Raw genomic sequence first — 72,089 nt, 5'->3', positions numbered from 1 at the left:
TTGAGGTTGGGATTGAGGAACAGAAGCTGGCTGTGGGATAAATGGATTGCTTTGTGGAGGTAAGGTATAAGATGGTTGAGAGGCTTGGGGAAAGGATCGGGGGGCTTGTGGGCTTTGACCAATATATGTGGGTTGTGCCCCCATTTGGGATGGTATCTGCAAATAATTGGTGGTTGGCTGGGGTGGTGGATTACCTCCTAGAAGTGGCATTGAAAAGTAGTTGGTAATTGGAGGTAATGGATTAGTTGGTGGTGGAGGTGGTGGGAATTGAAAGCTTGGGAATGGAACTGATGGGGTTTGATAGCTTTGTGGTTGGATTTGGAAGCTTGGTAGAGTGGTGGCAGGGGCTGGGGTCACTTGGGAGCTTGGTAGAAAATTGGTAGTAGCTTGTGGGATTTGATAGCTTTGTGGAGTGAGGGTAGTAGCTTGTAGATTTGTGGCTAATGGTATTGAGCTCCCAAGACCTAATGGAAATGATGGGATTGTGTGTTGGGCTGCAGTGAACAAGCTGGGGGTGATGAAAGGTTGATTACTTGGCCCCATGGGTGGCATCCCTGTTGTATATTGCTGAGGTTGGCCAAAGATGCTAGCACTGATTTGGGAGATGGGTGGATTTGGAAGGCTAGTTTGGGGAGTAGCAGCAGCAATAGTGAAGGGGGTGAACGGTGAGCTATTTTGGGTAAAGGGGGTTTGGAGCGGAGAGGTATGAACCAAGGATGGAGTGGTGGTGGCTGGGTTGGCTTGCGGCATGGAGATTTCAACTTGGGTGGATGATGGTATGTTTGGGTCTGTTGGATCATATGGATTGGCTGGAGGCTCTTCTTTTGGCATATATTGAGGATAATTTGGATCATAAGAGCCTATGGGTGGTGGTAGCTGCCCAAACAATGGGTGAGATGGATCTGATAATGGAGGGGGTCTTCCAAAGTCAAAGGTTCCTACATTTTCCCTTCGAAAATTAGCCATGATTGTCTCTTTGTTCTTGTCTATAATGGCATTTACCAATACTGCATTTCCTGGTTGGTTCATGAAAGCTTCAATGTCAGTACGTGATGGCATAGCTTTCTCTGGGCTGAAGGATGGCTGAGTGCTCAAGGGGGGTGAGGCTGTTCGATCCAAATGATAGGGCTCCATTGTTTCTTTCTTCTTGGCTAAGCGAGTGATGGGTGGCATGAAAAATGCTCCTAGGGATGAGATGCAATAATGCTGATGGATGCAAAAGGGGGAAGGCTTCTCTATGCAAATGATTTCCTAGGTTAAGGCAAAGCTATATGAAAAAACCTAAGGAGGATTGGGTTGGAGATTCTAACTTCAAAGATATGTTGCCAAAGCACGAAAGGTCTGCTTTCCTATGTGCAAGCTTGGTGGTGATTGTGTCAACTTAAGGATAGACTGATGATCCTTTAGGAAGAACACGAGATTGACCACTTGTGGATCCCAACCTTTAGCTCAAGGTGATGAGGGATAACAAGTGACAAAGCTGGATTACCCTAGACAAAGCTCTGTCAAAGGGATAACCTTGGTGAGATTGATGGATTTGGAAGATTTTAGGAGTGGCAAACTTTTGGCAAAAGTGACAACAATTTTGAAGGCTTGGATGTGTGGTGTTGATTGCTGGCTAGATGGTTTGATTCTAAATGAGATGGATGAGCTAATAATGCTTAAGGGGATAACCTAAGATGGCTGGCTTTTCTACAAAGATGACTCTAAAGTGAAGCTAATCCAAGAAGATGGGGAGAAACAAGGGTGTCTAATCATAGAAATCATGCCTAGTTGGTAAGGCATAAGCAGGATTAACTCCTGGATGTTGGCTAAATTTGATGGTGCGCTCTAACTAGGCCTCTTGAAGTGCTTCGTCGGTAGCTTTGTCCTCTGCTTTGTGGAATTTGGCAATTCGTGGGCTTGGTGTTATTTCTTTTCTCTTGGCTGAAAGTTCTTGGTATGCTAGAGATGGTTTATGTTTAACTTTGTGGAACTTCTGTTTGGGTTTGGGTTGCTCTGACATCAATTTCTAAATCTTCTTGGCTTTGAGAGATCTTGGTTGTTTTGCTTCAACTCATTCAACTTCTGGAATAGGCAGTGACTACGCTAAGTATGCCCTAAGCTAGGATTGACCAAGTTTGGCAAACATTCATTCAACAAATAAAAGATCAAGCAATAGATAGAAACAACCAGATAGAAGTTTTTGATTCTCAGAAAGTGATACTTGCGCCAAGGAGTGTGTATGTTCTACAAATGTTTCGATCAGTCACCTCAAACACATTAACATCCTAGATGGTTGTCTACAAGGCTGAAAGTTGGTTTAGCTAAGGAGTCCTCGATATACCCAAGGTACGTGAGGCCCAAATCCGTAGATGAGACCAAAAAGATGTCACACAGCCGAGAGGAGCGGTAACCCACTTCTCCTCTTTCACTTCTCAAGGGTATAAAGTTCCTTGAGGCTTAGCCCGAGTGACAAAATCTTGATCCCAAGAGAGGTGTCTTTCGATTCACCTTCCGATTCTTATACTCCGCCAGAACGCTGGAGTTGAGGTCGTCCAAGGGGTGATGAAATCCCCAAGCAGGCCTCCTAAAAAGAAACAAGGTTTTGGATCCTAATCTTATGCACCCAAGATGGCCTCGAAAGACGACAAGGGGAGAGAAGACTTGGATGACCTTGGGCTAAAAAACACATTTGTTCTTTTACCAACTGACGCTTAAGTTTTCTGATCTAGACTTTGCAAGCACTCATGTTTAAGATACAATGTTTATTCCAACTTGAAGCGCCAACAAAAGTAAATCGATCGAAGAATGAAAACAATAAGAAGAGTTAGGGTCAACAAAAGCAAACTCGCGCGCCCAGAGGCCCTCCACGTCAAGTATCGATTAATTTTCTTTAAGGCATTCAAGATTGAGTGTGAGTTTGTTTTAAGCCCAAAAAAAAAGTGTGTGAGATTCGATTTCAAGCGCGCGCCCGGAGGCTCTCCACGTCAGTTGTTGTTCAATTTTAGTGCCCAAACTTGAAGTGTGATCGATTTAATCTAGAGTTTTGATCATTTAAGAATTTTGATAAAGTTAAAGCAAAAATTCAAAGACCAAGTGAGTGAGTTAGATTGTGGAACATTTAACACCTTTTTCAAGTAGACCCATCCCCATAAATGGCGCTGAGATTGCAACCAATGGTTAATATTTGATGGGTGATTAGAAAAGAGGTGAGTCCAAGGAACTACTCAAATTGATTTTTGCAAATTTGTATTTTAACTTAACAAGGTTTCTTAAATGTCCAAAAATCAAACTTTACCTAGATTGCATGTGGAAAAGAGATTTGTTTTGTTCAATTTTTAGAAGCTCCAAATGAAGTGTTTGATATTGCAATAGTTAATTGATCCTTAGAATTCAAGATTGAATTTGTTGTTTTAACCATGCATTCAAGGAAAATTTGATTTTAATCCATGGCATTCAAGAGTGATTTTAGCAACATGCATTCAAAGAAAAGTGGTTAAACATTCAAGTGTTTTCTTTTGAGCATTCAAGATTGAGATTTTGTGTGTTGTTTTAAGAACTTTGAAGTGCTTTGTTTTAACCTTAGATCATTCAAGATTGTTTTGGACTCAAAAGTGAAAATGACTCTTTGGACTTTGGTTTTCATTCAAGATTTTGTGTTCTAGTTTGCATATTTTAAGCCCAAAAATGATATTCCTAGATTGTTTTGATGCATGAAAATCTTAAGAAACATTCAAGATTTTGCAATAAGACATTTGTTTGGAACAAATAACAAAGCTTTTAGGACAATTTTTTGGCAACCATTTAGGACTCTTAGTTTTTATGAGATTTTTTAAAAGAACTTTAGTGTGCACTTAGTGTTGATTTTGAACCTTTTGAAATGGAAACTTGAAGTTCTTTTTAAATTCCCAAAAATGAAGTGTTCCTAATTTTGCATGAATGTATCTAAAACCTTGATGTTGCAAGGATGCAAATGATTAGATTAGTTTAGTTTCACTTGTTAAAAGATTTTTTCTTTTTTGCAAATTTTTAGTTTTTCAATGGATTTAAGTATGATTTGGGGGTTCATTTTAAGCACTAAAAAGAAGTGTGTATGATTTTGCTTTCTTAAAAAAAAAATGGCCAAGATCTCCCACAAGAAGAAGAAGAAGAAGTAGATGGAATAAGAAGAATATAGACAAGAAGAAGAAGAAGAATTTCAAGTTCTTTGTCCACCTATAAGCTTGAAAAATCTGCAAACACTATGAGATAGATTATGAGTTCCTTTGTCTTCTTCATGCTCATGTGGACCTACAAAACCAATTTATACAATCCTACCAATCACAAAAACAAGAAAAATTAGCCAAAGTCAGCAAATGACATACAAAACTTGACTAAAAAAACTAATGAAGATGACCCATGCGGGGTCCCACCGGGCGTGCCAAAATGTATATGAGCAATGTTAGTATGCTAATAGAAACCAAATTTAAATAAAGCTTCTACAAACTAAACAAAATTCATAAACTTCAAGATAGACTAAGATGAGATCTCAATTGAAAATATGAGCCATTAATGGGCTCTCTCAATGAGAAGCTCTCTTGTTGAGTAGCTTTGTCTAAAAAGATAGGATGTATGCTCAATATGCTTCCAAAGGCTTCAATGGATGATTGTGGATTTTTGGTGTGGATAGATGGCTTTAGTATGGATTTGGCTCTCAAAATAGCATTATAACTTTACTTCATGGATTGTGTTATTTTGCAAAGGGGAAGGATCCAATTTATAGGCAAGAGGCTTGAGGGATTGAGGGCTAAGATGCAAGGATGGGAAAAAGCTTATGGAAGGCTCAGATTGCATGAGAGGAGAGCACATGGATTGTGCTTCCTTATAGCCAATCAAGGAGTGACACATGTCACATGGTGAGAGGATGGAGGAAAGGGCAAGGATGAGTCAACAAAGGAGGCTCAAGAGATAAAATCTTCATAAAGACCCTCATAATGACTTGTAAGAGCAATAAAAGGGCTTGTAAGAGTCATTTATGACCTAGTGGACTTCATAAAATTTTATGGTTGAGATATTTTGAGGGTGATGAGAGCAAATTCGACTTGGACTTGATTAGAAATGTTTTAAGCTTGTTTAGGCTTGTGCAAATGATTAGAGGATGGATTAGGATGGTTTAGGATTAGCTTAAGGATAGGCAAGTGGATGGCATTTAATGAGGGTGGGTGAAGGAAGAGATATTTGTTAACTTTGGCTTGGGTTAGTAAGTTTTAACCTATGTTTAGGGAATGTGACAAGGTTAGGAGGGGATTAGGATTAGGTTTAAAGACATCTTCTAGAAGATTCTAGATTTTGGATGAGGATAAAGACTTTCTAGAATAGTCTAGAATTTCCTAGGATGAGGATGAAGACTTTCTAGAAGAGTCTAGAACTTCTTAAGGTGAGGATAAATTAGATTTTTAGGAAATAAATAAAGTTTTATTTATTTCAAGGGTTTGGGTTGAGGAGATATTTATTAAAACTTTTTTAATAAACATGAGGATTAATATTTAATTTTAATCAAATATTTTGAGTTGGGGTTAGGGGTAGGAAATGATGAGATTAGCCTTTAATCGAAATTAAAGAAGGATTAGAAGATTTTGGAAGAGGTTATTGGTCATAAGGAAATTGGCCAATTTTTGGGCAAAAAATAAATTTTTTATTTATTTTAGGATTTTTGGTCAATTTATTAATTAAATAATTAATAAATAAGGAAATAATGTTTAAATAAGATTTAAACATTTTTGGGAGGGATTCCTTAATTAAATATTTTTAATTAAGATAAAGGAATTTAATGGCATAAAAATTAATTAATTAATTAATTAATTAATTAATTAATAAATGATGATGTCATCAGGACTTTTTCAGAAAATAAAAATACTTTATTTTCTAAAGGTTTTTAGGTGTCTACAGATACATCACTTAAGAACTTTCTATAAGTTATCTTTAGCTTCATCAAAGGTATTTCCATGAACAATAAAATCATCCATATAAACTTCTACACAATCATTAACTAGATCAGCAAAGATGCTTAAAACTGCATGCTGGAATGTAGCAGAGGCAGTACACAACCCAAAAGGGAGAACATTGTATACAAAGGTTCCCCATGGACAAGTAAAAGTAGTCTTGTCCTGATCTTTTGGGGCAATACGCATTTGATTGTACCTACTAAATCCATCCAAGAAAGAGAAGAATCATTTTCCTACAAGAGTATCTAGAACTTGATCAATAAAGGGCAATAGAAAATGATCCTTCTTAGTAGCCTTATTTAAAGCTTGATAATCAACACAAATATGCCACCTACCATTTTTCTTTGGAACAAGAACCAAAGGAGATACCCACCTACTATCTAAAATTGGATAAATGAAACCTACATTCAAGAGCTTTTGGAGTTCTTCTTTGACAATATTATGCAAGGCAAGATTAACTCTATGTTGTAGTTGTTGAATTGATTGACTTCCTTCTTCTATGTAAATGTGAGGGGTACAAGTATCAGGATGAATACCTTGCATGTCTTGATACTCCCATGAAAATGCATCTTTATGTTATTTAAGCATACTCATGAGATCTTTAACCTAAGCTGGTGTTAACTGTGGATTAATATTGAGGGTATGCCCAGGTAGGATCTCCATAGGTTCTGATGATATAGGAGCACTAAGGGGCAGTCTTGATGATGTTTCCAATTTTTCTAAAGACAATAATGGACTACACAAACATTGATGTGGAAGAAGTTGATGTAACATGAGGAAGTGTTGAATGGATCAAGGATTACCAACTAAAGGAAAATTCCCAAAGAGTTGACCTTATATCCTCCTGCTCAACCACTATTAGAATCACTATTGACCCATGTTGGGTCTTTGGTGTCTAATAGTGGTTGAGCAGGAGGATATAAGGTCAACTCTTTTGTTTGCTCACCATTAGAAATAATCATGTTACCTGACCAACAATTAATATGGGCATTGGTTGTTGCTAACCAAGGTCTTCCAAGAATGAGAGGATATTCCCCCCAACTTAGCTTTGGGCTTTAGGATCATAAAATCGGTTGGATAATCCCAACTATCAATAGAAAGAATGACATCTTCTATAACCCCCTCTAGTTTGACTAAGGATCAATCAGTCATTTCAAGTACTATAGGAATAGGTCTAAGCCCATCCAAGGATAATTTTATTTTTGCTTCATTGGTCATTACATTTATAGCAACACCTAAATCTACAAGTGTATTAGGAATAACAATTGTACCAATACTTACCTGGATGACAGGACTACTAGGATCTCCATATTATGGAATGCTGACATTTCCCAACATCAAGTCTGCTAACTCTCTAATAACTTGGATAGTCTTCAAATCCTTCTTTTTCTGTCATTAGGTACATAATTCCCATATCATCTTATTGTATACTAGCACATCCTTAAGAGCCTGCAAAAGAGGAATTCTGATATTAACATTGCGCAATTCATTTAAAATATCAAATTATAAGTGTGTTGAACCTTTAGGCTCTGGTTTAGGAATGAATGGGTTGAGGAATGGAGGCTCTTTTTCTAATTCTTTTTCAAGTTCATCATAGACCTCTATAATAGTAGGTCCTTTAAGAGTCTTCCCAGATCTAAGGTGTACACCATCCAATTCAACCATGTTAATAGGATGGGTAGGAAAATTAGCCATCTCACTATGATAGAGAGGTTGAGGGGGCTTATTGTTAGGATTTGGATTTGGTTGAGTTGGCATGGATGTAGGTTTAGGAGGTTGTGGTGGATTTGAATGTGGATTTGAAGAAGATGGAGGTATGGGGGGAAGAAATTGTTAAGGTTGTTGGTAGGGGCTTATCGGTGGTGGTGGAGGAAATGATTGTTGTGGAAGATAAGGTTGTGGAGGTGGATACGAAGGTTGTGGTCTCCATGTCTGATGCCATGGTTGTGTATTAGGTTGAAAATTTTGGGACCATTGTTGATAAGGTTGGGGTTGTTGATAACCTCCATACCATGGACCTTGGTTATGTTAGTATTAAACTATGAATATAAATAACAATTACATGCAAATGTAACCAATAGAAGAAAATAATAGATCACACAGAAAAGAACACAAGGCACCAAGATTTAATATGGTTCACCCAATCCTTGGGCTATGTCCACCAAACAACAAGTCCAATATTATTATTATCCAGTGATTATAACCTAATTACAATCTGTAATCCCTTACAGCTCAATACCACCGCAAGAACCAATTTCACATCACAACTTAATGAAAATACCTAACCCTATGCCCTTTTATACAAGTATTTTATGTCATTTTAAGATTACAACATGTCGGCCATATGTCGGCTACAATGTCGGCTATGGCCCAAAGAATTTATGAAATATGTAGAGTACTTTCCTAATTAGTCACCACGATGTAACAATCTCCCACTTGGGGACTGATCAGGCTCAACACTAAACAACAATCTCCCACTTGGAGACTGATCCTATAGCAATACCGCTACCACATGGGGCTCCCATTAGATCAAAGCACCCTAGACTCTGTTATTCTTTTATTCATGTTTAGTCTAGAAGACCAACCGAAGCTGAAAAGGAATTCAACTTCTCCCTTGGTAGTACCTTTGTCAACATATCTATTGGATTGTAATTTGTATGTATCTTCTCTAGCTTTAACTATCCATCCTCCAAAATTGACCGAATGAAATGGTACCGCAACTGTATGTGTTTGGTCTTTGAATGCAGAGCTAAATTCTTTGCAAGATGAAATGGCACTCTAACTATATGTGAACAAATAATTATACTTCTGAGGATGTCTCAATTCTTCCAAGAAGAATTGAAGCCATATCATCTCCTGGGCTACCTTTGTAGTAGCAACATACTCTACCTTTGTAGTGGATAAAGAATTAATCTTCTATAACTAAGAAACTCAGCTCACAGCTGCCCCACCAATAGTAAAGACATAACCTGTAGTACTCTGCTTGGTATCAATATCCCCTACCAAATCTGAGTCAACATAGCCCTGTAAATCAATAGTAGAGCCCCCTAAACACTTATTAGATGTTCCTCTCAAATATCTGAGAATCCATTTGATTGCTTCCAATGCTCAATTCCTAGATGACTCATATACCTGCTAACGACTCCCACTGCATGTGCAATATCTGGCATAGTACATACCATAGCATACATCAAGCTTCCTACAATTGAAACATAGGGTACCTTGGACATCTTATCCTCCTCTTCATGTGTCTTAGGACACATCTCCTTAGTCAACTTCAAATGACTAGGTAAAGTTGTGCTGACAACTTTAGCATTCTCCATAGAGAAACATTGCAACACCTTCTCCACATAATCAACCTGAGATAGCATCAATGTTCTATTTTTCTTATCTTTGCAAATCTTCATACCAAGGATTTGTTTTGCTGCCCCCAAATCCTTCATAGCAAATGCATGTGCTAACTGGCATTTCAACCCTTTAATATGATCCATGTTAGACCCAGCTACAAGCATATCATCAACATATAAACATAAAATAATGTAACTATCATCATCCAACCTCTTAAAGTAGACACAATGATTTGAATGACACCTACTGTAACCATGCTTATGCATAAAACTGTCAAATTTCAAATACCATTGCCGAGGTGCTTGTTTCAAGCAATATAAACTTTTTTTCAATTTGCACACTAAGTTCTCCTTACCTTTGACCGCAAATCTCTGTGGCTGAGCCATATCTATATATATTCATCCAAATCACCATGAAGGAAGGCTATTTTAACATCGAGCTGCTCTAAATGCAAATCTTTAGTAGCCACAAGACTTAAAATAGTACAAATAGAAGTCATTTTAACAATAGGAGAAAATATCTCATCAAAATCAATTCCCTTTCTCTGTGCAAATCCTTTTACAACTAACCTGGCTTTAAATCTTTTCTGACCCCCTTCCTCTTCTTTCAACCTGTAAGCCCACTTATTCTGTAAAGCTCTTTTACCTATAGGTAACTTGCACAAATCCCATGTCTTATTCTTCAGAAGAGAGTCCATTTCGTCTTTCATTGCAAACTCCCACTGAATCTTAGTATCCACCTACACAGCTTCATCATAACTTTCAGATTCACCAGCATCAGTAAGTAAAAAAGAATACAAAGAGGGAGAGAATCTTTCTGGAGGTCTAATTTGCCTTATTGACCATCTAACATTCACTGGTGTATGTGGTATTTTTTGTTGTGTTTGTTGCACATCATGAGGAATGCTTGGAACATCAACTTTTGGAGTGTCATCCAGCACTACATAATCATCTTCTTTCTTCTCATGTTGCTGTAATAGATCTTTGTACAACACTTTCTCATTGAATACGATATCTCTACTTCTTAAAATTTTATGATTTTCAAAATCCAAAAGCCTATAACCAAATTCATTAATGCCATATCCAAAAAATACACATTTCTTTGACTTAGCTTCCAACTTGGTTCTATTTTCAAAATCTATGTGAGCAAATGCTTCACAATCGAAGGTCTTGACAAAAGAATAACTCACCTTCTTACCAGTCCATGCTTCCTCTGGAATACCACAGCCCAAAGGAGTAGAGGGACCTCTATTAATCAAATAAACAACAGTATTGATAGCCTCCACCCACATATGTAAGGGCAACCCAACATGCAACCTCATGCTCCTTGTGCGCTCCATTATAGTCATGTTCATGTGTTTAGCCACTCCATTTTCCTATGGAGTCTTTGGAATAGTTTTCTATCTACGAATACCATTAGTGGAGCAATAATCTTCAAATTCATGACTGCAATACTCACCACCATTATCAGATCTGAGACATTTTAATTTCTTACCAGTTTCATTTTCAACCAAGCATTTCCATTTCTTAAAAGTTTGAAATACATCAGATTTTTGTCTAAGAAAATAAACCCATAATTTTCTAGTTGCGTCATCAATAAATGTAACATAATAATGAGAGTCACCAAGGAAGATACTTGAGTCGGTCCCCATACATCTGTATGCACAAGCTCTAATTTCTCCTTTTTGTTTTCCTTCCTTGTCTTCACAAAACTCACTCTCTTTTGTTTTCCATACACACAACTTTCACAGAAATCCATATTAACACATTTTAAATCAGGTAAAACTTTCTTTGAATGAAGTAATTTCATACCTTTCTCACTCATGTGTCCAAGTTTGTTGTGCCACAACATTGTATCAGAATCTATAGTAGTTATTTGTTCTCCCTGCTCAATTGCAACAATTGTTCCTGAACATTCATTTTTCTTTGAAACAATTAAAGTAGAAGGAACAATATGACCTGTACAGAGATATAAGGTGCCTACTTTCACACCTTTTGCTACTACAAGAAAGCCTTTTGAAACCTTCCAATTTTTATCATTAAAAGTAACTACACAACCCTCATCACCTAGTTGCCCTGCTGAAATTAAATTCCTACTCAGCCTTGGAACATGTCTTACCTCATGTAGTAGCCAATGATTCCCATTCTACAACTTAATCTTAATTTTTCCATTTCCAATAATCTTACAAAGTTCATTATCCCCCAAATAAACAAGCCCAAAATCCCCTTGGACATAATCAATGAAATAATCTCTATGAGGTGTAGCATGAAATGAAGCACCAGAATCTAAACCCCATGAATCATCAACACTTTCTAAAGACAGAAGCAAAGCATCCTCTTCGGATTTTTTACTTACCACATTTACCTCCTTGTCTCCATCTAATTTATCTCCTTCATTTTTCTTTCAATTCTAGCAATCTTTCTTTTTATGACCTAGTTTCTCATAGTCCCAGTAGTCGTTCGGTCCTCTCGATTGAGACCTCCTCCCCTTTGACTTTCTTCTTGATTTTCCATAATTTCTAGAGTTACTTCCTCTCTTAGTCATTATGCCCCTGCTTTGTGCATTCAAAGCACATCCTGATGTAGATCCGCTTGAGGTTTTCCTATGAGTTTCCTCACTCAAAACAACACCGATCACATCTTCACATTTTAGGGTACTAGATCCAAGAATAGAATTACTCACCGCCATTACCAAGCAATTCCAGCTGTCAGGCAAAGAACACAAAATCAAGAGAGCCCTAATTTCTACATCAAAATTGATACCCAAAGAAGATAACTGACTACTAATAGTATTAAACTCATTTAAATTATCTGCAACAAATCCACCTTCTACCATTTTCACGTTAAATAAACAGTTCTTGAGAAATACCTTGTTTGAAGTAGAGGGCTTTTCATATAATGTCGCTAGGGTTTTCATCAACTCTTTTGTTGTTTTTGCTTTTGTAATATTAAATGCCACTAATGGTGCTAGGCATAACTGAATGCTTCCAAGTGTTTTTTTGTCCAAAAGATCACATTCATCATTTGACATAGATCCTTGATTCTTGGCTTTTCCTTCTAATGGCTTCCATAAATCGTTCTGATAAAGATAGTCTTCCATTTGCATCTTTCGTAACTGGAAGTTCTTCCCATTAAACCTATCAACCCTCAGCTTACCCTCGTCTGCCATCGCTCTCACTCAACCATGAGACTCTGACTTAACTGTGAGACTTTCTTGCAGAGGATAACTGAGAGACAACCTCACTCTGATACCACTTATTAGGATTAAACCACAGATAGAAATAACAATTACATGCAAATATAACCAATAATAGAAAATAATAGATCACACAGAAAAGAACACAAGGCACCAATATTTAACGTGGTTCACCCAATCCTTGGGCTACGTCCACCAAACAGAAAGTCCAATATTATTATGATCCAGTGATTATAACCTGATTATAATGTGTAATCCCTTATAGCTCAATACCGCCGCAAGAACCAATTTTGCATCACAACTTAATGAAAATACCTAACCCTAAGCCCTTTTATACAAGTATTTTATGTCATTTTAGGGTTACAACATGTCGGCCATATGTCAGCTACAACGGCGGCCATGGCCCAAAGAATTTATGAAGTATGTACAATACTTGCCTGATCAGTCACCACAATGTAATAGGTTAGAGAATTGTTGAGGTGGTCCGAGAAAGTATTCATTGGAGAACCCTCTAGGTAAAAACTAGCGTCGTGGAGCCATATAATAAACTGGTTCTTCGATATATTCCAAGGGTATCATCCCTTCAGGGAGAGGTTGTAACGTCAAAGTCTTGCTAGCTTCCTCGAGTGATGCTACATGAGTTTGATTATAAGGACAATCTTCTTGTCCATGCTTCTTACGACAAGTTGGGAAATATGCTGCCAAGGCCTTTTCAACTTCCTCATGTTTCCTGCAAGAATACAAAGTGTCACGTTTTTTGCCAATATGATTTAATAAGTCAGTTTTAAGATCTTCATGTAAATTACCAATTTCACACTTGGAGATACTTGATGCATTACCTATAGTGGAAAACTTACTTGAGTTCCCGCAAATAGATCGATGAGACTGCAAACAGTTCCTGCATATATCACAAATATCTTCAAAGGACATTTTAGAAATATAACCTTTACTAATCAAATTTAAGGCATCCATGGTTTCATCTTGAATCCTTCTTAAGAAAAGCATCTTAATGGTGTCTGAAGTTAAATCAGGACGCCTTGAGCATTGTAAGCTAAAGGCAAAATGTTCCAAAAAATCTTCAACTGACTCTTCTTCTCGTTGATTCATGCAAAAGATTTCATCCCATACTTCCTTGGTCTTACAGTACTCCTGATATTTTTCTAGAAAAACATCTTTCATTTGGTTCCATATTCTAATGTCCTTGAGACTCATAATCCATCGTAATGCAGCATCTTTCAAGGTAGTTGTAAAGAGCTTTAGTTTTTGTGTATAACTTTGATAGTCATAGCTATTATAAAGGATATCAAATTCAAATAGGAACATATCAGGATCCTCGGAGGTTGAGCCTCTAAATATGGGAAGTATTGAGTGAGGGATGCTTTTCATAAGAGCATTATCCTCAGGAGGCTGAATAGGAAACTCAAAGGTTGTATTGTGTTTGAACAATTGCATTCCCACTGTTTCCAGCATCATTTCCTCCCGCATTGTTGTTTTCAATATTGTCAGCCATGACTTCTTCCAAAACTTTGGTTGCCCGAGGTGTAAAATATGTTTTAAAGGGTTGTTCCAGAGATTTTAGAGGCTTAATACACTTTATTTCATATGGGTGTAAAATATGTTTTAAAGGGTTGTTCCAGAGATTTTAGAGGCTTAATACACCTTATTTCATATGACTTTGTGAATTGTTCAAAAAATTTAGAAGGTGTATTAGGAGAGGTGGATTGAGAAGATGGTTGGATTCTAACTTCGTCCTTTGGTTTGATTTCAATGGTTGATGGATTTTTCTCTTTTTGTGTTTTTTGAATTTTTGAACTACCTACTGATTCTTTCTTAACAAATCTACCTTGACTACCTGTAAGCCTATTAATGCACCTAAATGATTTACTGCAGTAGAAAACAAAGGTACTATCCTAAGTAACGTCGACAATTTCTGAAGACTTCTTAAGGGCTCACTATTCCTATCTTGACCTATTATAATTTCATGCCTTTAATACCACTCCCTGGCAATGACACCAAAAATGTAGGGTAAAACTAAGGTTCAATTTGATGGTATATTTATTGATATGATTGAATCAAAAATACCCTAATAATGTCAATATGAGATTCATAAACTCATGAGAGATATAATGGCTATTTGCTCAAGGGATGAAATAATAAATCAAGAGGTTTATGAATGCAAATTACTGCTTGCTAATAAATTAAACTATCCAAATTATCACACATCTAAGATTACTACCGCAAATGAATTCTAATCTAAAGTCTCATTAACACACTTTAAAACAATTAACCATCAAGAACAATGTTTTTATGAATGCTATTGCAAAGCTTTGTCTGATTAAAATTTGAAATCTACTTTGATTGCGGCAAGAGATTTAGTAGCAGTAGGAGGTTGTTTACAACAGACTAGTCCTAGGTACAGAGTGCGACAGGAAGTATTATAAATGGTGGTAGGAAGTATTATAAATAGCGATAGGAAGTATTATAAATGGATGGATGTGGTAGGAAGAATGCAGCACAAAGTATTCTATAATAGATGAGGGTCTAGTATTTTATGCAGCAGCAAAGCAAGTTAAACAGATAAGAATGTCGCAAACAATTACTTCATCAGACAATTAAATCCTTGATTAAAAACATCAAGCATTACATAGATCTTACTTAATTAACAAACATCTATGCAATAAGCTTCCTAATAGGTACAGACAATTAATCAATTAATAAATGCATACATTCGATTCAATCTAGAATAAACTTTAAACACAAATAACCAATCAATATGGAAAAGCACACAACGTAACACAACTTGAAATGATCTCACCAAGCTTCCTGAGAGGGGGCCCTTTCTCTGGTCCATGTGGTAGCAATATTCTAATGCCAGCTGCTGCAAAGACTTCACTTTTGTTAATGCCAAGAATTTCACAGATAGTTTAAACAGAGTCTTTCATATATCATATGCATATCGTCTTACAATCTTAACATTTGTTTATATAGATTCGTATTTGTTTAACTGACTAGTAACCGAGCTTTTAATGGCCAATGGCCTTTACCCTAAATATGCATAAGCAACAATTCGGTTTGGCCATTGGCCTCAAGTCTTTAACAAAATATAACCGATCATGAAGTCTCTAGCCATTCTGTTCAATATTTACAAAATGATTTACTCAAAGTGAAATAGCAAAACAATGGCTCCCAACTATTCATTGCTTCACGTGATCGGTCCATGTTCATCCATTATCTGTAGTTCCTGTAGTAGAATAAATCAAGATGTATCATTATTTCTGCATTAACCATCCACTCTTTAGGAAATATTTCATACCTTAAAACTTTATTAAATGATTTATATTATTTAATGATTAATGGCATAATAGGGATTAGGATAGGCTTAAAGCGAGGCAAAAATGTAAAAAGAACGTACAAAAACAAAGCACATTTGCACACACATCACCTTAGTCAATACATATCATAAATTGTTTAAATTAATATATCACCAAATAAATCATGTCAAACCTGTACCAAATCTGAACCAATGTGTAGAGCTCTCCAAGAGCTTTTTATTGACTATTCGAGGTCCAAAATTTGACTCTGTATGCCCAAGTTATGCCCTAATGTGTGTTTAAAATAAATAACATCTAACTTTTGAGCTCTTAAAACTTGACAAAATATCAAAATCACAAAACCAAACTTACACCAAATTGTAATACTTTGAATTAGCTTTCCAACGCCTATAAGAAGTCTAAAATCTGATATCCTGAGAGAAAGTTATGGTCATTTTACTAAGATAGTCTTTTTACCATTTTCACTGCGATTTTTTTTGTGACAAATTTTGACAGGATTAAATTTGATGGCCATCACAGGCTGAAACTAAACAACTCTTTCATTTCCTCTAAACATGGCCAAACTAGGGCATATTATATATCAAAATTTATAAAAATGTCGACCTGAATCCAATGAGGAGATTTGTTTTTACCTATGAGGTCATTTCAACAAGCTCCCCCTAAAACCCTCATTTAAATGAAACATCCAAAAAAACTCTTTTGTTCAACAATTTCACATGCCCAAAATCTACCAATATCTCATCATAACAGCAAACCCAAAACCCTCAAATCTGCAGCAAACAACTCATATATCTTATCCTTTTTTTTATCCGTGCATGCATTCTCATGGATTAAATTTAGAGTTACAATAATAAAACCATAGCTCTGATACCTCTTTTAAGGAAACTTGCAACAAAGAATATAACCATTTCCACATAAACCATAACAAATCTAAAATAAATATACAGTTGAAATCCAAATGCAAGAAAAAGGAGAACATACCCAGAAAAATGTGACATAGGATATACCCTAAAAAACCCTCATTGAGGGAAAAATTCAACCTGTAAAAGCATCATGTGACCTTGCTTTTAGCACCCACATTCTAAACTTCCATGTTATCTTTGCAAAATAGATTTTGGTTGGTTTTAATTTGTTGATGATAGTTTATGAACTATGACACATGAAGAAGATAGAATTGTGAACATATATTGAAGTTGAACAATCAAATTCAGAAATTTGACTTTAGCTTCAACTTCAAGTTCGAACTCAACATGCAATATCACAAATACTAATTCAAGTACCTAGTCTAAAGTTCAGCTTCAAATTCAAAGCTATGTTTAGAGAAATGATTATAGGTGCAGTAGAGCTGGACTCAAACTTGAACCAAAGATTTTAACTTCAACTTCGAGTTCAAGTTCGATTTGAAGCCTTAGCCTGCAAAATCAAAATTCAGAGCTCAAACTTATCAGTACAGATGTGCAGTATGATCTTCCAAGCATAAGTCTATGTTCTCAGAATCAAACTCCCATGTCAAGGTTCAATGCAGATTCAGGAGCCCAGTGATTCACAGTTTATCACTACTCAGATCTATTTCAGGACTAAACACCCGAACTACTTGAAGAGCCAAATTATCAAAGGAACCAGATTGTGTTTGAATTAGTGATTGGCAAGGCTAAGATTCCAGGTTTAAATTTGATGATATATCTGCTTGGTGGGTTATTATGTGAGGCTATATCACATACTTGAAGCATTAAAAAATTGTGAGACCCAATATACTTCACAAACATCCAACAAGCATTATGAGGTACAATACAATTCAAATTGGAGATAAGACACCCATGTTCTAATTGAACACTCATGAATTTAATTTGGAGGCTCGATTACCGAGAAGATGACAGTGAAGTGTTCTAAGAACAAGATGGAGTTGCTATGTGATTGACACCTCATAAGTTTCAGAGGTAACATGAATTGAAACCTAGCATTTAGAGAAGGCATTAAATTGCCTAAGTTTATGAATAGAAAGACCCGAGTCCCATTATATGCAAATGAGGAGCCCACGGTCATGCCTTCCTTAGAGTTTTGAAGATCTATTTGCACAGGTGTGCGCAAAGTGTAAGCGATTTGGAGCTGCTCTTGATTGTGGAGAAAAGACATGCAAGAAAATTTTTCATTATCCTTGTGCAAATTGGCTTTCTACCAAGCTATGTTGTTGGATGTGGGAAGGGTTCAAACATCCAATTATATGCTCTTACCACTAACATGATGATTACCGTGAGACTGCTAAAGACAAGAAGTGCATAATCAATCCAGATCTGAATGTCACTATTTATGAAAATATTGCATGTCAAAAAATTACACTTAAAGATGATCCTTATGTGAAACATCAAGATGTAACCAAGGCACTTGCCAACAATGCAAACACTAGTACAAAAATAGCAATATGTGACTAAAAAAACTACTAAAGATTGTATATAAGTGACTAAATGTAGTCACGTGACTAATAGTAGTTAATATCCAATCATTTATAACGCTACTAAATTTACTACTTAATGATTTTAGTCACTAATTTTGATCATTGAATTAGTCACATATTTAGTGGTACATTTAGTAGTATATTTAACACATATTTAGTCGTACATATTTGATAGTTGATTTAATTACATATTTAGTGATATATTTAGTAGCATATTTAGTAGTATATTTAGAAGCTTATTTAGTAAAAAAAATTAATCACATATTTAGTCGTACATATTTATAGTTGATTTAATCACATATTTAGTGGTATATTTAGTAGCATATTTAGTAGTATATTTAGTAGCTTATTTAGAAAAAAAAAACATCAAATATTTAGTAATATTTAGTAGTATATTTAGTGGCATATTAATCATAATAAGGCACGATGGAATCGAAACACCATCCTTCTGCTTGTAAAGCAGATGCTCTTCCATTGAGCTAGAACCCTCTAAAGAATAATCATAAAATATCTAACTTTCTACATTGGTTCTTATCTTTTGAGTTAATCTTATTATTATTTCTTTAATGAAATATACTTAGTTTCTATCTACAAGTAGTGTACCTTTATCTTATTTTTTTCTTGGGTCTATAATTGATATTGTATACTTAGAAAAAGATACATTTCCTCTAACTACAATATTTATTTATTTCTCTTCAAGTTCTACACTATGCAAATAGAAATATCAATCATCATATTAATTAAATACTATCATTGTCAAACATTGTTTACACATAATCATGACCAAATATAGTACAAAATATGCCCATACACATCATATCACAGTACTTGACCTTATACAACCTCCTTAGCTCGCTTACACTCTACCAAGGCTTGTATAATTACATTAACTCCCTTTCAAGTCTTTGGAACATTTCCAAACTAATAACAAACAAATTCATTCAACTTACTATCAAAACAAAATAGATTCTTGCATTCTTCCCTCTAGGGCATTATTGTTCTCCCTTCATGTTGCATCATTTACTATGGAACCAAGTGCATTCATTAGGTTTGGGATTCTACTTATAAATGTTCCTAATTTCAATTTTTTCAAAAGTTGAGATAATAGTTTTAATAAAACCCTTGTACATCAGCTAGCTAATGAGGGTTTCTAGGCAAGTTTTACATTTCTTTGTATAACTTCCATTGTTCTATATAGATGGAAACAAGAGTAATTTAGATCCATAAAAAAATAATATCATTACATTCAATACAAATCACCTCTTTACATTTGTCATCTCTCACATCACATCTAAAGTCGAAACTTGACATAGAAGCAATAAGACTAGGCTTGACTTTTGAATATTTAGCTAGCTTAGAAGTTCAGAGTAGCAAAGATAATTTAAGAATAGCTTTTAACAGAATATTTAAAAAGGAATCAACATGTATAAGAAGATGGCCAAAATGAATTATATACCAGAACATTAGTTAGTTAGTCTCCATATATTCAAGATAAAAGATGCAAGGAATAAAATTGATAAATAATCTACCTCAATTTTGAATACAATGTCTCCTCAAAATGCAAAAAAACTACTTAGACTCGAATATTAACATAGCAAGCAATTAGATTGCACTACAATCCCATAATCTACTTTAACTTTCAAAAGCATCAATATTAACTTCTTTTAAGTGTACATTATGATCTACTCACTTCAATTCCCTAGTGTGGCAATTTTGATAATTATTGTGCAACATGTTTTGTTAAGAACTGCACGCATAGATAAGAAACTAAATTTTGTAGAATTTACCAAAATCATCAAATACATAATATTGTATATTATCCTTCCTACAATATGTAAAGAAAAAAATCCAAAACTTAATGATATAAGAACCTCATATGGCTTTATCCATATCCTTACATTGCCCATTTCTGTCAAGCAAAAACTCTTCATGTCTACAAATATTCTTTTACCTGATACCTTTTCTAGATAAAGAAAAGGTTCATGTGTAGGTGTGTCTGCATGTTATATTTGTAAACCTTGATAGAGATGTTTACAGAATAGATTTAAGAAAAAATATTTAAGCAAAAAACAAATATTCTAATGAATTTTACCTGGTACTTTTAAAAACTAAAAAGAGTGGAGAACTTTTTGCAGTTGCACACTATGACACGTTAGTAACCACTGCATCAGTAGGTAGCCACCCTGTAAAAACCTTTTAGTTAGTTGCTACGTAAAATGATTGTAGACCGGTTCACTTTAACCTGTTGACTCCAAATTTCATTTGTGGGTGATCTAAACCATCAAACATTAATATTTTATCATCTATAACTGCAATCTAAGATTTCTCTCCATTCTTTCCTTTAGAACTAAATTTTGTGCAACCTTTACTACATTTGGAAGCAAGGTACTCAGATGAGGAATTCTAGATTTTTGAATTTGAGAAGATTTCTTGATAATTTCTTTGAGCACACTTGAACCAAAAATTACAAGACTTCACCTTTGGAAAATGATGTTTGAATATAACATAGATTCTCTACAATTAGAGTACAAAATAACTATTATATTGACCATCACACAAATGATTTTATTTGGATTAGAAAATGATGGAAATGAACTTGAATTTAAGAAAATGAAACTTGTCAACTTAAGAAAACTGCAAGGAAATTAAATAACTACTTCACACAACACTAAAGATTTTGAGCAGATAACTTATTTCCAAATCAAAATATTTCAAACAATGAATATACACCATCTAGAATAAATAGATTCCTATGAAAATTAACAAAACACATCTGAAATGATTTTGCTATAATCCTAAAATGTTCAAATTTTCTAAATATTTCAAAGTAGAGACTTTTAAGAAGTCTGAGGCCACATTTTTGCTATTACCTATTAGCTACCTAGTCTTTAGGAATAGATAGGTGTGACAACACAAATAGGTTGCACCTAGGACTCTCAAATTCCTATGACCAATAACTAAATATGAAAATAGTGCAGGATTAGAAAAGGTATGGAGGATCTAGGAGAGGGAACATGTCAGAATATAGCTTTGTGGCCATGCTTTTATAATCAATGTAGCACAATGTTTTTAGATCAAAGTTATTACAGTCTCTTGCCTTTCCCTACACTTTTTAGAAATAATTTAATTAAGTCACCTCTTAAACATCCTTCACTGACTAGAAATATGTATGCCTACATCTATGCCTTTTCCAAGATCACAGTAAGCATAGGACCACAAAAAAAGCAAGACACAATACCTATTTCAGCGTTTTCTTCATCTTTATGCTGAGATCGACTCTTCCTCTCATTGAACACTTAGCTAGATGTTCCTTGTTATCATGATATGCTTCTTTATTTATAACATTACTTAAGGAATTTTTTTGGTTTAACCTTTGTTTTCTCTGCAGCCCCTTCATGTTCAAATCTTTTACTAGCACTACAAGTTCATGCAACCGAGCTATTTGTATAATTTTTTATAACATTTTTTTTATCAGAGGTATCATTTTCCATTCCAAATGACCCATAATAGGAATTAAGCGCAGAGCCCAATTTATCAAACAAGGAGGTATTCACCAATTTATAAGAATTCAATTCATTTTTTGTACCTATGTCCATGTCACCCTCATACATTTTATAACTAGTTGTGGTAAAGCCTATAGATCTATCAATAGATATTTTCTTGGCATGGAGAAGGAAAACCAAAATAGGGCTTTTGTGTAAACATTGTGAGAAAATTATAGGACATACAGTTAAACAAGGCAAAATCCTTGCAATTAGATTCTCATGTGGAGGATTTTCTTCAGGATTGTGAAGCTTTAATTTTATTTAGGTTTTAGGCAAGTGCATTTTTTTGATCATGTGCTTCAAGGAATAGGGATGAATTCGAGAGGGTAATGGTGGCCCAATTCCAAATAGCCAGGTGGAGCCATTCAATTCAGAGAAATATGCTACTAAAAAAATGTGTGCATCAATAGTATGTGCAAAGAAATAGTAAAAATGTCAATAGTTGTAGTTATAATTATATTAAACACAATAATCAGTAGCAGCAGTAGATTAGTAGAAGTCAGATTCAGCCCAACAAAGATGTAGTAGCTGACAATAGCGAAGAGGATTCTATCTACAAATGGTGATCCTAGAACACATGATTGTAAGGCCCAACTCAAAATTCCTCATGTCGATTCACGTCATAGGAATAAGGATATAACTGCTACTAAGGGAAATGGATTTTAAGACTATTTTGTTATGCGAGAGCTACTTATGGGCATATATGTGAAGGGACTGAAAGGCCCTCTCCAATTCAAGAAGAAAGTATCCCAATAGCGTTAACTAGAAGTTATTTACTAGAGAGAGAAAAGAATTGGACCTTGAAAAATAGCTTCCTTCTCCATCCCTACTTTAGAGAAGATAGATATAATAAAAAAATTATACAAGCATTCCAACAAGAGTGTTGGCACTTCAAGCATTGCAAGTATGAAAGAGTTTTCCAAGCATTTGAAAATTCAAATAATGATTACTACAGGGGGAACTAGTTTAAAGGATAATATCATGTGGTTGTACCTGTCGGCACATCTACCAATTGGAACACTAGGTAAGGTTTTGGATCGTATGAGAAAGGGTGTTTGTGACTTGAAATATTGTACAATGCTTGTGATGCATGAGGCGAATAACTTCTTTCTCAAGAGTTTCAACCATTGCTAGAGCATCTAATTACATTTCTTCCAGAAAATCATCAAATTTTGTTATATTCAACCACATTTCCTGTAACTGTTAAATCAATCAAAGATAACTCTCTATGGAAACCTGTGACTATTAAATCATTCAAAGATAACTCTCTATGGAAGCCTTAAGTGATCAATCTTATGGATAAGCTAACATTGAAAGGTATTACTCGGTGCTATGCTTTTTGTTGAGTTGAGGTACAAGGTTCATTGTCTAAACACACTTTTCTCAAAGCTTCAAATTGATTAGTCTATAATTTTCTATAATTCTGTCAATCAAGTTGAGATTTTAGCCAAAAGGATCACATAACTTAGTTATGCATGCCTTTACATACAAGCCAAGATGCTCCAATCTCACCGAAACAGAGTCTTTCATGGCTTTCATAACGGTGCTTGTACAAATCTTGTTTGTTCAGATCTTTTTATAAGGGGCATTGATATCCAATAAGTTTATAATGTTTTGATAAATTTTGACTTTCCAAAGAATTCCAACAATTATCTACACAGAATTAAATGTTCTAGGAGATTTGGTCATCTGGGGTTTGTTGTAAATCTTATAACATATGATGATTGTTTTAATTTATATTAGATTGAGAGAGAACTATTAGATGTCTGTAATACGCAAGGTTGCGTGAGATTCTGGGTTTGTTGATTTTCTCCTCAAAAATCATTTCAAGTTGTCTGTAATACGCAAGGTTGCGTGAGATTCTAGGTTTGTTGATTTTCTCCTCAAAAATCATTTGAAGTTGTCTGTAATACGCAAGGTTGTGTGAGATTCTGGGTTTTACCGTTTTTTCCACAAAAACGAAGTTTTGTAAATGCAACCTATTTTGAGTCATAGCACTCTTCTGGCAAAGCTTCTTGGTTTCAACATTTTGTAGATCCAGGGAGGGTCTCAATTATCACAGAATGTTCCGACATCCGTACGTTGACCATTAAGGGAGGGTATTAAGATAATATTTTATACTTTCTATAATAGTCAACTACTTGTCTGTAGTCCGTCTTTCAGTCTAGATAGGAATGTTTCCTATCCCGTCTCTTTTTTCTTCAGTCCAGATAGGAATGTTTCCTATCCTGTCTCTAGTTTTGTTTCTAATTCCGTCTTCAGTCTACGTTGTTTCTTTTAGAAACAACGTCCTTGTAATTCTTTATAAGGAACACATTTGTTCCTCTGTTAATCAATGAATCATCCGGAAATCCGTTAATCTGCCAACTCTTCTTGAATCTTGTAACAAGAACTTAGCACTAAAATCTAGTAAATACCACAACAAATAGATTAGCATGTTTACTGCAAAGATATATCTGTATGCAAGAGTATTTGCAATAGACAAATACACTAAATGAGAAATCACTACTTTTTCCATATGATTCCTTCTCTGCAACATCTTAATCTTCTAACTTTCTACTAATCCCAAGTACATTGCACTGCAAAGAGAAATATACTCATAACTTATCTATTGTGCATTAGGAGGCATTCTAAACTCCACTCTAAAAATCACATAAGTTTTGGCCCTTGTGACATTGTTATGCATGAAACGCTAAATGGGGGGACACAATTGTGTCAATCTCCTTTTGTAATTCTGCAGCGTTAGCTTTCTTGGAATAGTTAGTTGTCTCTGTCTTTCTAATGTTCTAGGGAGACACTTTGCCAATGCAATGATTTTTCTATAAGTTCGGTTGATAGATTCTTTGCACTTGGTGAAGTATCTTTTGTATGGGAGTTATCATCTAGATATCTAGAAGAATATATGTCCAGTGAAGTTTGATGGAAGGAAGATGGTCCAATCCTAATTATTAATGCCACAAATATTTTAAGAGAATTTACTTAGCATGAAAAAAATATGGTTCAATGTGATTATAATGGACAAGGGAACATAATTCTCTCTTGCAAACAATCTCTGATGCAATTAGATGAACTCACTGATTTTAGCAATTAGGAGCCACTGTCATGATCTTTTACTCTATTTGTCTCTTGTATGTTGAGAAGAAAGTATTAAGTTCTCTATACAAGATAAACTTTGATTAGAAATATGCTGATTATGCTAGAGAGAGCTAAGGTAAATACCAAAAAGGAATATTGGCAAGCTACTAGTTACTAATATTCATGCAAAAATAAAATTATACAAAAGTATTTTTTGGGAAATTTCCTTTTTATAAAAAAAAATATCCTTGCTATTTGTCCTGATAGACAATAAGAGCTAAAAGAAAATGTCAAAAAAATGCTTGAAAGATCATCTAAGGAAAAGTATGACAATAAGAAATGCATTGGCAACTAGGCAACAGCTGAACATGTTACAATGCATGAAACAACATCTAAGAAAGTATGACAATAAAAATGCATTAGCAGGTAGGCAACAACTAAACATGTTACATACCTCTTGCTTAGCCTGCTCAAAAGGTTTCACCCATGTTTTAATGTCTCCAGCTATGCAACATGTGATCCCTGCACACAAGATGAATTGTGTCAAAATCAGATATTTTTGGGTTTAATTGTGCACAAAAAATGATAATAGAATCACCCTTATGACAAACTATTTAAAGAGTATCCTTTTATTTATAAGTTTGTTGGCATACAAATTTGTTCATTTCATCTATTTTATATTTGGATATTTTATCATTGTAAGGGTTTTAGAGATTCCAACATATATAAAATTTTGTTTACCAACAAGCAAAAAAGAAATATTGAATTTTAATTTACAGTAAGTATGGTGTGCAAAGAAAGGAACTAAATTCTGCCATTTCTCATCAACCATATCATATATAATACTTTCACTAGAACAATGTAGCATTAGGTGCTTATTATATTAGATTATTTTTTAAATGCAATGTTTTGAGAGTCTCACATAACTAGTAAATTACAGGGTTAGTTTAAACGAAACTAAAAACTTTTCCAGGCAAGTTGTACTAGCCCCTTATAAAATATTGTATCTGATGTTTTGAACCACTTCTAAAATAGAATATATCAGCTAAGACATAATTCATGTTAGTTTATATAATATCATATTTTTATGTTATTGCAAAAATGACAGACAAAATGCATTTTAAAAAGAATACCTAGAGCACAGCGAGTATGCTCTCAACATCAAGAACATTACCCAATGACAACTACCACATCCACCAATAAGTTATATCTTCTAACTAGATGTTGCAAACAAAAATCATTGGGTATAATACGTTCTCACAAAAAACCTATCCCAAATCAGTTAGATCTTGTAAAATTCTATTTAAGCATATATGCTTAATCAGAAAAACCTAGGTTCAAATCCCACACAAGAACTAGGCCATGCTCCTCACATTAACAAATCCATAGTAAAACATGCCAAAAAAGTGTCTGCACAACACTTGCCAGGAATGAAGCCCCCACCTTAGCACTAAAAAAAAAATAGGAGCCTACTAGTCTTTAGATGGTCTTCAGCAAAGGACCCAAAACACTTTGATATTTACACAAGTGCACCCCATGGATGTGTCCCTCGGTTTTTTGGGTCATTCCCTACAATAGGGACATCCTAGGTGCAACAAGATGGGGCTGGAAACATCCCTTCCTTTCCAAAATGTTGAAGCCCCCATCAGGGGATATCCCCGAGATGCCCATGCACAAGCAGGAGGACAATTGTCTTGGACATTAGGGAACATTCTTACCAAAAAGAAATAGAGAACATCTTAGCTTACCAAAAGAGAAGGCAGATGTTAAGATATCCTTAGTCCAAAGGACATAACAATATCCACTCAACCATCAAATAGAACCAATATGTCAACATTATTAAAAAAATCACAGGCAATATGAAGAATACCATGAGAAGGTGTTGCCTCTCAACCCCATTAGAGGTTATCACCTCAAGTCCTGACGTTAAGAAGCATTAAAAATATTATTGAGCTTGTGCCAGCCAGATAAAAAAGCAATATTTTTTCCCTATTTTTATGAACATTTCATCATTAATTTAATTTCCCAATTTTTTCTTGATTAAGTCCCAACTAATTGATTTTTCGTTTATAATTCTAGTTTACCAAGTCAATCCTAAATGTTAGTGTTGATATTATGGTTACCATCAAATGAATCAGAAAGATGCTTGGATTTATGATACAAATTCTTGTAAACTTTTTATCAAGTTCTACTCTAGCAAACCCCTTATTTTGAGAACATGCTAAGACTCGTAAGAGATAGTGTGATACTGGGCATTCAAAATTTGAATGGAGCCTGACTTTGGTGCATCTTCTTTTAATTGTTTTTTGAACTATGTTCAACTCCAGTCATTTGTTTCCAGGAGAGGAGCAACAAAAAGTTTTGTCATCTTTGAAAACAATTATAGAAACAATGCTGAAATTTTCTCAGAGTTTACAGCATGCTTAACATCGATACATCACAGAGTGTAGATGAATGGATGACATTGAGACATCACACAGTGTAGATGATGACCCTATAAAATCTCATTGGAGTACTGGTCAATAACACATTTACCAATCAAGAAGCTGAAGATATAGGTTGAGATATATTAAAATTTGTTATGTCTGATGCTGTACAACTTTGTACAAATTTCAGCTTCTTTTACTTTTTTTTATCGAAATGACAAAATTGCAACTACTTTAACTACTTTTTTGCAACCAGTTTTCGTTATTACTTTATTATAATTTTTTCATTAGACTTTTGGAAGCCAAAATATCTATATTTCTAAATTTTCCCTCCATCTATAGCAATACACTTCAAGTGTTCTCCTTGTAGAATCATTGTACACCATTTCAATGTTCTAATTTAAAAATATATTGGGCTCCTTGAATGCAATATTGCAAATTTGTGCATGCATTTGTGTTACTAAAAACAAGATTTCATAAATTTTAGATGCTTTGCAACTTTTCTTCTAAAGGAACACCATGTGTGTATTCAATAAGCATAAAAGCTCAGAAGTATGATATGAAAATAACATACAATAAGGAACATGTTTCAGACAAATTACCAGAATAAGTCAATTGGGCTGATAAAAATATTAAATCTTGTATTGTATGACCTGCTTAATCCTGCATTATCATGGGAACTCCCTCGTCTCCCACAGTTGTCATCCTCGCTATCAGGATCTAACAAAGTTTAGAATATTTTCAAAAAACATCAGGCCATTCATGCTTTCTTCACATATATAATTTCATTAATCTATTCAAAAAGCTTTAATATCAAAATGTACAGATGTTAAAGAAAAAACTTTCTAGCAATTTAAACTCCCTAAATGATTACAACATCATTCTCCCCATTGGGTATGGAGTTACATATACATATTTTGCATATAAATTGTAAGCTATAATAAAAAAATGTAGTTTACTAACCATCAAACTGTACACGACTTAATCTATAAAATAAGTTACAGCTACAAAGGTAGAAGATAAATATGGGTAAATACCTTCTACCAGATAAAATGCCAATGATTGTTGTGCAAACAAAGAAAATTGAAGCAAGAAGTGTTGTTCCACATGACACCCTGATCAAGTACTCTGCCATAGCCTGACAGAAAATAGATTAGTATATATCTGGTTATAATTCACTTATACTCACTCAAAGACCAGACATATCAGAAGAGAAAATGAGGATCGTCTAATACCTTTATTCTATCAAGCACAAGTTCAAACCTTGGTCTAAGAGATTTTGCAGCTAGTTTTGTTCAACAGTCCCTTGGGAGAACATAGAGCACATCGCTCTCATCTGAAACCTGCCAAAAGAACCTTAAGACATTTTGCCTTCATAAAATTAAGATATTATTCATTTTCATTTCCTGCAAATTTTTCTCATGTTGCATACCACGTAAAACTAAGCAAATGTATGACAAGAAACATGATTTATATTGTTAATAATAATTTGATATGTTTTATTTTTAGCCTGGTCTTCACTAGCAATTAGATAACATTTTTAACTTTTAGCCTGATCTTCACTAGCAATTAGATAGCAATTTGATGGTGCTATTGTATTTGCTAAGCCAATTGTATATGAATTGGATCTATCTTCTTGTTTCTCTCCAAATTGCTATAATAGAGTAAGTCAACATGATATTCTGATATTCTGATGCAAAAGAAATCACAAAATTCAACTCTTCACTAATTCAGAAAATACAATGGCATAGCCTCACAGAACTACATCTAGGATGTTAGAAAACTACATCTAGGATGCTATACTTTCTATCAGAATACTTCCATGATGAGGAGAAGAACAATTTCTTGGAACTAACAAGGTGACTCCAATCACAACCTTGGACATGCAATATGAACTTCCATCATTAAACTTTTCAAACACAACATGAGATTTTCTTACGTATCACAAAAAAATTGATCACAATCTGCCAGTTTTATAGACCTGAACTTAGACATGCATATCTTTTGAAATACAAAATGTTGAAGATCCCTCTGGTGAAGTCCGAGATAATTAGTTTCTTGAAAACATATCCAAAATGTACAAAAATCCAACGGTTAAAATGGATTTAATGATCTCTATCTCGTGACCCAATTTCTACTGCTGCAAATTACTATCAATATTTCTCTTTTCAACCTTTAAATTCATCGCCCAATCCCAATCTGCGTCAGCTGATACATTACCTCATATAATGAAATCTGAATCATCTGACAGACTTTAACTTGCCCAATTCCAAACCAATACCATTCTAAAAAGACAAACTTAGAATCCACATTTTGGATTCCCATTATACCATTCAAACTGAATATTGTAATATTGCCATGAAACTAAGTTACAACTGATTCTTACTTCAGTTAAGAACCTTAATATATCTTGCAAACAAATACCTGATATCAATGAAACAAAATCCATGTTAATTTGATTTCATATTGATATTCGAATCGGTTGCTGAATCCCATTTTCCCAATTCACTCAATAGCAAACAAAATCAATATCATATTAGGAATCAATACAATAAGATTAGAATCAATCCCAAATTATAACGTAGTCCAAACTTGATCAGATTCCTTTTGAAACCAAATAGAAAAGCTAAATCTGTGTAACCAATTCTTATATATTGCAAATCCAACCAAATTCTCAAATAGAAATAGTTTGTTTTAGAATGAACTTGATATCAGAACCGATTTAAACCACCAAGATAAACAGTTATTGCAGCAATCAAATGAAATTCATCAAGCACGTTCAGATTTTACAGCCTGATAACTTTGATAAGAAAATAATAGAAGCAAACTGGAATATTTTTATTTTTTCGATTCTCATAATTCCAACATCTCAAAACTTTACACAGAATGGCTGTCAACGGCCAGAGGACTATTGAATTTCACTTGTGTCCCATGATCCATCCTCTTGACTCTGTGTCATTCAAAAACATTAGCCTCTTTTCATAAGCATTCAGATAGTTAGCCAATAGACTTTCACCTGGGCGAGAGCCCGCCAGATTTTCCTCGTGCTGCTGCTTGTGACGGGAAATTTAGATCTCGTCGGTAACAACATTGGAGATTTATCAGAAATGGTTTAGGTTTGCATTGTTTGGACAGGAGCTTGCCAAGGAGCAGACACCATGGGCCTTCTTCGATGTCTTGTAGACAGCTGCACTTGCATGTCCTCCAGCTGTTGATTTTTTTTGACTGAGTGGGGGTTTAGTTTCTTGTGAAACATGCACTAATCACCCCTAACTTAATACTCATCCCCACTGGATTTGCGATTCATCTTATTTGCATTTCTTCCTCTGCTATTGTTTTTCTTGTTTCCATTGGGTCTGATTCTTGTCACCGCTATGAAATGTGGATAGGAACTTCTCTATGCACTGCACAGACATGATATAAATGCAGGTAGAGGGCTTGACTCTTCCATTTTATTGCCTATAGTCTACCAATAAGGAACTCGGATCACAAGAGCCAAGTGTTTGATTAAATGGCTTTTGGTGAGGAGATTCCCCAGGTGAAGTCAGAGGCGGCCATAGCAGCAGAGATGCTAATGGGAAAAGGATTTTTGAAAATAGTTTGTGTCACTAGAGCTGCTGGGTTTATAGGGTCATGGCTTATTATTTGATGGGTGAATTGATAGGTTTCATGAATACCATGTTCTCTGAAATTTATTGGACATTGGATTTTAGTTGATAATTAATTATCTACAACAAAGAAGTGGGTGTTTCTTAGGTACGAACAGCTTTTCAAGATGTATAACATCTTTCGCACAATTTTGGATAACATGTACGGCAAGACCCATCTCAGGCCGTCACCGGCAGAATTTTCCAGACCATATATCGGTTTCAACATTTCAGCGTCTTGTAAGTACCATTGTCACATCGAAGGATACTCTTGAGCTCAGGGAGAAATTGTAAGTTGTAGGATTTATGCCAATTCAATTTCCTGCAGCATGATGGTTTTGGTTTTTCTTATCTATTTTCTATAGGGAGAGTGTTATTCTTTATAGGTGGTCAGCTGCATTTTATTGATTACAAAAATTAGGGGATATATTGTTTTCCATTATCACAGTATCTTGACCTTTTTCTCACCTTTCCCTAGCATGCATTGTTTTTTCTGTGTTCACTTTTCATTTGGTGAATTTCCGTGTTAATTCCTCCATATCTTTTCAAATGTGAAAACAACGAAATATGAGATATGTGAAAACAACAAAATATGAGATATTCATTCTGGAATATTTCTTTTTCTTTCTCCTTTCTTTAAATTTTATAGAAAAAATAATACAGAACTTTATTTTATTTAATGGTTTGAATTTAGGGCCCCTTTTGACTTTTGAGCTCATCCTATTGGGCATGACATTGATTATGTGATACATGCATGATAGACATGTTAGAATAGGGTCTTGGAGTGGATAGGCTTATTATTCATGATAGGTGTGTTAGAATAGGGTCTTGGGGTGAACAGGCTTATTATTTGTTAATAAGCATAAAGTTTTTAATCAAGGCTGGTAATCACTACAATATTCCATAAAGATCACATATCATCTCTTTATGTGTATAGTGTGAGAGAGGAATCAATAGCAAAGTTAACAAGTTGCAGTCAACAATTAACTGGCAGGGAGCTGAAGAAACATAATTAGGAAAAGAAAATAAAAAACCTTAAATCAGTGGGCATTCGGAAAAATTCGAAGTGAAGAAAATCATTTGAATCATTAATTTTATTTCTGTAGCTTTTTTATTGGCCAAATTTTCCAATCACTTTATTAATCACATTTTTCTCAAAAAATTAGTGATTCTAAAATTCAAGAAAAGAAAAGAAAGCTCAGACAAGAGTAGGAATTTTGATGACTAATTATTGATCTTGATGACATAAATTGTTTTTCCAGAAATGTGTATCTCCCATAAACTTTTGGACACAGTTGCATTTAGATTTCAAATAATTATATTAATCATTTTTGTCATTCTGTCCTGGTAAAATTCTACTGAAGGGGATGCCAGGATGATCAGCAAATGTCAAAGAGTTAAAGCATCAGGTAAGGCGGTCTATTATAGATTTGCTTTGCAAGACAAGATGTGAAGGAGCATTTTTGTGAATATAATTGCCTACTATACTAAGGCCAGTTACATCAGAGGCAAAAGTGAAAGTTCTACGGCAGATCCAATCACATATATGTGAGAGCACAGATACAGGGTGGCTTTAGGCATCTATTTCTTTCAAAATCAACTTACTACTAAATGTTGTAAGGAACAGCTCCACCAACAGTATTTAGTCTACCAATCTCACCACCACTAGCTATTATGTGCTCCCTCCTACAGTCAAATGTAAATAGTTTAGTCTCTTTATACAATTGTAATCGAAAGACAACCTCAAGATGTTAGATATGTCACTCATTTCTTATATTGACTGCATTTGGAAACACTCATTACATCAAATGATAGCATCAGCAAGCTAGGTAGTGACCACAAGCCATGCTCAAAACTGACAGTGACATTAGCACCGGAGAGGAGGGTTCAAACCAATTAATTGAGGGACTTTTACCCAAATCCAGACTTTATACAATAGGTAAATAGCTTGCCAAAATCAACTGCTAAAAAGAAAGACAAATATACACAAGAAAAGATTCATTGAAATACAAATTCTAGTAAGTGTGCACATTTATAACTATTTCTACATTCTGAAGAGTTCTTACTCTTCAGGATTGACCTCAAGCCTGTGATCAACAGTTGTAAGAGAAACCAACCCTCCAGGTGATTCAAGAATGCACCGAGAATCTCCAACTGATGCAACAGTGACTGTCCAGCAATCTACTATAACAAAAGTAACTGTAGTTCTCGATGTTTGTCCTGTAAAACATTGATTGCATATGTAATTAGGAAGTGATTGTAAAGAATTGTTGAAACCTAAATCTAATCTTGGCCAGCTTTAGGAATTCAACTCATTCAACCAAAATTAATTTTGAAGTCAAGGAATTATATTTTTAACTAAATTCTCCTATGTGAAGGCTAGAGAATTATCAATGTGTGACAAAATCTGAAACATTTAGAGCTCCTTTAGATTTTCTCCATTGTTTCATGTAATAAGGTATGAATAAAATTAAAACTAGTGAAGCCCCTATGTCACTGAAGGAATTCTAAACTAAATTAGAAAAATGCATTTCATACAGTTACAGAGGAAAAGAAAAAGATTTTTAAAAAATCAAGAAAAAATAGGTAAAATGGGAAGTCTCAATTTATTCAGTCATATTGTCCCCAGTAATATGCATCGTTCTAGCCCTTGTCCCTTAAAGCTTTTCTCAGCCTACCACAAAAAGTCACTTTAAAAGACCGTCATGCACTTCATTGGAATTTCACTTTATCAATGTTTGAATAATATACTGACCAAATTTTAAAATAAAAACTCATCTGCTGGGAAAAGGCCTAGAAAAAGGCCAGAAAACTAACAAGTTTCATGGTATTTTAGTTCTATTCCCTTTAACTCTTTAGTTGCAGACACAAGACTCAATTATAGGGCAAAACCTCAAACTCATATGTTAAATTCATATATTCCATACTGGAAGGAGTTCAAAATCGAAATTTCTATGGTCGTCCTGACTGGTAATTTTTTTAATCCACACCATTCAACAAATTTATGACAAATCAAAACAAAATTGAATTTCTCATAAATTCAAAAGAAAAATTTCTCAAAGTTTCCAAGACAAAAACGAAAGCAATCATGGGGGGAAGAAACCCTCTTGAGGAAATGCGAAAAAAACACAAGTGGGAATCGAGCATGATAAAAATTGGAAATAATTGTGTGTTCAAGTTTTCAATGTCCTTTGTTAATGTTGTTGCACTTATCAATAGAACTTAAACAGGGGAGAAGCCCAGATTTACATACGGTGAAGACGGCAAAGAGGGAGGTTCAGTCACCTGAAATTTTGTGAGAATCCAATTTGCTAAGGGTAAAATGTCCCCCTTTCTTACTCTGCCCTGCCTGTCCACACCGAATGTTGGGCTGCTCTAGCTTCTCATTCTTCACCTTGAGTTGCAGAAGCTCATCCAACGGGACCATTTTGCCATTTATATTTCCCTTTGTCTTTGCCTGATTAATCATATTTACCACAACACAGGCGAGATACTGTCAAATTTCACCTGAAATGCATTTTTATTTGCGCATCCTGCACTAACCTCGCCTGGTCAAACCTCCCAAAACAATGATGATTTGAATATTAATCAAGCTGAAGAAGAAGAAGAAAGAAGAAGATCATCAAATCAAGAAATACAAAAAATTGAATGACCATGAAGAAAGATGAGGCAGACCAAGAGGAAGAGGAAGACCATGATTATTTGATACTTGAATCACCTTCTGCTTCTGCTGATGAGCATGATGATGATAACCAGAATCACAGGAGAGGGAGAAAAAAAGAAAAATCTTAGGGTGGTCGTTGCAGCAGCTGCAGGAGGAAGGAGGTGGATGATGTTGTTGGTGCAAGTGTTTTGGGTAATGGGGAGTTTAAATCAAAAAGGTCCTCTAGATCACCCCCTGAATCTTTGCGGGACTACAACGTACGGCTACTGATTGGGTTTGACGGGATCTCTTTATTTTATTGCCAAATCATTATCCCCATGGGAGAATAATTAGGAATTGGATCTGCTTGCATGGGATCCAGTTGGGTCTTTTTAGTATTTTTATATATGCATATTTTAATTTTTGCCTTTTTTGGGTGGACCCAGTTAGGAGTTTTTGTGTTTTCAATTCTGAAAATGGTACCATAGCATGCCCTGTTCCTTTAACTGAAAGCAGTCAGCTTTATACTAATATACACCTATCTGTGTATATATGGAAACACTTGCTTGCATGTGCAGATGTGTCTTTGATTGGCGCAATTATAGAAATACACATGAGCAGAGAAACTTAGCCTTACCCACATCAGATGAGAATATTTGTTCCTGCATAAATAAAGAAATCTGCACTGTTCATTTTGGTATATAAAAACATAGAAATCTGCATGTGTATAGGTGGCGTTGATTGTGGAACAAATTACATCACCTCCGAGAGTGCATCATGTAAATTCTACTAAATGGTCCACATCAGCCGTAAAAATATGTGCCTGCTATTATAGTGAAATCTGTACTGTTGATGTGTGTATGAATGTATATATAAACACAGGAAATCTGCAATACTGATGTTTGTACATACAAATCTTCAAGCCTAAATACTGGATTGATTGGGAAGTCGATAGGGTCACCCAGAGTAGAGCAATTTATTCAGCCTGCAAATTGATCTACACCAGCTATAATTCTTTTTTTTGCAATTATAAAGAAATTTGAGTTGCTGACCTATAACTGCACCCAAAGAACTAAATATTAATATCTCTCTTTGAAATTATTGGGTTCTATTGGTTGATTATCAACATGAGGGAATCAAAATGATATACATAAGCTTTGAAAATTTGCACTGCCAATTATGATGGAATATGCACCATTGGTGTAATCTGTAATGAAGTTTGGGTAAACTGCATCCACATTACTTGCCACCCAGATGTCATCTCTATAAGTTGAGAGGAAACTTACACCATTGATGTAATCTATTTTGAAGTCTAAGAATATGCATTTACATCTCCAAGTACATGCAAACATGATGTTTCATGAGCCTTGAATTGTAGGAGTTATTGTGCTTTAATTGATTGATGCCCACATGTGAAGAGCATTTTTCTAAGCTTACAAATGACCCACATCAACTGTTCAAAGATATATGCACCCGTTTGCATGTGTATAGTGTATGCGTGCCTCTAATTTCAAATGTATTGGGCTTAATGATGGTCATGAGAATGGGCGATAATTATGTTCATTGTATTTGACATTGGTGTTCGAATGTCCATTAGTGATGATTAGGATCAAATATTGTGAGCCTTACACATGATGATACCTTATAGATTAGGAAATATTGTAAGGAATTGATAATACTATTTCTGTTGCAGAACTTATTGATTGTGTGATCAGAAATAATCGATAAGCTTGATGTTGGATAGTGTGTATTGGCAGTCATAAGAAAGGTAACAATCCTAATGTTTAATGACAGTAAATTAGATATTATTGTCTCATCTTGCAAAAACACAAATGGAAAACGGATTGGTATAAGAAAGGTTATTGGAATGGTTGGGTCATTGTTCAAAATACTTGAAGGTGGTTAGTGAGCCCTTCCTGTATAGACAGTTATAGTTTTCACAGATATTTGGTTTCTTAATAAATACATTTATGATATATAATTGCTTTTGGATAGGAAACTAATGGTCAAAGACTTTGTTGATGAAAGGAACATGACTAATCATTATACGAAGTTGGAATGTAGCTCATACAGTTGCAGTTGGAATGTTTAGCTTTTATTAAGTGTAATCACATAGCAGTTTGCAGTCATCTTCAACACCATAATATCATTTCTCCTCCTTTAAGGGGATGAACAACTTATTATTATCCTTTACCATAATGGTGATGAATGAACTACCCCAAATTCTTGTAAATCTGGTTTAGTTCACTTGAGACCGATGTCCTAAAATTATGTTTTTGACTCATAAAGTGAAGGTTAAGTGAGGAAAGAATAGTCACATGAATGGAATCGATATTGGACACAGTTAGATTGTAGCTGAACTGTGAACACTACCGATATTAGGATAGAGATGGAAAAGACTTGATTGAAACAAATAAGGAGCTAACTCAAAGCTAATTATTGAAAAATTGACTACATATAATTAACATATGACTACTACATAAATAGATTTGCCCAGAAAAAACTCATTTTCTTCAAAGGTTTTAGAAAATTCTTGTATTAGGCTCAAGTCTTCATCAAAATATGGCGTATAAAAATTTGCATCATGTGCAAAATTAGTAACATGTTTGTTTATTGTTCAAGTATTGAAACCTTCAAACAAAAACGTACCATCTTTAATCCAAAATATATTATACCACCACTTAGATTTATCAATTATCAAAAGATTTCATACTGTAAATATTCATCTTATCATGGTTCAAACTCCACATTTTTGTGGCATGGATAAGTTAAATCTATAATTTTCTAGTGTGAATATGGCATAATTTTGGGATAAAATTCCATTTTTTGTGATGATTAGAAGAAAATGTAAATGTTTTAGCAATATGCACAGTGAAAGAAAGAAAGACCATGGTCAACTCTTTGGAGGTTGTTTGAAGAGAGGACATCTAGTTGGAACTACACACAATCCTCTGCCAAAAGCTACAGTCAAAACAATCTCAGGTTAATTTTTTGTACATGCACACGCCAAGAATGTAAAATCAAATCAAATAGATTGAACGAGGAGAGACATTAATGCAAAAAGATACTGATATTCAATATCAAGAAGCAATATTAGACATTGATAAAAGATTAAAGATAATATAATAGTGAAAATGAGGTCTACATATTAATGTAAAATAGAGATCAAGGCCCTTCAAACAACATGGTCACATTCAAAGATAGTTGCAGCATAAGGATTACATAGCAAGCACAAGGGTCTTATTGCTTCAAAGAGTGATATCCCTATTTTAGTAGAGGAAATGACTTTCCTAGAAATAGATAATTTCTTTGTCTAATATTTTCAGCATTCCATAGAATGCATCTTTTGTCCTTCATCAATGGTAAGCTCAAAAGGAATAGATTTGATAGCTAATTGAAAATAGTGACTGTATTGAGATAGTTTGTTGAATCAAGAGTATACGATGCATAGATGATTTGGAAAATGAAGAGGTACCTATATTGACAAAAAATGGGAGTTTGTGGTTGCAAAGAAGAAGAATGTAGTGATGCATGCATTAAATAGCATCGATAACATTATAAATAAAGAAAATTGGAATTTATGAAAGTCAGAGTCCAAAACATCAAGGTTATAGCAGTCAAGATACATAAAGCTTATCTTTATAACTAATTAATTCCATGTATAACCAAAAGGTAAAATGGAAAAATATTGTAACCTGTTCATGAACTCTGGAGATTTCTTTGTTTTATTTAAATATTAATTATAAAGTGAGAAAATTGCAATCTACCTGAAGAACAATAGAAAGTTACTCAAGTAGCGTGTTGATTTTCCATTCAGATCTATGCTCAAGTCACGCCTCAAAAGATGTCAATTGTTTACTGAAGAAAGGGATTGGCTACAAAGTCAAAAAAGGAGAATAAGTTAGAAAAAAAATATGCACGGCCAACAAAAACTAGTAGATCTCTTGCTACAGCTCATGACAAAACATAAAAGTGAGTTTAATGTAATCACAATTCATTATTCTTCACACTCCAACAACCTTTAGCACTAAAACAAATATCTTTTTAATAGAAAAATGACAAGAACAGTCAAGAAATCAGTTTAATACCAACACAGCATATCTTAAAAATATTGAATATTGATAGCCAGAATAAATTGGAACAAAATTCAAAATTGAAAACAAGTAGCTGGAAACTCTTGATCAAATCTCTATGTTACACTCAATAGTATATTGATACAAAAGTATGATAGAAGTACATAATACCATATATGATATTTAACTAGCTGCATAATCACAACGTGGAGATTGATTCACTGAACCATTTTCTTAAGTTTGCAAATATCAAATTTTGGAATAATTCATACAAATCTGATTTATATTAACCAAATAATATAATATGGCAATGATCTCTGACTGGCATAGCCTTTTGAATGCTACTACAGTCCTGCATGGACTGCTGTACAATCCCAACACCCTCAGAGAATGGTGCAACAGACCTCCAAATAAGGAAATCAACAATAAACGAGGGGTTATTAACCAAAATGAACAATATTCGGAGTTCCAAAAAAAAATAGAACCTCTTTCATAATAAATGACCTAAAGTTTCTTGATGAAGTACGGTGATTATTGTTAACCCTATATTGGTAATCTAGAATCCTCCCAAGTGTTGTATGCAGTATTATGATTAGTTGATTTGTCAGCATGGATAAGGCCTCTTAGGGCCGGACTTTGTATCAGTTTTAATAGTGCTAGAATCTTTGACCCTTAGGAGTTGCCAAGGGACTAATATTATTGTATTAAGGTGAATCTGAAGTCCTCTATATGGATGTGGTGTGTATTGTTGCAACATGAAGACTCTTATATTTTCTTGGACCTTGTGAGCACTAGAAATATTATTTTCCATTAATGCTGACATATGAGTAGAAGTGTGGGAGTGGAATTAGGTGTTCTTACAAGAAAAAGCTCATGTTGTGATCCAAATATTCTTATGAAATATATCATTGAATACAATGATTGCAAGATATGTACAAAATGGATTTGTTGAAAATGCTTTCAAGAAAATGAAATTGAAAAGCCTAGAGCAAGATCCTACAACCTATCCTGGCATCCCCCTGATATGCCAAAATGAAAGATTTGGAAAAATGCACAGGTATTTATAAAGCCATAAAGGAGAGAAGAATATTGTTAGGCGTAGTTCCAACTAATCTTGCAGACATGATGTGAAATGTAAAAGTATATAAAACATGGAAATTATTTTTTGTGATGCCACAAAGAAATATGTTATCATCGACAATAATTGTTGTTGGCTATGTACATAATGGATTGGATAAAAATGCTATAGAAATTTAGAGGAAAATGAAATTGTTTGTTGTAAAGACAAATTTGACAACCTATGCAAGCATATTCCCTATCTCTTCCAAATAGGAGATTTGGAACATCCATCTGATTGGACTGAGAAATTTTACTTTTTACTGATGCAATGCAATCGTAGATTTATGCATGTCATCCAGCAGATTCAATGGTGTATAATTAATGTTTCCCCTTATCATACCACAAATTTAAGGATTGATTGGAATATTAATATATGGCAAAACAACATTTTATGGCCAGTCTCCTACATCATTACCGTCAGCAAACAAAGCCACGCCATAACCAAAAAGTGTAGATTGCCTATAAAATGCATCAAACAAACTCAATGACATGAAGTCTAAATCCTCATCTTTGCCAATCCGTAAGACCAAAACTTAAAATACTCTTATCAAGGTCATACAAAGGCCTTTAAGATTGAAAACTTTATGGTATTTTCATCCATATTCAATTCCCTTTGTAAGGATGAAAAATTTGCACCATCAAGATAATTGGACACAAAAAGGGAAATAATATGACAAAACAAAATGGGAAAAAAGAAGGTTTCAAAACCAACCATTATCCTCAGGAAAGCATGTTGAAGAGTACTGCTAAGAGTTATCAAAATATTCTAGTTTGGTTTCAAATCACATCAGAGGATCAAACGCTTCCAGCTCAATTTCAAATCACATCGTAGGATCATTTTTTCAATAATTGTCAGCCATCATTACTAAAAGGTCATTAGATATATTGTTCCACTCTTTATAATGTTTTCCTCTTAGAAGAGCTATAGATTTACATTTACCAAGCAACTAAAATTGACAAATGAGAGAATCCCTCCAAAACTAAAATGAATTTTGCAACTTCCCTATGAAAAAATGCAAAAAAACCCTTGTGGTTTAACTTCACAATCAAATCAATAGCAACAATGGCACTTGATAAAATTAGAGATTTTAGCAACGCATCCAACTCCCTGACACGATTTACCTGTAGTAAAAATACCACCACATAAACTTTCAGGAGTAGCATCCTAGAGCTTGTTACCAAAGAGAACTCATTAAATGCACTTAATTGTGTAGGAAGACCCTGCCCTAGCTATACTATCAAGACCAAAAACTTAAAAAGGAAACTTTATGATTATGTACAAATAAAAAATGGAGCCTAGTTCTAACTGAATTTCAACAAATTCTGAATCCATAAAAAATTGAAAACTGGGAAAAGATTTGTGCTTACCAACAAATTGAATTGAAGAACCTTAAAATCCTCCCATCAATGTATAATAGTTTTGGTACAGCAAGATAAATCCATGTCTTCACAAAGAAACAAGAATAAACAAATCCTCTTTGATGGTCTCTAGGGCCTTAAAAATCCTCATCGTGGGTTAGTCAAATCCTCATTGTTTCCTATATGATGGTCTCTAGCGCCTTAGAAATATTAAATAAATATATAGTTATCACCATTTGTATCACGTGTACTACACCTTTTTGGTTACCTATCCTATTGTATACATGTTTCACTTCTTTTTATTCGTCCTTTTGATTGCATTGAACTATTCTAATCTTTTTCTTTGCAAAATAATTTGGATTATCCGACTTTCCATAACTTACGAAAGATTGTGATCCATGTCATCCAATACTTCATACTTGCATCTTTCTCCATAACCCTTTCTTGGAGATATATGGAAAAAGATGACATTTGTACTATTAAATTTCACATTTTAAAGCATTTTTAACATGTTGTTGCATCATTTTTAGAAAAGGAGAACCTCGGTCCATATGGTCTCCCAAGTGAGGAGTGCTAAGTAAATTTATCTGCTGAAGAGGTGTCACTTGAACTTCCTGAGCCTGCTCTAGGTATCAACTTTACAACAGATGGCATGCAGGGCACTAGTGGCATCTCATAGTGATTCATGGTTACTTGCAGCTGCCTATCATTTTGGTGCACGGTTTGGGTTTGACAACAATGAAAGGAAGCATCTTTTTAACCTAATCAATGAACTTCTATCCCTATTTGATGTAGTGAGTGGAACTACAAAGATGCAAGCAAAAGAGAAATCAAGTATAACAAATAATAGTAGCACTAAAAAAAAGGCTTGATGCAAAAATGCACATGTTTTTGAGTCTCACATAAAAGCATCAAGATTTCCACAAATAATAGTAGCACTAAAAGAAGTCGTGATGCAAAAATGCACATGTTTTTGAGTCTCACATAAAAGCATCAAGATTTCCACCAAAGTTTGAGGATGATACACCTGATGAAGATGACGACAAGGAACATGGTAAAGCAATCTGTCTAGCTTGTGGAACCTCTGGATATCTCAAAGAGTTCTGGAAATTTTGTGACCATTACGAGAAATGGTACAATGGACAACGTGTGAGGATGACACTTGCAGGAGCAGAACATATCAAACAGTACAAAGGTACAAATTGTAGTAAAAGTGTTCATCTTTGAGATGTTGGCATATATACTATCGTATTTTTCAGATTTAATTGTGATGTTATTTCAACAAGGTTGCTTCAAAGTTAAGCTATATTAATTGTAATTAACTTACAATTAGAAGGGTATAGGTTTAGATATTCAATGTTGATTCTATTTGTGACATTGTGGCAAACGATCCATGCTGCATTTGTATGAATATTTGATTACTTCTTTACAATTTGTAAGCGACTACTTGATTTTTGATTAAAAAAACAAAGGGTATTCATTTCCTCATTTCCAGTAAACACCAAATATATATCATAGAAGGATGTCAACATTGGAAAAGATGTCGTCCAAGGTCAAAATTATGTGATTTGTGGATCAGAGTTGTAGCAACAAAAATTTCATCATAGTGAAAGAAGATATTCAAGCAGAGACGATTAGGAAAAGTAATGGCAGATTGGGAGTTATCCCAGTTCTTTAATACTAGGATGAAGATCGTGGAAGATGCCAAGGAGATGAAATGATAATTACAAGCATTTTAACATGAGATAGGGTTTGAATCAACATCTCATGTATGTGGATGTGCACAAAAGAAAAGTTTTTAGAAATATCAAATGATAAGTGTTACTAACAGAAACAAAAGAACCTGGAAGAAAAATAACCGTCCAAGTCGCAGATACTCGGGTGCTTTTAGATTTTCTCCAAATTTTCCTTATGAAAATCCTGAATTACTTGCTTGTGTTCACCTGTCCATGCGTTCCCTATGCCTCCATACCTTCATACTAGCTTATATATACCTTATATATATTACGCCGGGAGTAATCGTTCTCGAGGCGCCTATTTTTATTTAATCCCAAAGTTATTTTAATCGAAGTTGGGATTAATGAAAATAAAAATAGGCGCTTCGAGAACGATTACTCTCGGCATAATATATATAGAGGTATATATAAGCTAGTGGCAGTCGTGGCGCAATAGGAAAAATATTTACTTTTTATTTTTTATTTTGATAAGGTTACTATAAAATTGTTAATTAATTTTTAATTAGAGTTGTATGAAGTTATTATAAAATTATGCTTCAAAATATTTTTAAAAATTTAATATAAGGAGTTTAATATAGATTAAAAAAATATTTTTTATTTTTGGGATATTGTAATGTAAAATGTTATAGTCATACATAGATATATGGTTAGGGACAAAGTTACCATTATAGTTAATGTTAACCTTAGGGATAGAATTAGGGTTAGGGTTAGCATTAGAGTTAGGGTTGGAGTTAGGGTTAGGGTTTGAGCTATGGTTAAGGTTAGGGATAGAGTTATGGTTATGGTTATTGTTAGAGTTATGGTTAAGGTTTAGATTAGAGTTATGTTTATGTTTAAGGTTAGGGTTAATGTTATGGTCATGGTTAAGGTTAGGGTTAGAGTTATGGTTATGGTTATGATTAGGATTAGTGTTAGGGTTATAGTAAGGCTAACGTTAGGGTTAGGGTTAAGGTTTGAGTCAAGGTTAAGGTTAGAGTTTAAAGGGTTAGGGTTTGAGTTAGGATCAAAATTAAGGTTAGGGTTAAGGTTAGAGTCCAATTATGGTAGAGTCAAATCCAAAGTTAGAGCTATGCTTATGGTTAAGGCTAGGGTTAGAGTTATGCTTATAGTTAGGGTTAGGGATAGGGTTAGAATCCAATTATGGTAGAGTTAGAATTAGGGTTAGAGTTAGGGGTAGAGTTATGCTTATAGTTAATGTTAGGTTTAGAGTAATGCTCATGGTTAAGATTAGGATTAGAGTTAGGGTTAGGGTTAGGGTTATAGATAGGGTTAGGGTTAGGGTTAGGGTAAGGTTTTGGGTTAGGGTTAGGGCTAGGGTCAAGTTTAGGGTTAGAGTATGAGTTAGGGTTAGAGTTTGAGTTAGGGTTAGGGTTAGGGTTATAGATAGGGTTAGGGTTAGGGTTAGGGTAAGGTTTTGGGTTAGGGTTAGGGCTAGGGTCAAGTTTAGGGTTAGAGTATGAGTTAGGGTTATAGTTTGAGTTAGGGGTAGACAAAGCATTATAATTTGGGTTAGGATTAGGGTTACGTTTAGGGTTTGAGTTTGAGTTATGGTTAGAGTTAGGGTTAGAGCTAGAGCTAGAGTTAGAGTTAGGGTTAGAATTAGGATTAGGATTAGGGTTTGAGTTACCAATAGAGTTAATTTTATAGTTGGGTTAATGTTAGAGTTAGGGTCAGGGTTAGAGTTTTGAGTCAGGGTTAAGGTTAGAGTTAGGGTTAGGGTTAAAATTAAAATCCAATTATGGTAGAGTTAGATTTACAATTAGAGTTATGGGTAGGGGTAGGGTTATGCTTACAGTTAGGGTTAGAGTTAGATTTAGGGTTAGGGTTAGGGTTTGGGTTAGGGTTTCAGTCAGGATTAAAGTTAGGGTTAGGGTTAGAGTCTAATTATGGTAGAGTTAGATTTACAGAAAGAGTTAGATTTAGGGTTAGAGTTAGGGGTAGGGTTAGGGTTAGGGTTAGGGTTAGAGATAGGGGTAGACAAAGGGTTAGGCTTAGGCTTAGGGTTAGGGTTAGGGTCAAGGTTAGGGTTAGGTTTAGGGTTAGAATATGAGTTAGGGTTAGAGTTTGAGTTATAGTTAGGGCTATAGTTTGAGTTAGGGGTAGACAGAGTATTAGAATGCTAGCTACGATTAGGGTTAGGTTTTGGGTTACGGTTACGATTACGGTTAAGGTTAGAGTTAGGTTTAGGGTTACAGTTATAGTTAGGGTTAAAGTCCAATTATGGTAGAGTTAGATTCAGGGTTACAATTAGTGGTAGGGATAGGGTTACAATTATGGTTAGGGTTAGGGTTAGGGTTAGAGTTAGAGGAAGGGTTATATTTAGAAGTTTTCTTATGGTCACAGTTATAGTTAGGAGGGGAGTAAGGGTTGGGATTTTAGATTATATTTATTATTATATAAGGTGCCCTACATAATAATATGTATATTCCCACGCTCATGGATAAGGTTAGGGAAAGAAGTAGGACCATGGTTATTAATGATCATATTTATATTTCTAATATTAACTCCAATTTGATCAAAGACCAAATATATTTTTGGTATTTTTGTAAACAAACTTGCTTAACACTTCCCTATTTCAAAGTTAATAAAATATCATTTCTATTGTCTTAGATTTGAGAGTAAGTATATTAAATAAGTAATAATAAATTAACATTATGATTAATATATTTCTAAAATAAAAATATATTACTTAAAAACTTGTTTACTTTAAATGAATAAAGTACTCATTTACTTGTAAATTTTAAAAATAGAAATTAATCTACATATATATAAAATATTTATTCTTTTTCCTATTTGCATACAAATTAATTAAAATCTAAACTTTAAACTACATAAATATTTTTAAAATATATATCCATCAATAATTAGTTTAGAATAAAGTAAAATCTAAAAATTAGACACATATAGAATCTTTTTAATTTCTAGATACATGTTTTTCTAATTTATTTCTACAAACATGCAACTGATATTTCTATTATCTATTTTTTTCCATTCTAAAAAAATCTAGATGTAAATAGAATTTTTTTAGATGCATGCAATCTTTCTAATTTTTTCTACATACATATATTAAAATTTCTATTTTATATTTTGTTTTTACATTATGGTTATTTCAATCAAAATATCTAGATGTAAATAGAATTCTTTTCAAAAAATCTAGACGTATATAGAATTCTTTTAATTTTTTACATACATAAAATCTTTCTAATTTTTTTCTACATACATAAAAGAATAATTTCTATTTTCTATTTTTTTTAAAAAGCTATCATGAAGATTGATAAAAAAAATTGATTGCATATGCATTCTTTATTTTGTGCACTAAATGCATTAATTTTTTTCATTTATCAAATGGTTTTGAATGAACTTTGTCTCATCTTGGCATTGCATCTTCCAAAGATCAGTAAGCAATATCAAGATATAAAATATCAAAGTTGAAAATATTAAAATGAATGACTAAAATATCAAATGCTCAGGATGCAAGGCAGAAATAAACTGTGTTGAAGTGTATTTTATTGATTAAATGATGACTTTTATATTGAATTACTAAATTACCAAATCTACCCACCCCATTGTAAAACTTAATTGCTCTGTTTCAAACGTGATTAAATTAAAAATAGAAAATCTACACAACATAGATCTATTCTGCATAATGCACATTTTAAAACTATGTAAAAGATTTGTTGTTCTGCATAATACAGATTTTAAAACTATGTAACAACAATTTATTCCTAACTTCCAACTATTTGTATCTTCTCTAATATAAATTATTTTTTTCATATCATACATTATATAATGAAAGTAAATCCATACCAATTAATATTAATGTAAGTGGGAAATAATTTTTTTTCACATTGATAGAAGAGTATGATGGAATCCAAAATGGGTTTTCCATGGATTTGCATTCTTGCATCAATAGTTTAAACTGATTCCGTACTCATGAATCACACCGGCTAAAATACACAGAAAAACAATCCATTGCAGGGGGGCGATAAAGATTAGTAAAGAACTTAAAGAAGACACGCGGGTATACTACGAAGAGTTTTTAGAAGTGAGCATCTTATTAGCTCCAATCTGGAACCTCACAGAACAATCAAATATTCATTTAGGTTTTTTTTATAAAAACATTAGAAATACTATATTTTCAAAACAGAGAGATTGATGCTATCAACACTCAAATGACCAAGACTCATTCTTATTAACAACATTTACAGAGAAATAAAATAAATAAAATCTGAGAAGACCGAGCAACTCTGGAATTTTGTCCAAATACAATGACCCAAATCAAAGTCAAATAGAAATTGAAATCAAAAGGCTCCAAAAATTCAATGTTTCAATTTGTCATGGATCTTCTAAATTTTGCAAAGATTTTAGTGCCCTCATAGACTGGAAGGAACCTATAAATTGGAGCCACAACAGAGCCAATTCCAAATGTATATCCAGATCCAGAGTCAATCATTTATCTTTAATCCATTCCCATTCAGTCCCAGCAACGCGCTAATAGCATCAGGAAGCTCCATGCATGAATCAGAAGAAAATGGATAGATTTGGCTAAGAAAGTACATATTGGACCAAAATATTTTAGAAATAGAAAAGAAGACATCCCTAAAACACTCCCATCAAGCACCATTAACAATGAAAAGTATTATAAAATATATATATCAAATAGATTTTGAATACAAATCTAAATCTAAATCAAACATGCAAGACTAAACTATTAAATGCAAGCCTAAATAGTTATGAACAGAATTCTAAATCTAAATAAAATTAATTAAAATTGAAATCTAAATCAAAGTAGAATATTATAACTACTTTTGAATTTCAATTTACATCTACATCTAAATCTAAATGAAAATGTAAATAAAAAATAGAAATCTCACCTGCAAAAATGTTACTCCAAAACTCCAATTTACTCCTATTCAAAAACTCCAATCTAATCCTCCAATAACCTCCATCTCTTCCTTCCTGCAAAAACATAAAATGAAAATGAAATGAGGAGCCTTGGTTTTATAACTTCTAAGAGGCTCCTCATATCCCCCAACAGGTGTCTCTTCACATTCCACAAATTTGTTTCAAATTCCCCCACTCCCCGCAAAAAATAAGCATGAATGTGCATGCAAAATTATATTTAACAAAAAAAAAAAAAAATCATATTGAAATTATTTCACCCCTATTTTTTTGGGCCTTATTTTTTTGGGTCCTACTTTTTCGGGCCCTACTTTTTCGGGCCTATTATTTCGGCCTCCATTTGGCTTCCTATTATTTCGGCCAGCTATTATTTCGAGAATTCTTTTTTAATATTTAATTTGGAAGTTTGTAACTGCTCCCAAATCTTTTTTATTGACAAGGAATCTTGGCATATTCCCGTGTTGCCATTGTATAGAACGCCTCTCGGCGTAATTAGATGGAAGATTTCGCCAAAATCATTCTACCCGTGACGTGGAAGAAATAATCAACTTCAAATGGATCTTTGTGGAGGAGTTTTGCTGCTTTCCTCTTCCACTCTCATTCCTGCCAATCTTACATTTCACATTGAAACTCTTTTCAGTGCATTTTTATCACGAAGTGGTGCGGTGAAGCAAAGCATTTGGGTAGTAAGATGTTTGATATTTAAATTTTATATTTTATTTAAATATTATTAAATTATAATTGAACTAAAATACTTTTATTTAAAAGTTTTAAATAATTTCAAAATTTTCTATATAATTAAATATTTAATTGATAAATAATTTTTAAATTTAAAATAAATATTTTAAGATTATATGATAATTATAGTTAGAGTTATTTAATAATTAAACTATAGTTTGAATAGAGAAACCTCCTACTAATTGGTCATTAGTCATTCAATAGTTATTTGACTAAAAAGTCAATTGTAGATATGTATTCAAGGAAGAGAAACATATATATTTAGAAAATAAATGTTTCTTATAAGTTGTTTCTCAATGATAATGTCTTTAGGCTCCATGAAGATTGAAATCAATTTAGATGTATTATAAAGTGAATAAATAAGCTCAATCGCATCCCAACATATCAATTATGTATTCAGATTATAACAATGCACAATAACGTCCAGCTCAACTTGAGTCAATATGGTTTGGTGTACTAAAATACCTATCAATGCATGCATTTTGAAGATGTTTTACCTAATTTTGGTTGTGATTATGATTTTGCTTTCACTTATGTGTGATTTGATAATATAAAAAGAGCCTCCTATAGAGGTAGTGGGGGTATCTATAATTTTGATAATTTTGTTTCTTATGGAGAAGTTTAACCAAGTTTTATTGGGAGTCAAGAACCAACTTTGTTTGTCGATCCATATATTGAGATACCATCTTTTTTATATAGGCATTAGATGATATGATTGTCAATATGTTTAAACAAGGAAAGTACATCAACACTGGTGCATTACTATCATGAAGTGGTGAAGTGAAGCATGCACACAAAATGAATAGTTGTTTGGATATAATTAAATTTAATATTAAATATTATGAAATTATTTTATAACTAAGTTAAAATAGTTATATTTATCAATATATAATTTTAAATTCATCAAAAATTCATTTTTTCCTTATTATTATTATTATTATTATTATTATTATTATTATTATTATTATTATTATTATTATATATATATATAGTGTTTATAAATATTTGATTTTAAAATCACCTAAAATCTAAATTTTTGGCATAAGTGAGGTGTAGATGGATTTCTCATGCAATAATCCATTAGCAAACAAACATTTCTAGTGAAATGGAACTTCTAATTTATATATTAGTCTATTATTATTTTATGAAACGTTATTATACATGAGTAATAATATTTTATTCATTCATTTTTGTTTGGGTGACTAGTTATTAATGACTAACTACTTGGTCATTTATTTTGTAATTTTTGTTTAGGTGACTAATTATATGTGACTATTTTTTAATCATCCATTTAGTTGTTTATTTGGTAGAGTATTTTGTCACTTTTAGTAGATTGATCTTGTGATTTTATTGGATGATTAAATTAGTCACGTATTTAATCACCTATAGTTGTAAATTACAAATAAAGAGTAGAATGTGATCACTTTTAGTCACATGACTAAAAAATTTAGTGGTGTGACTAAAAGTTTTAGTCACATAGTCACATATTTGCCAAGATGTACTAGTGAGATGTTGGTGTATCGCACAAACTGTCAAACCTTTTAAGGGTTAAAACAAAAGTTGATTCAATAAGAAGCAATCAGGGATTTAATGATAAAGCAACTCCATTCAGGACAACATATAGTGGAATAAAGTATTTGGGTCGAAAGCTTATATGTGAAGACATATCAAATGGGACTGAAATGATAAAAGTACCATGCACGAATGACAGAGATAAAGCTTCAATCCCAAAATTTCATTACATTCCAACAAACAGGTTCTCAACACAGAGTAGTATTATCCTAAAGAATGTGCAATCGGACATGGAAAAAAAAGCAAAGGCATGTGATGGCTATGATGAATTTGACATGGATGATCCAAAGGCTAGAATTTCTACCCATGTTTATGGGTGTATCCGTGATCAAGATGATCGAATTGATTGGCAAGGAGAGCCTATGCTAGGTCGCCTAGCATATGACCGTTATGGTCGTCTTTAGCTTGGAATAGGTACACCGGATGTGGTTGAATGCAATATTAGGTGCCCATTTGGAACAAAGTGTTTGAACCGAAAGCTTCAATATGGACTCAGGATTTGCTTAGAAGTTTTTAGAACTCAAAATTGGAAATGGGGTGTAAGAGTTGTTGAGCAGATCCCAATGGGGACAATTTGTTGTTGAATACATGGGCGACGTATTATCTCTTGAAGAAGCCCGAGCATGATACCTATACTTAGATATACCCCAATGCATGAAAAATGCCAAACCAATAATGATAGAAAGACATTCTAGTCAGTGAATATGCAAAGGTTAAAAGTTGGCATAGAATGTGCTAATCAAAGACACCTGTAGATAAGATATAGAAAAGATTGTTTGTTAGCAAGTCGCGGGCCACTATCCCATGCTAGTTAAGAAAAAATTGACTTAACAAGGTGTCAGTCAATGATGTTCCAATTGAATACATGTTGGAGCCTATTCATAGTAACAAGCATATTGTGGAGGCATATGAAACTGCGGTCCTTTGTCCAGCAGACACTTGTCAAATTAATCATATTTCCTATTCAAAATATGTCATCCCGTAATTAGAAAAGGTCCTTATGTTTATAAACCATCGGTTCCAATAAAATGATAAAAAAGATACTTTACGGAACCAAAAAGATCACTACTAAAACTGTCAAAAGGTTATTTCAAGAAACAGTTATTAAAACTAAAACAAAATCGACAGGAAGGAAGGATAAAGGGGCCACTGAATGATGGGCAGAGGGTTCTTCTTTTTTGGGCTAGAAGTTCTACAGCTGCTATAACATGTGAGAAGATAGCTCTGGTTTGGGGAAAGGGAGGGTTGTTCTTTTTCTGTTTTGGAGCAAGTTCTACAGCTGCTTAAGGGGAAGAGAGATTGGTTTTGTAGTCTGTTTGTAATGGAAGGATGTGATAATACTATTGTTATTCCATTATGTTTCTGAAATAAAGAGGATATGCATGTGTTTGATTCTATAGTCTGTACACTCATATTTCTGGTTTAAAGGATCTTATGGTCTTTTATTTCCCTGTTTTAGACACAGTGATATCCATTACATCAGATTTGTGATGTATGTAATCTTATGGTTGATGCATTCACATTTTTCATATGTTAATACCTGCAACCCCTCTTAACTCTTTTGTAATGCAATGTGGGAAGTTGAATAAACAATCATAGGGTTACTTATTTGTCTTCCTTTCTTTATTCATAAATTTGATAATCACATTCACCTAATGTTGATGGGCGGATGTTAGAAACCCTTTTGTGTCTTCAGGTTAAAGGCACAACCAAGTATCACATTCATTGAATATCATTTGTGAGGCAGCTGTACCTCTCAATTCAGAGGAGGATTATCAATAAAATGATAATCTATCCATTTGTTAGTATATTTTGTCTTTCTTTTCGGGTGTATTGAGTCATGTTCTGTAATTCTTGTTGAAAGGCAAAACTATTTACTAACACATCCATCACCATGTATTATTCAGAAAAAAACATCATTCCAATATAACCATGGAAGTCTTCAAAGCCATGGCCACAACCAAGCAATCCATGTGAACAAGTATGAACCCACACATACCATGTCATGCTTCTGACCTTCACAAATGCTCCCTTGGCTAACCTGTCAAGCCTTATCCCGCTCAAATCTTGTCTTTTGCTCTTTTGTCTTCTCACCTTCTTTTCTGATGAGGGCACAAACCAAAACAAAAATGAACACAACATGAAATCTATTTCATTTAGAACAAAAAAAAAAAGACTTTGTGACATGCCCTATGGGCTTACAATGTTATCAGATTCTGGAGAAAACCTTTCTCACAATACCTTCTCCCAAACTCCACCAAAAGCTATCTTTAGATTACTAGAAACGTCCTTAAGTAAACCAAATTAGGTTTAGGTTTAGGAATCAATTTTAGAATATTTCATTTAGCATCCACTCCCAAAATAGAAGGTTCTAGAAAACACATCAGAAGTTGGTGTAAAATTAGAAGAATCCAGAAATGGTAGTCCAACTTCTAGGAGGCATAACTTTTGATCCAAGACTCTGATTGACAAACCATTTACATTTCTGGGGAGCTCTCCAAGTGCTCTATAGCCTTATGGACAAGCTTTTCTCATTCCCCATTTTTTGGTCCTATATGAGGCCATTTAGTGTCTCAAATCTAACATTGAAGTGCTCTTAGGAGGTCTCCAAGCAACTTAAAATTGTAATAACTTTCAAACTGTAAGACCTTTTGACCTGATTCTTTTTTCGGAGTACTTTAAATTACAAGTATAATCATCCCTCTGACTTACACCCTTTAACTCATTATAATTATGGATCTATTACAAAATAACCTATTTTTTACATTGGCATGTATCCCAAGGTGCTAAAAAATTCTAACCCAGAAAACCAATAATGGAGCTATGAGAGTTGGAATCTTTATTTGACCCAAATGGGTATTCAGAAATGAAAACACATTAAATAGAAACTAACATTAAACATATTTTTGGGTGATACATGATTGTCCTTACACCACTTGATGCTCCTACATCAAACACCCATGATAGATTGAAAAGTGACCCTATCACTTTATAGCTGGTAGAGGAAAACCCAAATGGGCAACTTCCGTTATGGATATCCAAGTTGAGACTTCTATTAGTCATTTCCACTTCAGTAGGTATTCATCATACTGCCTGTTTCTAGAACTCCGACTCACACAACTATCCATAATTTCTTCAATCTCTTCCTTTGTAGAAGTAGGAATTGGATGTGGCTTCAACATCAACTCCTCATCTGCACCATCATCATGATATTCTGCTAAGTCTACAATATTGAAAATAGGAGAAATGTGAATCCCATTTGGAAACTCCACCTCATATGCATTACCTAAATCATGTTTCTTCAAAATTGTGCAGGGACCAAATTTTTTCATCTTCAACTTGTTGTAGGTACCTGCTAGAAATCGTTCATTTCTCAAATATACCATAACCTGATCTCCAACCAGAAACTCCTTATGTCTCCTCTTTTGATCTACCCTAGCCTTATATTGTAGGTTCATCTTGGTAATATGTGCTTGCACCTCCTCATGTAGGTTCTTTACATGTTCAGCGAAGTCTTCTACTTTAGCATTTGTCCTCTCCCCTTGCTCCATCTTCCTCAGCTCTAGTGCATTCCTTAGACTACTCCCATACACAATTTGGAATGGAGATCTACTAGTACTCCTATTTACAGAATTATTGTAAGCAAACTCTGCTTGTGGTAGAATCATATCCCATCCCTTAGGTTTATCTCCTACTAAACACCTCAGCAAATTGTCTAGAATCCTATTCACTACTTCTGTTTGTCCTGTTGGAAATAATCAAGACTAACAAGGTTACTGAGAGGGGAGGGGTGAATCAGTAACTCTAAAAATTTAAATTAATTTTTCATAATAACATATTCACCATTCATCCATCTAATCTAATGTATGCATGAAAAGATAAACATATATGAACACACTGATTTGGTGACCCAGAAACCTTCCAATTAGAAAGTAAAACTAGGGTGGGGATGATGCCCACAAAACTTCAATACTTCAGTATAAAGTTGGCATGTTAAGGTTTACAATGATCACTTCTGATGATCTTCCCTGTTAGGAGCAAGTAGGATTGCTAGATCCACCTTGTTAGAGGATTTACAAACATACAATGAAGTATGCACTCTATTAGGAGATTTACAAAAGACTTTTAAGTCTACCTTGTTAAGGATTTACAAACTGATTCACCTATTAGAATGAAGCAGTGGATCTAGTTACAACTGATTGCTGATAAGATCCTTTATGCTCTGATCACCTGGCGTGATAGATATAACTTTTATGCACCAATGTTCACCTTTCTGTATTCCTCTGTTCGCTTTCTCTCTTCTCAAAAATATTGCAATACAAAATCTCATCCAATTTCCTATATATATGTACAAATGATATAATACATCACATATATACCATTTCAATATTTACTTAACAAGGTCGGCCAAACACAAGTGAACAAAACATTACTAAGTTGGCCAGATGGTAGAAAACTTGGGTTCCTAAAACTGACTCGATGACCTTCTGATACTCGGCATCCACTACAATACACCACATCGTCATGCACTCGGTAAGAGTAGAGGCACGGTTCATACTGACCATTGTAAGTAGCTTGGAACTCGGTAACCATTGGTGACTCGGTGAATATTATGTCACTCGGTAAAAATTGAATCCATTGGTAACCTTCTTCACTTGGTAAACACTGATTCCTTCATTTACCTTGTTTGCTCGGTAAACACTAAGTCCTTTGTTTACCTTGATCACTCGATAAACACTAAGTTTCTTTGTTTACCTTGATCACTCGGTAAACACTAAGTTTCTTTGTTTACCTTGATCACTCGGTAAACACTAAGTCCTTCGTTTACCTTGATCACTCGGTAAATATTGCAAAGCTAGGTGACCACTAACTGCTTGGAGAACACTGTTGTGCTCGGTAACCACTATGAACTTGGTAAATAATGTTGAACTGCCCATATGCTTGATTTCCAAGGGAATGCTCGGTATGAGCTCGGTAAGCATTTAGAATTGAATAAGTGTTGTAACTAATGACAAATATATCATAATTCCAACAATCTCCCCCTTTGGCACTAGTGACAAAAATACTTATGAGCCAAAATTATATACAACATCTGACATATTGACGACTGATTTTGCTGAATATACATGGCTTCCTTACATATAACTCCCCCATACAATATACACAAGGTATTTACATGAGTTATATGACTTTTATTTACAGTATCTCTTTGTCCCTTTTGTACATTTATCTCACCAATATTTCTTCCTAAGTATCTCTTTCTCCCCCTTTTTGACAATAATTTCAAAAAATAAAATAATGTATTTACATAGAGACACCAAAATGTGAGATAAACTCATAATGTACCTAGAGAATGAGTTGCAGAGTTTTATCCCAATTCTTTTGCAGGATTTTGCATGTGGATAGAGCTACTTGAACTTCTGCAGAGAGTTCAATCACATGTTCTGCAACGGAAAAATTGTTGTCATGGATCAATGTTTTTGAATATGCAATGTGCTTCTGCATTGTGTCCATGATGGGAAGGATCATATTTTGAATATCTAACAATGTAGATCGGATCCTTGCCTCTTCTCTCAACAATTCTGCCTGCTTCTCTGATAAAAATTTGATCCTGAGGTGATGAGATGAGCTTGAACTGGGGTCAAGCTTCAAGTTTTGTGCGCTTGCCTTTAGATCCTCATCTATCTTATTCAATTTCTCTCTTATCTCCTTAGTATACTCGGTAACATCACAAAGCTTAGCAAAAAGAGATGTTACATTATTAAAATAATTTTCAATGTTGGCCAAAATTGTGGTTAATTCAACTTGTTTTATTGCTATATGCTGAGCAATGTGCTCAAGGACCTTATTATCAAACTTCTTTTCTACCTTCTCCATCAACTTTTCTTGACCGGAGGTATCCTCATTGAATTTATTGACTGCCTCTTCTAATTGTATCAAAATGTGTTGAGAAGTATCAACATCAACACCTATAGCCTCAGTAATTATATTCCGGGCATTCTCAATTATTCTATATTCCTTATCCCTTTCAGACCTTAGCTGCTTCTGTGTAGCCTTCATCTCAATTAGTTGACTAGCATACCTCATTTCTTCAATGGTAGCATTTTCATAGTCAATCTTTGGGATTACTATCTCTGTGTCTAAGTCAATATCTTTAGAAAAAAAAATTTCAGTGATCATAAGTCTTAATGGTTGCTTTTGTTTGACTTCTGTGATGACTGGTTTGACCTTAGGAATAGACACAATAGTAGAGATGGAAGGACTAGCAGTAAAAATTGAGATGCTTGAGGGTTGAGTGCCAATAGGAGTATATACCAGATAAAAAACTGGAGTACTTGCCAAAAATGGTGATACACTCGGTAATGTAGTATCTGAACTAACTGGGTTTGAAGTAGATGCAGATAATGCTAACAAAATTGTGGAACAAATTGGAATTGACAAAATTGTGGAACTTACTGCTATACCGACTGATGATGATGGAGATGAGGGGGCTAGCTCGGTAGCTGAAGAAGAGGGATGCAACTCGGTAGATGAAGTGGTAGACACTTCCATTGATGATACTTGGAGCTGAGATTTGGCAGGTGCAGATGATAAATCTGATGTAGATGTTATCAAACCTGCTGAAGCTGACTTCAACCTTGATGATGTCACAGTTTTAGGTGGAGAGTGAGGAAGGGATGCAATCATTATTGCTGCAATTTTCACCGAATCATCTTCCTCCTTATCTTCCTCTTCAACTTCTTCATCCTTGTCTTCTTCCTCTTTATCTTCCATCAGTGCATGTAGCTCTCATGGTGAGACTGTGATGGATGGAGTGCTCTCAAACTCATCATCGTTGCTGCTATCATCATCTTTGATTTCTACTAGGTCTTCACTAGGCTTATGTAAATGATAGATGTTTTTCCACATGTTTGTAGCATCATTTACAACATTTTCAATGTCTTTAATCAAAATCAAACAGGTGTGGAATCTGATCATCATTTTACCTTCATGGTTTTTCATTTTAGTTTTTACTTCTGCTCCAGTGAGACTTGGTCGAAGATTCTTCAGGGATTGCTCATAAATATCTTTTATCGTTTGGGTGGCTAACTCCCATCTCGGTTGCAATCTCTCTAGTATTTCTTTTGAGATTTGAGGGGCAATCTGGTCTGGGGAGTATTTCCATTTACCCATCTTATTGAGTACCAGTTCCTCAATCTGCATTTTCTCAGCATCTGTTCTAGTTTCAAATTTCAATGCCTTGAAATGTGTGATGCCAACTCCTTCTTCCAATTGTTTGAGCCTTTGCTCGAATGTGGGTGCAGGCCTAACTAGTATAGGTTCTTACTTACCTTTTCTAGTTCTTCTGGTAAATACTGTAGTAGGCTTTTTCTTAGGTTTGGTAATGATTACCTTACCTTTCTTCTTTGGTTGTTCTTCTGCAGATTCTTCTTCTCCTTCTTCTCCTCCTTCTTCTTCTTCACCTATTTCATCTTCACCTTTTCCCTCGGTGAGCATAAGAGGACTAGTTGAAGTTTTCAATTTGGCTATTTTCCTCTTGCCCTTGCTTATGGCCTGTGGTAGCTTGATTTCAAGCTCAATTCTGGCCTTAGCTTCATCATAGGTTCCAAAAAATTTTGCCTTGGGTCTACTGGCTCATTTACCAATGCTTCTATAATATCTATGGCTTCATCAATATTTACCTCATAGGGAAGAGGTTTCACCCATGCAACTATGGGTCTGACTACTTGAATGTATACCTTGTCACAGTCAACCATGAAGCATACATCATCTTTATAATCTTCAACAAGCTTGGGAGGAATTCTGAATCTGTTATTCATCCTCTCTTTGAAGTCTTCAAAATAGTTATCCATTACCTTATCAAAATTTATACCCATTTCTACAATAAACTCATTTATCTGATACAAAACTGGAATATTTTTTCTCCATACAAATGTACCTTTAGAAGGGAAAAACTTTTGTACATAGAAAAATAAACAAACTAACAAAGAACCAAATTTACAAGAGTTGGTTTTTGAGGTCCTTATACTGTCCATGTTCTTATTTAGTTGTTTCAACAGCACATCTGCTAGGTCAAACTCCATATTCTTCTTCACAATCTTATAGGCTAAGTCCACAGCCTCACAGGGCACACTATTCAATCTGCTGGAACTATACATCTTTTATGCAATTAAATGAATTCCAAATCTTAGCTCTGCATCAGATACATTGTTAAGTTTCAATCCTCTGCCATCCCATTCAGCTAGGGTTAACTTTTGAAGTTCATCCCAACTTAGGGTTTTAGTGGTTTTGGATTTGCTCAACATAGGTAAACCTGTGATCTTATGCATCATCTTCTTCGTTATTAGGACCGGTTGCTCTAACCACAACTGACCATTATGCACACGGCTTAAAATGTATCTTATCCATTTCATTTGAAAGTTCCTTGGCAAGTGCAAGATTTGGGTCAAACCTTTGGTTTCTAGATGCTTGTGCTCGGGTTTGAGGGTTCCATCCACACATAACTCGGCTAGGGCATTATCCATATCTAGTGTCCCTATTTCTTGAATAGTGCATTTGAAATGAGTACGAATATCATTTATAAGTAGTACCTTTGGTGGAATCTGTGATTGGGCTCCATGTGGGTCGAGCGATTCAGCTATGGCGGGAACGAGCTTGAAGCTAGGTGCTTTCCATTCCACTCCCTTCACAAGCATTTCAGAGCCTCTCTTTGCCTTGCTGCTGCTGGTGCTTATGGATGTCATTGCTGCTTGGTGAGTGAATGATTTCGCAAAACAAATTCTTCACTGGAAAATTACTTCAAATCACTTGAACTCACTTTCGTACTCTTGGAGATCTCTTCGCTCTGTATATTCTAAATTCGCGGTGAGAAATGAGATCAAATTCTGCATTTTTGATGAAAAATTTGCCATTAATGTTTGAGTACGAAGGTAGCTGAGATGACCTAGGGTTTTTCAGATAGTCACCGACTTACTCGGTAAACCTTGCAACTCGGTGAACAAACAAAACTTTTCATATTCCCGACCTAGCTCGGTTAAGTCTAAAACCAACCTTGCTCGGTAGATGCACCACAGTGAACTATGTCTTGTATCTGATATACTGACTTGCCATTTGCACTCCTTCATTCTAGAACTGCTTAGGATATTGCTTGAAGATGCAGTCCCTAATCTTCCTTGATGAGTCTAATTAGAAATGGTGAAGTCACCCACTTCTTGAGTGACATTGCCATTATTTGAACTTTCTGGTTCGGTAGATTTAGGAATCCACTGTTGTCTCATCTATTTTCGAATGTTGTCAGCTCTGGCTTTCTTTTCATCTTCAATTCTTCCTATGTTCATGCAATTCTTGGATATATGACGAAGTTCGGTACATGTATAACATCTTATAGTAGTATCTTTCTTCCTTAGGTGATGCCTTGAACAGTTAATTCCAATATGTCCATATTCTCCACAATAATGACATCTACACCAAGTATTGTAGTCCCAACCAAATAATGCATTGACAATTTGTTTTGTTGGATTGAATGATTTAGATCTGCACTCAGATACCTTGTGACCTTGTTTCTTGCATTTGTGACATTTGCCTTCAAATTTTGGTTTCTCTTTGCATTCATTTGCTTTGTGACCATGCTGATTGCAGTTGTAGCATTTACCATTGAATTTTCCTTTACCATTGCTCCAACATTTGTTTGATGTATGTCCTATCTTGCTACAGTGATTGCAAGTGGGTCTTTTATTTCTTTGAGCACCTTGTTTGGAGGTTTCACCTTCTTCCTTGTATCCAAGACCAGCTTTACCATTTTGTCTATGAAGATTCTGCTCATTTTGCTAATTCAATTGATCCATATTTGCTTGAGATTTTATCATCCTTTCATTGACTTGCTTTTCAACATTTAAGTCATTTCCCAAACTCTCATTGATTTGTCTTTCAGATCTCAAATCACTTTGTAAGCTTGCATTGATTTGTCTTTCAGTGATTAAATCATTTCTCAAACTTTCATTCTCAGATCTTAGATTCATAATTTCTTCATTTGCATTAGATAGTTGACCTACAAGATCTTCATGCTGAAGGGATTGATTATTTCTTACCTCTAAGTCTTCATTTGCCTTGTTTCTCTGTTCTAAAACTTCACATAGCCTAATGGATTGGATTTCTTGTTCTCTTTTGAGCTTTCTTACTTCTTCCTGCAGAGAACCATTCTTTGCTAGGAGTTCCTTGATTGCTTCATTAGCTTCATTCAAACTGCTTGATGGTAAAAGGTCTTCAATCTTTTCTTCAATATACTGATGATCATTCATTTGTCTTGCAAGTTCCTTCCTTCTTTTTAGAGATTGAGAAAGATGCTCATTTGCTTCTTTGAGTTGAGCCATGGCCATTTCCAGATCTAGCTTTTCATTCTCAATAGATTTTTCAAGTCTAAATATCTCCATTTTCCTTGATCTTTGCTCAAGTTGTCAAACTTTATCCTGAGAACCACAATGCTTTGACACCAATTGTTGGAAATAATCAAGACTAACAAGGTTACTGAGAGGGGAGGGGTGTAAAATAACTCTAAAACTTTAAATTAATTCTGCATAATAACATATTCACCATTCATCCATCTAATCTACTGTATGCATGAAAAGATAAACATATATGAACACACTGATTTGGTGACTCAGAAACCTTCCAATTAGAAAGTAAAACCGGGGTGGGGATGATGCCCACAAAACTTCAATACTGCAGTATAAAGTTGGCCTGTTAAGGATTACAATGATCACTTCTGATGATTTTCCCTATTAGGAGCAAGTAGGATTGCTAGATCCATCTTGTTAGAGGATTTACAAACATACAATGAAGTATGCACTCTGTTAGGAGATTTACAAAAGACTGTTAAGTCTACCCTGTTAAAGGATTTACAAACTGATTCACCTGTTAGAATGAAGCAGTAGATCTGGTTACAACTGATTGCTGATAAGATCCTTTATGCTCTGATCACCTGATGTGATAGATATAAATTTTCTGCACCAATGTTCACCTTTTTGTATTCCTCTGTTCTGTTGCTGATTCGCTTTCTCTCTTCTCAAAAATATTGCAATACAAAATCTCATCCAATTTCCTATATATATGTACAAATGATATAATACATCACATATATACCATTCCAATATTTACTTAACAAGGTTGGCCAAACACAAGTGAACAAAATATTACTGAGTCGGCCAGATGGTAGAAAACTCGAGTTCTTAATATTGACTCGATGACCTTCTGATACTCGACATCCACTACAATACACCGCATCGTCATGCACTCGGTAAGAGTAGAGGCACGGTTCATACTGACCATTGTAAGTAGCTTGGAACTCAGTAACCATTGGTGACTCGGTGAATATTGTGTCACTCGGTAAAAACTGAATCCATTGATAACCTTCTTCACTTGGTAAACATTGATTCCTTCATTTACCTTGTTTACTCGGTAAACACTAAGTCCTTCGTTTACCTTGATCACTCGGTAAACACTAAGTTCTTCATTTACCTTGATCACTCGGTAAACACTAAGTTTCTTTGTTTACCTTGATCACTCGGTAAACACTAAGTTTCTTTGTTTACCTTGATCACTCGGTAAACACTAAGTCCTTCGTTTACCTTGATCACTCGGTAAATACTGCGAAGCTAGGTGACCACTAATTGCTTGGAGAACACTATTTTGCTCGGTAACCACTATGAACTTGGTAAATACTGTTGAACTACCCATATGCTCGGTTTCCAAGGGAATGCTCGGTATGAGTTCGATAAGCATTCGGAATCGAATAAGTGTTGTAACTAATGACAAATATATTATAATTCCAACATGTCCATCAGTCTATGGATGATGTGTAAAAATGAACTTCAATTCTGTCTTCAACTTCTTCCTCAAAGCCCTCCAAAAATACCCAACAAATTTAGTCTCTTTGTCAAAAATAATACTTTTTGGGAGACCATGTAACCTCACCACCTCTCTAAAAAACAAATCTGCAATATGCACTACATCATGAGTCTTGTGGCATGGAATGAAATGTGTCATCTTGAAGAACCTATCAACCACCACAAATATTAAGTCATTACCCCTTTTGGCAATCCAAGAACAAAATCCATACTTATGTCCTCCCAAGGCTTTGATGGAACAGACAATGGCTAATAGAGTCCAGTATTGTGACTAAATCCTTTGGTTGTTTGGCATACTTGACAACTCTACACAAACTTCTTCACATCTTGTGATAATTGAGGCCAAAAATAATATTATCTAATAATGGAAATGGTCTTATCTCGACCAAAGTGTCATGTCATCCCTCCACTGTGCTTCTCCTTAATCAAGTTCTCCCTCATAGAAATCTTTGGGATACACAATTAACTTCCTTTGAACAACATACCATCCTGAATCATGTAATCTAGCCACCTGGTTCTATCTAGAGTAAAGGGTTCTTTACAAGCCTTCCAAGCCTCTCCAAAGTTAGGATCTTTAGGGTACAAGTTCTTGAGTTCATCAAACCCAACCACTTCAACTTGCATTTCTGTCAACAACAACTGTCTCTTACTTAATGCATCTGCAACTCTATTAGACCTTCCACTTATATGTTTCAATACAAATGTATAGCTTTCCATGAACTCTACCCATTTCAAATGTCTCTGATTCAATTCACCTTGGCTATTTAGGTACTGCAATGCCTAGTGATTAGTATACAAGACAAATTCTTTTGGCAATAAATAATGTCTCCATTTCTTTAAGGTTTGAACTATTGCATAGAACTCCTAATTATAAACAAAATACTTCTTTGCATCATTCAATTTTTCACTAAAATAGGCAATAGGCTTACCTTCTTGGCTCAACACAACCCCAATAGCACTGCCATGTTGAACCAACACAAGTTGCTTTGTCACCTTCTTCTTCAACAATTCAAAACTTCTTGCAGCTCCTGTACTCCTCTTGAACTCTTCTCTATCCCCCCTCATGGTTTCAGTTAGGGGTGCACATATACTATTGAAATTCCTAATGAACTTACTGTAAAAACTAGCCTAACCATGGAATGACCTCACCTCAGTGGTAGACCTTGGAGTAGGCCATTCCAAGAGACCTTCACCTTCTCTGCATCCTTTTTGAGACCCTCAACTAATACAAAAAACCTCAAATAGACTAACTCCCTTTTGACAAAGCTACACTTCTTCAAATTAATCAACAATTTATCTTCCCTCAACCTTTCAAGGATACTATGAATGTGCAATAAATGTTCATCCAAAGACTTATTGAAAATCAAAATACCATCCAGGTAGACTAACAAATCCAAAAAAATTCTTTGGTACCTCATTCATAAGCCGCATGAAGGTGCCTAGCACATTGGTCAGTCCAAAGGGCATGACTAACCACTCATATTGACCCTCCTTGGTCTTGAATGTAGTCTTCCACTCATCTCCCTCTTATATCTATATCTGGTGATAACCACTCTTGAGATCTATATTTGTGAAGTACTGGGCTCCACTCAAACAGTCCATAAGATCATCCATTCTTGGCAAAGGAAACCGATATTTGATAGTTATTCGATTTATGGTTCAAGAGTCTGTACACATTCTCCACTCTCCATCCTTCTTTGGTGCTAGCATTGCAGGTACTGCACATGGACTCAGGGTCTCTCGAATCAAACATTTCCTCAACAACTCCTGAACTTGTCTATTTAGCTCCTTAGTCTTAGTAGGAGTCATCCTATGAGAAGCCTAGTTAGGCAAACTAGCTCTAGGGACTAAATCTATTTGATGATTGATTTGCCTTACTAGCGACAATCCTTCTGGAACATTGTTAGAGATGACATCTCCATACCCACTCAATAGACTTGAAACTTCAAGTGGAATTTCACTACTACCTTCCTTATATTTTCTAGAAATTAAAGCATAACATATATGCTAATATTTCATGCCATCCAGAAATTTTCTTCCATGAACAAAACATACCATAACACTATTGCATACCTTTTCACCCTCCTTTATCAAGGTCTTCAATTTGTGACAAACTCCATTCTTTGACAGAGAGTATGTATTTGCATGACCATAATGTACAACATACCTATCAAACTACCACAATCTTACCAGTAACAAATGGCAGACATCCATTGGAATGATGTCATAGAGAATTGCATCATGGTAACTTCCAATTTTGAACTTTACCAAACATTGCTCACTAACCAGGACCTTATGATCATCCTGCACCCAAGCAATCCGATAGGGTTAGGGGTGTTTCTCCCTCTTAAGCTTAAGCTTTGAGACGATCTCCTCTGACACCAAGTTGTAAGTGCTTCCACCATCAACAATCACATACAACATTTACCCTCACATTTGCACCTAGTACAAAACAAACTCCTTTGTCTAGGTTCAGTCTCACCGCTCAATAAGACCCTTTCATTAACTACAACTTCTCCTCTTTTTGCATCCTCTGAATGTGATGACCGTGCATCATTGTCCACATGAGCAACCCTTACTTGACCATCAACTCTCCTATCTATCCTTCCTTGGCATTGAGGGCATTCGAAGGCACAATGACCCTCTTCATTGCAATGAAAACAGGTTCAACGGAAGCCTCCTCTTCCTGAACCTTGTCCACGTCCTCTACCTCTTCCTCTCTGATCTCTAAAGTTTTGATCACAGAAGTGGTTGAAACCATTGTTTCTCTGGTTTCGGCTGGTACCCACATTTTCATTTTTCTTTTGGTTCTCATTTCGGCCTCTAAATGACTTGGCACCACCCCTTCCTCCTTGACTGCGTCCTCTTTGCCTTCCATCAAACTTTCTATTTAACTTCTCCTCAACTCACAAGGCAAACTGGTATGCCCTTAATGCTAGTCATTCTAATCAGACTTAACTCCTCCTGAATGCTAGGTCTTAACCCACTAAGGTAATGAGCAACCTTCTCCTTATTTTCTTTTGCATGCCTCACCTTAATAAGGATTCGGTAAAATCCCCCTATGTATTCCTAGACAAATTTTCTCGCTTGCTTTAACCCTTATATCTTCTTGAACAAATCAAGCTCGTAATCAATAGGAATGAACTGCTTCTTTAGTTTGTCCACCATGCGATCCTATCTTGTGATTTTCTCCTTTCCTCTTCTATTTCTTTCCAACTGAATCTCTTGCCATCAAATTTTGGCATGGCCTTTCATTTTTTCCTTTTCAAACTTAACCCTATCAGCGTCCCTGATATCCTCATACTCAAAATATTCCTCCACCTCATTGATTCAATTGATCAACTCATCCGGGTTTAGATTTTTCGAAAACATGTCGACTTCAATTTTAGGTCTTTTTCAAAGCTTGGCAATGTTCCTAAAAAGCTTCTCCTTTGCTTGGTTTAGGACTTCTCTATCTCCTTCCCCTTCTTGACCAATATTTCCTTCTTCATTTTTTTCCTCACTTTTGTCACCTACGGCAACATTCATCCCTTTATAGATCTCCTCCTACAATGCTTGGACTTGTCTTTGAAGGGCTCTAACCTCAGGAGTAACAACTCCGGCCCTTTCACCATGCTCCCTTCGTGGAGGCATATTCTTATATGAAAACCCACAACCACATAGTCTTGGTGCAAACTGCCTCACAGTCGACGCTCTGTCTATATACTCAGGAAAACCTACTCTGATACCACTTGATGGGGGCATACTCCAAGAAAAAAATGAAACACAATAGGAAAGGAGGAATATTATTATAAAAAATGATATACTATTTCATTTAGTACAACAAAAAAATAGACTCCACGACATGCCCTATGCGCTTACAATGTTATCAGATTTTGGAAAAAACCTTTCTCACAGTACCTTCTCCCAAACTCCACCAAAAATTGTCTTTACATTGCCAGAAATGTCCTTAAGTAAACCAAATTAGGTTTAGGGTTAGGAATACATTTTAAAATATGTCATTTGGCATACACCGCCAAAATAGAAGGCTCTAGAAAATATATTAGAAGTTGGTGTAAAATTAGAAGAATCTAAAAATGGTAGTTCAACTTCCGAGAGGCATAACTTTTGATTTGGGACTCCAATTGATAAACCGTTTATATTTTCGAAAAGCTCTCCAAGCGCTCTATAGCCCTATAGACTAGTGTTTCCTGTCCCTCATTTTTTGTGCCCGTACAACACCATTTAGTGCCTCAAATCTTATTTTGAAATGCTCTTAAGAGGTCTCTAAGCAACTTAAAATTGCAATAACTTTCAAACTGTAAGACCTTTTGACCTAATTTTTTTTCTAGAGTGCTTTCAATTACAAGTGTAATCATCCCTCCAACTTACACTCTCTAACTCATTATAATTATGGCTCTATTACAAAATAACATATTTTCTACATTAGCACGTATCCCAAGGTGCTCAAAAACTCTAACCCATAAAATCAATAATGGAGTTATGAAAGTTGGAATCTTTATTTGACCCAAATGAATATTTAGAAATGAAAACACATTAAACAAAAACTAGCATTAAGCATATTTTTAGGTGATACAAGATTGTCCTTACACCACTAGATGCTCCTGCATCATTTTTTGTACAACTACCCCTATGGTTACTTAAATAGTAACAAGTCCCACAAAACCACCAAGTGGTATTATATAAACCATGTGCTACCTAACCCACTGACCCCACATTTAATATTGAAATTTTAATTCTTGTCTCCAATATTAAATAATTATTTGAAATATTATCACAATGTTACAATACAACTCACCAAGTATATCCCATGAGAATCTTTACATGTTGCATGTTCTTCTAAGTGCAACATTACATAATAAAATAAAATAATACAATATAACAATATTATGCAATGTGTGCAACACCCATTATCTCAATATTGTACAAGATACAGAATTTCTTTTTGTGATACATTGTCATACTCAAATTAGTTGTGAAATGGTGCTAAGCTCAAGTAAATTGTGTAATGATAGTAGATGTTAGTGCTTTACACTTCATTTTTATTGAAGAAATTGTTTATAAAATCAAACAATAGCTGTGATACAACTTGAGTCCCGCCTAATGTAAAAGAGAAAAATGATATGTGTTTTAAAACTTTGAGAAATTGTGGTATAACTTTAAGAAACTATATAGTGTATACAAGTTTTACTAATAATTTAATAGATATACAATAGTCATATAACTTGGTTTATCAATAGTTTATTTAAGGCAGCTATATAATGTGAAAAAAATTGAAGTATATAAGATTTTCTTTTTATTTTTTCTTGACTTTAGATACAAATAATGTACTAGTGTTTCTATGTTTATGGAGTTATATTAATGTAAAAAAACTAAAATATGTATAAGACTTTTTTTAGAATTGTAGAAATGTTTATTTTGGAAATTTTTAAAGAAATGTAAATATATATTTCATTTTCTTATTTTTTATTGGTGGCATAAGAAACATTTTGAATTTTTTTAAAGAAAAATAAAAAAATACTAACAAAAAAATGAAGAATTAATTAAGAAAAAGAAATATATCTAAAAAAATAAAAACAAAAGTAAGATAATTGTGAAACATTACAAATGTAATTAACATTTTTATAATGGAGGCAAATGAATAGTAGAGAGAAATTTTTTGAATTTTTGAGAAGAAAAATTAAAAAAACCACTAACAAAAATAGGAGGAACCAATGAAGAAAAAGGAATAGCCTTCAAAATGAAGCGAAAAATCCCCGCATATATAGGCAGACTAATAATTACAGCTGTCCAAAAGAACTATGAATATACACAAAAACTTACAAAAGAGAATACACTCAATCCAAATGATATGTTTTTAACCAAAAAATTGGTGTAATCATGTTTTGCACCCTGGAATGTGATATATTTTTATGTCACAATGTACAATGCGCCAAGCTCCCTGGAATGTATATTAAAAAAATCTAATTTCTTATTTTGTTCTTATATGTATAATTGTAAAAGGAAAAAGAAAAACGCATTTATTTTGTTATTATTTAAAACTGAAAATCAATATAGAGATCTTTGGGGGAAATTAATCTTGTTACTTTTTGAAGATGGTCTTTTTGGCCACTCTCTATGCCGTATTTTTGTACTGTGATTGAAAAAGTTGTGAAACATAAGAAGTCTTTGTTGTCACTAAAGACCACAGATGATGAGGCTTTTGGCATCTTTTATTATTATTATATTAATTTTAGTACAAAATAAAATAATAACTGATCTTAAAAGTAATGTATCATTTTGACTTTTTTGGAAAAAATCTAAGTTAGTTCGTATCTTTGTTTTATTATGTCTAGAAAATTTATATCTATTCTAGAAATTTTCATAATTTTTTCTTTCTAATTTTATTATAATAATTAAATAAAAAATAGAAAACATAAAATTAAATGGCCTCTCTGTATTTCTTTAAAAGAGATCAATGTAGAAAAATTTCATATCTTTCTTTTCTTAATTTTATTATGTTTAAAGAAAAAATAGAGAATACTAAAAATAAGTTGTTATTTTTGATATATGATTAAAAATATGATATAAAATAAAATAATAATTAATTTTAAAAGTAATATATCAATTTGACTTCTTTGAAGAAAATCTATTAGTAAGTTTATATCTTTGCTTTTTAATTTTTAGAAAATTTGTAATCTATTTTTAGAAAATATCATTTTTTTTCTTTCTAATTTTGTTACAATAACTAAATAAAAAATAGAAAATATTAAATTAAGTTAGTACCTTTATTATGTCAATTTTGGTGACCTCTATTTTTGCTTTGAAAGAGTCAACAATATAAAACAATTAGATATCTTTCTTTTCTCAATTTTATTATTATATTTAAAGAAAAATAGATAATATTAAAAGTAAGTCCATATTTTAATTATGTTATTTTATATATGATTAAAAATATATATATTAGTAGTGTAAACTTGTTTATAGTTTTGTTTCACCCTAGTTGTTGTTGTTGCACATGGTACTTGATGCTATAGCTAATATAAAAATTCAGTTTTTACTTTTCTTATGTTATTTTTTATATATGATTGAAAATATCATGATACAAATATTTTATCTATCTTTTAAAATAAATATATCATAATATTTGTTATCTTTTATTTTTCTTGACTTCAAAAATCTTTTAAAGCCAAGAAAATTAGAAATAGAGAGCATAAAAATTAAACATAAAAATAATTAAGCTTATCCCTAGTAGCCTTTCCCCTAGCTGTTGAACAACATGCTACTTCATATTATCATTATGTTATTATTATTATTACATTATTATTACATATTATTATTTTATTTCTATTTGTATCTTTGAATAAAGAAAGATTAGCAAGTTTTCGTTCACAACTATGACCTGAACAAATTCGATTGTCAACTGCTTACTTCTGATTCAAGTAAGAATTTCCATTTCTCAATTTAAAATATAAATAGATAAATAACTAAGAAAATATTATTACTCGCCTTTTATTTCAATTTGCATACGATTGACAAAACCTAAAAACTTCAAAACAACAAAAACAAGAAAAACAACAAAGAAAAATATTATTTACTCGCCTTTTATTTCAACATTTGCATACGATTGACAAAACCTAAAAACTTCAAAACAAAAAATATATATATTTAAAACGATTTAAAAATAAATAAATTTACTGGAATCTAGATATTTTAATTTCCACTATACTATCTCAATTTATAAAATTGAGAACAGCCTGAAATCAAGTATTCCATCTAGATTTACTTGCAATTAGCCATCTCGTTGATAACTATCTTTTAACGAAAATATAATACGCTCTGAAATTATAACCAGATTTGCTATGACGTCACCTTAGCCACCTTAACTAGGTGAGCAACAACCACCGTAAATGAATTTAAACCATCCCACGGTAAAAATAAATAAAAATGATTAAAACCATCACCTAAATTCACAGGGCGTACAATCTAATTAAATTCCAAACATTTCACAATCACACTTCAATTTCAATCATTCTGCGACCAAATATAAACAAACAATGGAATACCAATTACAAGCAGTTCGAGATTTAAAATGCTGAAACTGGTTTTGTTCCGTTACACACAGAAACAGTGCTTCCATACACACAAACAGATCGAAATTCTGATTAACATAAAAAGTTTTCCACCGGAACAAGCATTTGCCTACAATTTCAGACCAAAAAAAGGTCGAAAAGAGAAAGATTTAAAGAACAGAAAAAAAGTATTGTACATGACAATTTCTGCGAATAAATTTAGTTCAATTTTCATTTTTTAGCCTTTTTAGCAGGTCGCCCAGCCTTCTTCTTGGGAGTGGCTGCTTTCTTCGCTGGCTTAGGCTTGGACGCCGGCTTCTTTGGCGTTGCAGCCTTCTTAGGCTTGGCCGCCGGTTTCTTGGGCTTGGCAGGCGGTGCCGCTTTCTTTGGAGCGGCGGCAGCCGGCTTTTCTTCCTTCTTTGGAGGCGCAGGAGCAGCGGGTTTTGCCGGAGCCGCTTTCTTGCCGGCCTTAGGTTTTGGCTTAGCAGCAGGTGCTTTTGGCTTAGCAGCGGGAGCTTTAGGCTTGGGAGCCTTCTTCTTTGCCGCAGGCTTCTTTTTTGCCGCAGGCTTTGCAGCTGCGGGGGCCTTGGCAGCTGTAAGCTTGTACGAGGCCTTCACTTTAGTCAGCTTGCCAGATTTCGTCAGATTCTTCAGTTGCACATTAAGCTGTTTCTTAAAATTTGCAGGCAGATCGGCTTTATACTTGTCGCCTAGAAATTTCGCAATTGCGTAAGGGCTGGAGCCGCCGCGCTCCTTGAGGGCCGTAATTGCTTCCGTGATCATCTGAAAGGGAGAAACGAGAGTAAATAATTTTGAAACCCTAGAAAAAATATTGCAGAAATGGAAATGAGGGGAGAATAATTGTACCTGCAAATAAGGAGGATGAGCGGCCGGAGGTTTCGATCCCTTGGCAGCACGAGGCTTCTTTTCCTTTGGCGTCTTAGTCTTTTTCTCCTTGGCAGGCTTTTCTTCCGCAGGCTTTGGATCCTCATTTGCAGTCGCCTCCGCGGCCACCGGATTTTCCACAGTTTCAGTTGCCATTGTAGAAAACTAAATCACAATTCTAGAAAAAAAAAAACTGAGACTTTTACAGCAAATACAAGATCAAATCTGTGTGTATTAGACAAAATTCAATGGCTGAAAAGCTTATACAAACAATCGGTCACTGTGATCGCTTTGCTTGAATTGGAACGAGTGGGGGCGAGGGATAAGTAGCTACGGGTGTGCTCGTTATGAGGGATCGACGGCTGGTGTTCGTCTAACAGGCACTCTTGGACGGAAGCGATTGACTTGCATGCTTTGCCACGGATTGACTCGATCATCTCTTATCGACGGCTGTCATTTGCTCCCAGGTTTCTTTTTATCTTTAACTTGCTTCCTTTCTTTGTGTTTCCATCTCCCCTTCGGTGCCATAGATCTCTGTCATTTTATCATTGTTTTACAATTTTCTTTTTCCCAAATGTTAGTTACGGATCCAAGCTTTCGATTCATATGTTTTTTGTTGAAATTTATTCGGGTTATGAGTAGTTTAGAGGCCACCAAAGTGGAACATGTATTTGAGTTTCTCCATGTGTGTGTTGCCCATGAGATTGAGAAATTTTGTCATAGATCCATTATGGATTTGCGTATAGTTGTGCAAGTAAATTGTAAGGAACAAAGTTAGGAGTCCATTGTGAGTAGTTACGAACAAAATGCACATTGATTTGAGCTTTTTTCCTAACCTTAAGGAGTGCCTCTTAGGACAAGTAGGTTTCTATGAAAAGAAGTGGTTAGAGTTGGGGTTTTAACCATAAATCTTAGGTCTTTTGCATTATTAATACATGTAAGAAGATTAAGATGGACTTCACATGGTCTGGTCACCTTTATACATAATGGGCCATTAGATTTTAATGATTTTGTTGTGATCAAAAGTTGCATCATATAACACACATACTCTTGAATATAGTTTGAGGGGAATTTGTAACAATGTTTTCAATTAGTGTAATCTAGTACAATTCTAGATCGAAA

At 34.3% G+C, this 72,089-nt stretch overlaps 2 protein-coding genes and 2 pseudogenes across 8 annotated transcripts; 2 read left to right on the top strand and 2 right to left on the bottom strand.

The window, feature by feature from the left end:
• Positions 1–15,429: 15,429 nt before the first annotated feature.
• On the bottom strand, positions 15,430–43,163 carry LOC149550374 (putative protein phosphatase 2C 5). Of its 7 annotated transcripts, none has more exons than XM_089793404.1 (10): positions 43,024–43,157; positions 38,397–38,504; positions 34,272–34,443; positions 33,053–33,206; positions 28,575–28,682; positions 28,377–28,477; positions 27,942–28,059; positions 25,368–25,435; positions 20,386–20,476; positions 15,430–15,750 (listed from the first exon to the last, which is right to left on the bottom strand). In XM_089793404.1, exons 3-5 carry the CDS (start codon positions 34,411–34,413, stop codon positions 28,625–28,627), a joined length of 354 nt encoding a protein of 117 aa, XP_089649530.1. In that variant the 5' UTR covers positions 34,414–34,443; positions 38,397–38,504; positions 43,024–43,157; the 3' UTR covers positions 15,430–15,750; positions 20,386–20,476; positions 25,368–25,435; positions 27,942–28,059; positions 28,377–28,477; positions 28,575–28,624. The 7 variants fall into 7 exon arrangements, with proteins under 7 accessions (XP_089649530.1, XP_089649535.1, XP_089649531.1 ...); XM_089793409.1 differs by having other exon boundaries at positions 27,993–28,059; XM_089793405.1 differs by lacking the exon at positions 20,386–20,476 and having other exon boundaries at positions 43,040–43,163.
• LOC149550376 (DEAD-box ATP-dependent RNA helicase 8 pseudogene) lies at positions 22,271–24,515 on the top strand (annotated as a pseudogene).
• On the top strand, positions 39,735–42,407 carry LOC149550375 (PHD finger protein ALFIN-LIKE 3 pseudogene; annotated as a pseudogene).
• A 26,986-nt stretch (positions 43,164–70,149) lies between the features above and the next one.
• On the bottom strand, positions 70,150–71,264 carry LOC149550373 (histone H1-like). The gene is made up of 2 exons (XM_089793401.1): positions 70,950–71,264; positions 70,150–70,865 (listed from the first exon to the last, which is right to left on the bottom strand). Exons 1-2 carry the CDS (start codon positions 71,121–71,123, stop codon positions 70,314–70,316), a joined length of 726 nt encoding a protein of 241 aa, XP_089649527.1. The 5' UTR covers positions 71,124–71,264; the 3' UTR covers positions 70,150–70,313.
• Positions 71,265–72,089: the final 825 nt, after the last annotated feature.

Source organism: Cupressus sempervirens, chromosome 7, assembly GCF_028749045.1.
Source record: "Cupressus sempervirens isolate cs-2001-9-10 chromosome 7, ASM2874904v1, whole genome shotgun sequence".
Taxonomy (NCBI): Eukaryota; Viridiplantae; Streptophyta; class Pinopsida; order Cupressales; family Cupressaceae; genus Cupressus; species Cupressus sempervirens.
Note: the sequence above shows the minus strand (reverse complement) of the source record. Positions and strands in the feature narration are given on the sequence as shown.

Coding starts and splice junctions, on each gene's coding strand:
- LOC149550374 (XM_089793405.1), bottom strand. CDS start 34,413: ATGGTCCCGTTGGATGAGCTTCTGCAACTCAAGGTGAAGAATGAGAAG. Junction 33,207..34,271: donor GGATTCTCACAAAATTTCAG/GTGACTGAACCT, acceptor AATGTTTTACAG/GACAAACATCGAGAACTACA. Junction 28,683..33,052: donor CTTGAGGTCAATCCTGAAGA/GTAAGAACTCTT, acceptor TTCTTTTGGCAG/GTTTCAGATGAGAGCGATGT.
- LOC149550373 (XM_089793401.1), bottom strand. CDS start 71,123: ATGGCAACTGAAACTGTGGAAAATCCGGTGGCCGCGGAGGCGACTGCA. Junction 70,866..70,949: donor CTCATCCTCCTTATTTGCAG/GTACAATTATTC, acceptor TCTCCCTTTCAG/ATGATCACGGAAGCAATTAC.